General features: G+C 37.5%; 1 pseudogene; it reads right to left on the bottom strand.

The window, feature by feature from the left end:
* Positions 1–31,829: 31,829 nt before the first annotated feature.
* LOC133701551 (uncharacterized) lies at positions 31,830–38,061 on the bottom strand (annotated as a pseudogene).
* Between the last annotated feature and the right edge of the window lie 34,028 nt (positions 38,062–72,089).

A 72,089-nucleotide genomic window follows, 5' to 3' on the forward strand; every position in this document is an offset into this window, starting at 1 on the left:
TCATTTACAAATGCATTGTCAAGATAATTGCTAATAGAATAAAAAATTTCTTTCAGATTTGATTAGGCCTTTTAAATTAGCGTTTGTTGAGAGAAGAAATATTAGTGATAATATTTTATTCTCACAAGAGCTTCTTTATAATTATCATCGAAATGAGGAGCCTACTAGGTGTTTTTTGAAGGTGGATCCAATGAAAGCTTATGATTCGGTGAGGTGGGATTTCTTATTAGCTATTCTTTAAACATATGGTTTTCCTTCTTGCTTGGTTAATTGGATTGGTGAATGTGTCTTAACTACTAGATTTTTTTTTCTATCAATGAAAAGCTTAATTGTTTATTTGCTGGTTCTAGAGGGTTAAGATAAGGAGACCCTATATCTCCTTGTTTGTTCTTGCTATGGATGTGTTTTCAGGTTTGATGGGTCAAATGGCTAAACATAATGATTTCAGGTTTCATTGGCGTTGTGAGAAGGAGATTACTCATTTATGCATCGCTGGTGATTTGATGATCTTTTGTATGTTCTTGTGTGGTGTTAAACCTAATACTAAATTGCAGCTTCTTGATGCTCTTGGCTATAGGGGAGGGAAGTTGCTGGTTAGGTATCTTGGTGTTCTTCTTATTACTACAAAGCTCTCTTTTCATGATTTTTGATCCTTATGGACCGAATCATGGCTAAAGCCCTGTTGGATGAACCTCACTATTTGATATGCAGGTAGACTTCAACTTCTCAATACCATCCTCATCTCTATTGGGTGTATTAGTCTTCTCTTTTTATTCTTTTTAAGGTTGTTATAATGAAAATCATCTTTTTATTTAGAGATTTTTTTTTCATGGAAGGGTAGTCATCTTTCTTTTGGTAATGCAAAAGTTGCTTGGAATACAATTTGTTTGCTTAAGAGGAGGGAGGTTTGGGTGTCAAAAATCTAGAGGTGTGGAATCGGGCAACCCCACTTATATACTATATGCAAACTGGCCAACTCTATTTGGTCATTATGGATATCTTCTTACTTGTTGAAAGGTAGGAGTATTTGGGAGGTTCCTTGCTCGAGAAATTGTTCTTGGAGTTAAAGGAAGATCCTTGGACATCTATTTTCGTGTAAGAGATGGGCGTTCTATTTCTCTTTTATTTGATAATTAGCACCCTTTGGGCCCTTTGATGGAGGTTTTTGGGGATATGATTATTACTGACTTTGGCTTGGAGAAGGATGCGAGGTTGAGTTGTCTTATTGCTTGTAAGGAGTGGATTTGGCCTCCTCCTAGAACCCCCTAAATGGATTTAACTGATTTTTGTACGCCCACCTCTTTTCTCCTAGATGATGGGAGGCGTGACATTGTAATGCGAACCTCTTTTGATCACGTGGTCAAGTAACCCCAAGAAGGTCACTTATACCTTGATAAGTCAGATTTCTTGTCCCAGTTTGGTTAACATGTTGCATAACGCAAAACACAAGTTTATTTTATAAATTCAACATGTTCTGCTTTTTAACATACAAAAAACTTCTATAATATTTCAATGGATCTTATATTTGGGCTGATTTGAGCCCACTTATAAAATTAACTCAAATAAGAAATAATAAACAAAATAATAAGATGAAAATAATAAAAATAATAAAAACCCAAAATTAATATCTTAGATATACTAGAATTAGATTTGCCACCCATAAGAAGTACCAAATAGACTAGGAAATCTGATCTGAATGTGGAATTGATTATGAAGTCTTCTTGCTTTCTTATACTTAGTTTCCTTGTTTTACATAGACAACGAAGAAAATCTCTCTCTTTTATACCTGACAATTTAGTTTCCTTCCTAAATTAGGAGAATTATTAATTCATCCCTCTTTTTTTAGAAAATCAGATCTGATAGCCCCCTTAGCATCCTTTGTTGACTAGAAAATTTTCTCTTTTGTTGATAAATATTCTCCTCAATAATAGGTAAACTAAAGAACAAAATTCCCTTGAATTTTAGGAGAATATTTTATTGATTTAAGTCCTTGTAAAATTAGGAAATCAATCCCAAATAAGTTTGCTCTGTTATTAACATCTTAATTAACCCAAGCCAACTTTGAACCTCATATGGCTCAAACTCATATTCATTAATAGGGGTCAAACCAGACCCAAAATACACTCCAAATAAATTTTATTTGCTGCCCAAAAACAGGCGGTCATAATCTACCCAAATTACCCTCCAAAAGAATTGGGCGAACCCATCATCCTTAAGAACTTCAACTGACCAAATGCATCCCTATGTAAAGACCCATCATGAAAAATCCAAGGTTGAACTATATACTGAACCGTATCAACAACCAATCTCAAACACATAACTGAATGCTTATTATAAGGAATCCAAGGATGAACCTGAACCGTATCAACTCCTCTTCCATATCACCTTCCCTAACTTTAATATCAATCTTCGCATATCGAACTCACTTATAGCTGAAGTAGCCTAGATAGATTTTCCTTTAATGGTCTCACAAGTAGCAGTATTGGAGTTGACAATCCTTTGTTATAAAACAGTGAATGAAAAGGTTGAGGGGTGGATTAAATTAAAAGAAATAAACTAAACTAAAAGTTGTGGGGTGGAATTATAAGAAATACTTCTTTTCTCACAAAATATCTGCAGCAACCATAAGGAAAGTAAAGAGGGAGGTTTTGTATCCATTCTTGCAAATTAAGAGAGAAACACCAAAATTTCAAGAACTCATCCAAGATTAAGGGTTTATAGGTAGAATAAACACTTGTGGGCAAGGAATTAATAAGAAAATTTGAACAAGAAGAGAAGAGGGAGGGTCAGCTGCCATTAGAGAAAAAAGGAGGGAGTTGAAAATCTTTGACTGGTTGAAGATGGAAACCTTGATTCTTACTAGGTAAAGTGTTCTAAACATGGTCTTATGAGTTGTTTCAATTTTGATTATGAATTGATGCCTAGATGTTGAATTATAGATTAGGGTTCATAGACCTGAATTGGGGGAAAGGTATTAGTTGTTAAAATCAAATAACTTCATGTGTTGTGTAAATGAAAAGGTTGATGAATCTGGATATTTTTGTCTCCTGACTTTCAAAGAGATTTCAGGTAGGAGAATGAAAGAATTAGGATCAAGTTCCTACCTAGAAATTGTAGTTTTTGATGTTGACTAACGAAGAAAATTAGACTTGCTCAATTTGGAGCAATAGAACTTCAGTTATAGGTCACCAACCGAGACTGGATCATGACACATCCTGAAGGGCAGTAGATCTGATTCGTTGGTGACCAATTTTGACTGTTTTGGGGGCAGAACTGGGTTCTCCTTCCTTCAGGGGACTTGTAGCCTCGTATCTTATATTTCCAACGCGACCAACCTGTAATAGAATGCGACCTCTGCAGACAGTAACAGTGTCTACAGTTCAATGTCTAGATAGTAATGGTTCAATACAGTTACAGTTCAAGACAATAACAAATGGACACTAACAGTCCAATGTCTATATAATAACGATTCAATGTCTATAGAGTAACAGTTCAATACAGTAACAGTTGGACATTAACAGTCCAATGTTTATAGAGTAACGGTTCAATGTCTATAAAGTCACGGGTCAATGTTTGACAGTAACGGTTCAGTATAGTAACAGTTCAATATCTAGACAGTAACGGTTCAATACAGTAACGGTTCAAGACAATAATGGTTGGACACTAATAGTCCAATGTCTAGACAGTAACAGTTCAAGATAGTAATGATTGGACAGTAATAGTATAAGGTGTAGACAGTAACAGTTCAAGATTTCGACAATAACAGTTCAAATATAAAGAAAGGAATGATAACTATGGTTGGATAAAGAATGACAATATTAATAGGTGTAATGAGAAAAATGTAAAATATAAAGAAAGAAATGATTGAAAGAAAGACTTATTGGTTGTTGATATGGTTATTATAAAACATATCCTGAATGAGAAAAATTTATGAGATAAGTCTGTGATTTGCAGGAGGGACCACAGTTGTGATACAGCAGCAGTAGCAGGGGAGCACGAGTAGAGCTTCTATTACAGGTAAATGATCCTCACCTAAGCTTTAAAGGTTCCCCATCACAAAAGTCATCCTCTGCATCATTTGTGTCATGGCTTGCATTTGGAACTTAAGTTCTCCCTCGGGATGGGGTGGTGTGCTGTTTTGATTTGACTTGATAGTATCTGTAAAATTGGTTAGTGGTAAAAAAAAATATTCACGAACGTCTCACCTTTTTGCAGTTCTTGCGAATCTATTCGATATATGAATGAAACTGAAGACTCGAATAAAAATAGAAATGAAATATGAAAAATGATGAAACAACACCCAAATATGTTGGATATGTTGAAAATATACTGAAATAAATGAAAAACAAATAGAAAGAAAGCAAATTTCAAAAGTTGACGCAAAACAGACTCGTTTATGACGAGTTAAGTCTGAATCTGGAACCTAAAGTAAATGTTGTCCAACGGAGCTAAAATTTTAGATATAGTGCGATATCAACCCAAATAGGCAGAATATAAAGGTTTAGCAATTTACAATAAGATTTGATATACTGACGCAAAAACGTTATGAATCAGACCTAATTAGACCTGAAATTGAAAACCAAAGCTAACGATATCCAATTGACCCCAAAATTAATATGTGGTGCGATTAGGACCACAGTAATCATAGTATCAACTTTTACCTAATTCCAAGTTGATTTGGTCCAATTTTCCCTTGTTTAGTTTTCTGCGGTAGAAACCAATAAACGTTATTTTTTAATGACTTTTTTTTTCATTTTAATTTTTCCTTCTTTTTTTATTCTACTGATATATTTTAGACAGTAACTGAATGAAATAACTATTTTTTTTATTTTTTTAATATGCTGCAAAATCAAGGAGAAAAAGAAATTGGACACTAAGGAATTTTTGCGGAAACAATAAGAAACAAAAATTTTAGAAGGATATAACCTGATTAATAGAGCCAAACTCTGATACCAAATGATGCGAACCTCATGGTCACATGGTCACGCAAACACACCAATTCCTGGAAAGCCAAATAAATCAGGTTTGATAAGAGTGTGACACATAGATAACTTGTACTTAGGCACCAGAACTATTAGAAACAAAAAACCCCTGATTTATATGAAGCCCACCTACAATTGACCCAAATAAGTAATAATAACCCAAAGACTAAGAAGAAAATCCAAAAAATATCATCTTAAATATGTTAGAATCAGATTTGTCACCCTTAAGAAGTCCCAAAAAAACTAGGAAATCTGATTTGAAGGTAGAATTAATTGTGAAGTCTTCTTTCTTTGTTGTAGCTAGGATGAATAATGAATTCTTGTAAGAAAAGGATTTTGAAACATCTATGAATCATTGCCACTTTTGAAAACTATATTGTAGCCCATTACATATCCTTGTAGAGGTAGGAGATTCCCAAAACAAGATGTTATATTCTTGTAGGAAAAGGATCCTTACCAAATAGAAAGTCTACAAGTCAAAAGGAAGTAAATAACAAAATTCAAACAGCCTTTGTTGAACCATATTGCAATGTCTTCATAAAATCTGATTGACTTGCAATTTCGATTGACTTGCAATTTTAACCCAAGTTAGGACAACATTGTGATGCGAACCTCGTGATCACGCAACCCACAATCAAGATTGAGATCTGATCCCCGGAAAGCCAAAATAGGTCTGATAGGAGTGTGACACAATGGAAACCTGCCCCAAGGCACCAACACTATTGGATTGAGTAGAATGACACCATGAAACCACTTAATATTTGATAAGTCAGATTCAGTTCGTTCAAGAACTGAAGAACGCAAGAATCACTCTCACACGTTAAAACTGAAAAATTCAGAAGTAATTATCATCAAAACTGCTGAAATTTTGGCTTACATGAGTTTAAATAGTTTTTGAAAAATTAACCCTAATGGACCCCTTATGTGGACTGATATGAGGTCCACTCAAAACTGACCAAATACCCTAAACTAAAAAGCCCATAACTTAATCCAAACAAGCCTTGGATCCTAACTGAAAACAAAGTATTAATTAACCCTAAACATGAAAGAAAATATTAAAAATAATTAACTTGTCATTAAATACCACTAGCTCTTGTTTCCTTGTGTAGCTAGAATTAGTAAGGAATCCTTATAAGAAAAGGATTCTGAAACATTAATGAATCCTTGCCACACTTGGAGATTATATTGCAGCTCATTAAAGATTCTTGTGGAACTAGGAAATTTCCAAAACAAGCTCCCACATCCTTGTAAGAAAAGGACCCTTGCCATATAGGAAGTTTACAAGTCAAAAGGAAGTAAATAACAGAATTTGTATAGCCTGTTCGGACCTATATTGCAAGTCCTTTTCGAACGTGGATTCTTCTGAAAATATACTCCAACATAGACAAACACCTCTGGAATCTTCTAGTAAAGTTTTAGCTCGATCCAACGGTTCGATCCAACGGTTGGATTTGAAGTTATGCTCAATAGCATAAAACTGAATTGTAGAAAATTTTACCCAAATGCTGGAATGTCTAGAACTTCGAATTTGGTCTTTAATCTAATCGAATGTATCATTCGTGATAAACTTGATTTGATGAGGAATATCATACCAACAAATGAAAACAAAAGGATCCAGCGAGCTTGGAGGGTGAATACCATAGATTCTTAATTTGTTAGTTAGTGGTTTCCCTAACGAATCTAGTGAGGTTTCAGTTTTATGATCGGTGGCTAGCTTGTAGCCATCTCTTGTTTTATGTTTTTGTTATCATTGTAAATCTGAGGTATGCCCCTTATAATCTTTGTATCTTCTTCTTTTAATACATACGTCAACTTACCAAAAAAAAAAGAAGAAAATTTTACGCCAAAATCTGAATCTGACCTTGCTTGGTTCGTATCACAAGGCTTCACCGTATCATTCCCTCCCTCTTCAAGAAGATTCACCCTCGAATCTTGAATAGGATCAGTAGCGACTTTATTAGCCTCTTGTTTAAGCCTTCGAAATCCCCTTATTGCTCACACCTTTCTCCAACAACACTGTATGGAAGTAGTGACTGCCAAGAATTTCAAATAAGCACGCCGTACTAACCACTTGCATACATGCTTTTGAATGATAACAACAACGACTCTCCTTTGTCTTTCATTTTTTTGGCGTTGTACCTCCTTTTCCCATGAAGCTTGAAGATCACAAAATAATCTTCTACACCTATCAACTTCTTGCTCGAAAACCCCCAAACCATGGCTTAGTTTTTCGCATCCTTGAGCTAGAATTCTCCTTCATTACCTCTCCCTTGCTGAATGCATGACACAAGTAGGAAAAATAGAAGAAGATGAAGACACAACAAGAATAGAGTTTATGACAGGAAGAACATTGATTTAGACTTGAAATTACAAATCTGACTTTTGTTTGCATCAGAACTGATCGAAAACAAAAAAATATGAAATTGATGAGAATGACTCAAACAACAACCAAATATCCCAAATATGATGATAAATTACTGGAAGGAACAAAATCAATAGAAATAAAACAAGTTTTGAAAGACAACACAAAACAAACCTATGACAGCAAGACAAAACCCGATTCTGAAACCTAAAGAAACACAATCGAAATGACCTAAAATTTAATATTTAGTATTAGGATACCAACAAAACAACAAATCTCAGTTTATAGGCCGTTCTAATATGTCTAGGTACCCAAACCCCATGTATGATCAGTTTGCGGCAAAATTGAACCTCCAATTAAAACCTCATGCAAACGATATCAAAATAAGCCCAAAGTTTACATACGATGTGATCTCACCCCTAATAAAACAGAATATGAAGTTACAATTGAATCTAAGGTGGTTTTCTTATGGTTCACTAAGAGTAGTGTTTCTACGGCAGAAGTGAACCTCGAATTAAAACCTCAAGCAAACAATATTAGAATAATCTTAAATTTGACATATGATGCGATCTCGCCCCCAATAGACTGAATTTGAAGTTTCAACTGATTCCGAGGTGGTTTGCTTATAGTTCACTAAGAGTTGTGTTTCCACGACAAAAATTGAATGATCCTTCAAATTTCAACTAGTCCCTCTTTCTCTCTTTCTTTTTTTTTTTCTTTCTAATATACTGATATGATTACAGATAGTAACAAGATGAAATATAACCTTTTTTTTTGCTTAGATGACGCAGACACGAAGAACAAGAAGATGGACGCCACCACTGAAAAACTTCAAGGAACACTAAAAAAAATAACAGAAGGATATGACCTTGTTTCAGAGCCTAGCTCTGATACGTAACGAAACTCGTGACGTGGTCATGCAACCCACAATCAAAATTGAGATCTGATCCCGGAAAGCCGAAATAGGTCTGATAGGAGTGTGACACAATAAAAACCTGCCCCAAGGCACCAACACTATTGGATTGAGTAGAATGACGCCACAAAACCACTTAATCTTCGATAAGTCAGATTCAGTTCGTTCAAGAACTGAAGACGCAAGAATCACACTCACATGTTAAAACTGAAAAATTCAAAAGTAATTATCATCTAAGCTGCTGAAATTTTAGCTTACATGAGTTTAAATAGTTCTTAAAAAGTTAACCCTAATGGATCTTTTATATGGACATAAGGTCCACTCAAAACTGACCCAAGAACCATTTTTTTTTGCCTAGCATGTTACAGGATGTGCACAAAGTGATTGAGAGATGTGTTATTTGCAAGAAAGCTAAGGGTAAAGAGAATGCATATGGACTGTATATGCCATTGCCTATTCTAGAGCAACCATGGATGGATGTTAGCATGGACTTTGTACTTGGGTTACCAAGAACACAACGTGTAAAGGATTTAATAATGGTTGTGGTTGAACGATTCTCCAAAACATCTCATTTCATTCCTTGCAACAAGACTGACGATGCAGTACATGTTGTTGATTTGTTCTTTCAAGAGATTGTTCGTTTGCATGGAGTTCCTAAAAGCATTGTCTCTGATCGTGATACAAAGTTCTTAAGCCACTTTTGAAAGACTCTTTAGAGGAAGTTTGGAACGAAGTTACTTTTCAGTACGGCATGTCATCCACAAACTGATGGACAATCTCTTTATCAAGAAAGAAAGCGAATTTCAAAAGTTGACGCAAAACATACTCGTTTACGACGAGTTAAGTCCGAATCTGGAACATAAAGTAAATGATATCCAATTGACCTAACATTTCAAATATAGTGCGATATCAACCCAAATAGATAGAATATAAAGTTTGAGCAATTTGCGATAAGATTTGATATATTGATGCAAAAATGTTATGAATCAGACATGATTAGACACGAAATTAAAAACCAAAGAAAACGATATCCAATTGACCCCAAAATTAATATGTAGTGCGATTAGGACCCTAGTAATCAGATTGTCAAATGTTGGCTATTTGCGAGTTGATTTGATCAAATTTTTCCTTGTTTAGTTCTCTACGGCAGAAACCAATAAACGCCTTTTTTGAACAATATTTTTTTCTTCACTCTTTTTTTATGCTACATATATAGTTTGGACAATAACAGAATGAAATAAAATTTTTTTTGTTGATATGCTGTAACATCAAGGAAAAGAAATTAGACATTAAGGAAATTTTGCGGAAACAAGAAACGAAACTTTTAGAAGGATATAACCTGATTGATGGAGCCAAGCTCTGATATCAAATGATGAGAACCTCGTGATCACGTGGTCACGCAACCCATATGCAAAGACACCATTTTCTGGAAAACCAAATAAATCAGGTTTGTTAAGAGTGTGTGATACGATCCAGAAAATGTAAAATTCGGATTTTGAAGTAAAATGTGCAATTATCCAGTTTTACAACAACAGTCATAATTCTCAATCCGACTGTGGGATTGGGCTGAAATTGTACATGGACTCTCCAGACATGTTTTTCTACCTTGGGTTAAAATTGCAGGTCAATCGGAGTTCGGGAAGGCATCGAAACATGTGTCAACAAAGGCTGTATGAATTTTGTTATTTACTTCCTTTCTACTTGTGGACTTCCTGTTTGGCTAGAATTCTTTTCCTAAAAGGATGTGACAGCTTATTTTGAGAATCTGCTATTTCTACAAAGATCTTTAATGGACTGCTACATAGTTTCCAAGTGTGGCAAGGATTCACAAATGTTTTAGAATCCTTTTCTTACAAGGATTCCTTATATGAGACTTCTAAAGGGCAACAAATCTGATCCTATTATATTTTTAGGATATTAAATTCGGATTTATTATTGTTGTTATTATTTTCTTCTTAGTTTAGGGTTTATTTATATTATTTAGATTTAATTGTAAGTGAGCATCATATAAGTCCACACAAGGGGTCCATTAGGGTTTCTTTTAGTTTGGAGTCACTATAAATAAGGGCATAACCAGACATGTAAGGTTAGACAATTCAGATTAATAAAACTTCTTGTTTGCCGCACTTTGTGTGTGTGTGTGTGTTAGTGAGATAATCTCCCTTCCATGGTTCTCTAAACAACTGAAAAACAACTTATCAAAGAACAACTGTTTTCGTGGCGTCATCCTTATACTTCTCATTTGCAAATCAATATTAGTTGGGTGGGGGTCTCCATTTCCAATAGTGTTGATGCCTAGGTACAAGTTATCTTTGTGTCCCACTCCTATCAAACTTGATTTACTTGGCTTTTCGAGAATTGTTATCTTTGTGTGCGGGTTGCGTGACCACGTGATCACGAGGTTCGCATCATTTGGTATGAGAGCTTGGCTCCATTAATTAGGTTATATCCTTCTGAATTTTTTGTTCTTGTTGTTTCCACAAAAAATCCTTAGTGTCCAATTTTTCTTCCCCTTGATTTTGCAGCTTATCAAAAAACAAAAAACTAGCTATTTCATTTGGTTACTATCCAAAATAAATCAGTAGCATAAAAAAATTAAAAAAAAAAGAAAAAAGAAAAGAAAGAATCGTTCAAAGAGACGTCTATTGGATTCTGCCGTAGAGAACTAAATAAGGGAAAATTGGACCAAATTAACTCGGAATTAGCACAGATTTACTACACTTATTAATTGGGCCCTAATTGCATCAGATATTAAGTTTGGGGTCAATTGGATATCGTTTGTGTTGATTTTCAATTTCGGGTCTAATCAGGTCTGATTTTTATCGTTTTTGCGTCAGTATATCAAACCTTATCGCAAATTGTTCAAAATTCATATTCTTTCTATTTGGGTTGATATAGCACTATATCGGAATTGTTTGCTCAATTGGATATCATTCACATTAGGTTCCAGATTCAGACTTAACTCGTCGTAAATGAGTCTGTTTTGCGTCAACTTTTGAAATTCGCTTTCTTTCTATTGTTTCATTTCTTGCAGTATATGTTCAACATATCCAACATATTTGGGTTCTGTTTCATCATCTTTGCATATTTCATTTCTGAGTCTTCAGTTTGGTTCATATTTTGTTTTGCTTGTTTTCTGGTCTTTATTGCTTCTTGAGTCATATATACATATTTGTATTGCGTGGTTCTATTTGGTATTGGTTTGAGTTCTGCATGAACCGCAAGAAGGTGAGACGAGAGGTGTGAGCATGTGAAGATATTAAGAGTATTTGAGCGAAACACAAGGGATGTGAGGATTTTTTTTTACCACTAACCAATTTTGCAAGTACTATCATGTCAGCACAAAACAACAAACCACCTTCCAATATAGAACTTAAATTCCAAATGCATGCCATGATGAAAATGATGGAAAAAATGAATTTTATGATGGGGAACGTGTGTGACAAACTTGAGAAGGTGGGAAAACATGGTAACGTGGCTGGAACATGTACCCAATACGTGGGAAAAGTTTGGGCTCAACACAAATCTAACAATGGTAATGGGGCAAAAGGCCAAGGTGGGCTGATTATGTTGGTAGCCTAGAAACCAAAGGGATTTCATGTATTCTGATGAGGTGTTATGGCAAAAGAAAAGGGGGATTCAAAAGGAGAGGTGGTATCAAATGGAGAGAAATACAAAGATTCGTGTTCTAAAAAAGAATCCAAGAGTTTATCCTGAATTCTAGGGGAGATGAAGCAAGAACTTGATGTGTTAACGACATCAGTCAATGCCCAGAAAGCTTCAGAAAGAGAGGAGAAAATACGCTGGAATGATGATATACAAAATAGAATGGCTGCTACTTTCATCCAAAGTTGTTGGCGATGATTGTTGGCAAGAAAAGAACTCCAAAGGCTTCAAAAAGAGGCTATGGAATTGTCGATTCCACTTCTTGGTGATTCGAGGATGAATCATCTTAAAGAGAGAGGGAATGATATGATCCAAGAAAGGTCAAATTCGGATTTTGATGTAAAATGTGCAATTATCCAGTTTTACGACAACAGTTATAATTCTCAATCTGACCACTGGATTGGGCTGAAAGTTTACGTGGAGTCTCGTGACATGTTTTTCTACCTTGGGTTAAACTTTTAGGTCAATTAGAGTTTTCCCACCATAAAAGAGCATAATCCGTAAACTCAAGTGCTGCCACCTGACACTTCCTTTCTTCAGAATATTCATACAATTCAAACACCTTTTCAACCTTCTGAATCCACTCCAAGTATTCCTTGGGTGAACTACTTCCTCTAAACAGTGGAATCTTTAGTTTGAGACCATTAGGAGGATTATAATTCTTCCTTCTTGGTCTGCCCCTATTGCCGGCCTCATCATCCCCATTTGGATCTTCGTCAGCTTCTATAATATCATTTCGTGGCACCCTAAGTGCTTATTGCATGAGGGTATTCAACTATTTACGAATTCCAGCCATTTCATCCTGAATCTCAGCATGAGATTGTTGTAAGCCCATAACCTGTGCCTGTTCCAAACTTAACCCTCTTGGCAAATCTTCTTTATCTCCAGTCATAATTTAGTTTATCAACCTTATTTCCAACAAGCCTTTCTTCTGTTTTGGGCTCTTGCCTTAGATCGCAATTGATGCTCTGATACCAGATGATGTGCCGTGAATGATTAGAAAATCGACAACAATGAATCTGACGAAAATGGATGAAGGATGGGTTTGGTTGTGTTGTCTTCTTTTGATGTTTAAGTTGGATTATAGTGACTTTAAGGTAAATAAGATGGAGGATAGACTAGAATGATACTTTGATAAGTCGATCTAGACGCCACAAAGATCAATCTAGGATTTCAACGCCACACTCTTTGTGATTGAAGAGTTATAAGTCAGGTAGGGTTCTTCACAAAATCAATTTGGAACAACTCTTAATTCTCTGAATTAAGTTTCAAATCTTGGCCAAAAGTGTTTTTATTACATATTCTGATACTATATTTATAATTGGAACATCCCTCCAAAGTTAGGAAAAATTCAACATGACAGATGTCAAGTCTAAAAATTAAACTTTGACAAAGTAACTAGACAAATTTAACTAGCACACTTTTTTTTACTTTAATTGATACATAAACAGACCAAATTTAAAATGACTATAACTTCTTGTACAAAAATCCAATGCAATCATGGTTGGACAATCTAGAAAGATCACGTTCTGAACTTGAAATCCACCTAAATTACTCTTGTTTTAACATGCAATGGATGACTTCAAATTTGGATTCAAATTCATTTACTGTTCTAACAATAAACATCATCAATTCTTTCACTTATTTGCATTATCAACCCAAATTCAAGTAGCCCAGCATCAAAAGAACCATTAAGGGCTTTTCCCATCTTCAAGTTCCAATTGTAGGCAAATAAATATCCTTAAACCAATTTCAAACTGATTGCTAATTTTGAACTCCGACACAGCTTTAATCATTCCAATTTGACTCATTAAGGTCCTTTGTAGTTGTTTCGCTCTCGCTCTTGTCATTGGACCATCTTAATCCTCTTGATGGATTATAATTCCCATGATGCACATTAAGAATAAATATCTTGGTGGTGTCATCCTTATACTTCTCGTTCGCGAATTAATATTCGTTAGGTGGGGGTTTTCATTTCCAATAGTGTTGGTGCCTAGATACAAGTTATTTTTGTGTCACACTCCTATCAAACCTGATTTAATTGGCTTTCTGGGAATTAGTGTGTTTGTGTGTGGGTTGTGTGACCACATGATTACAAGGTTTGCATCATTTGATATCAGAGCTTGGCTCCATTAATCAAGTTGAAATTTTCGTTTCTTGTTTCCGCAAAATTTCCTTAGTGTCCAATTTCTTCTCCTTGATGTTGTAGCATATCAAAAAACAAATAAAAAAATATAAAAAAATTTATTTCAATATTTTACTATCCAAAGTATATCTGTAGCATTAAAAAAGGAGAAAAGAAAACCAAATTGTTCAAAAAAGGCGTTTATTGGTTTCTGCCGTAGAAACCTAAACAATGGAAAATTGGATCAAATCAACTTGGAATTAGTCCACATTTTACAAACTGATTACTGGGGTCCTAATTGCACTAGATATTAATTTTGGGGTGAATTGGATATCATTTTCTTAGTTTTTAATTTCGGGTCTACTTAGGTCTGATTTATAACGTTTTTGCATCAGTATATCAAACTTTATCATAAATTGCTCACACTTTATATTCTATCTATTTGGGTTGATATCACACTATATCTAAAATGTTAGCTCAATTGGATATCATTTATTTTAGGTTTGAGATTCGGACTTAACTCGTCGTAAACGAGTATGTTTTGCATCAACTTTTGAAATTCGCTTTCTTTTCTTGCAGTATACTTCCAACATATTTGGGTGTTGTTCCATCATTTTTGCTTGTTCCGTTTCTATTTTTATTCGAGTCTTCAGTTTCGTTTGTATTTCGGATAGATTCACTTGCTACTCTCGAGACTATCATCTTAGTTTCCTTTTTGCTTGTTTTTTGTTTTTTATTGCTTCTTGAGTTATACATATTTGGATTGCGCTGCTAAGTTGGTTTTAGTTCCGCAAGAAGGTGAGACGAGTGGTGTGAGTGTGTGAGGATATTAAGAGTGTTTAAGCGAAACACAAGCGATGTGATGATTTTTTTTACCACTAACCATTTTTTGGAGGTACTAGCATGTCAAATTAAAACAACACACCACCCCCTCCCGATGTTGAACTTAAGTTCCAATTGCAAGCCATGACGAAGATAATGGAAAGAATGAATTTCATGATGGGGAACGTGTATGACAGACTTCAGAAGGTGGGAAAGCATGGTAACATTGTTGGAACATGTACCCAAGACGTGAGAAAGGTTGGGGCTGAACTGAAATTAAACAATGGCAGTGGGGCTGAAAGGCCAAGGTGGGATGGTTATGAGGATTTTGAGAATGACGTTGTTGATATTGGTGATGGTGGTTTTAAAGAGACCATAGGCGATGAAGAAGGTTTTCGACAGCTTAGAATCTGAAGGGATTTCATGTATTCTTATGAGGAGTGATGGGCAAAAAAAAAAAAAGGAGGATTCAAAAAGGGAGGTGGTATGAAAGGGAGAGAACTAAAGCGATTAGAGTTCTAAAAAATGAATCCAAGAGTCTATCCCATATTCTAGGGGAGATGATATCCTGTATTCTAGGAGAGATGAATCAAGAACTTGATGTGTCAACAGCAGCAGTCAATGCCTAGCAACCTTCAGAAAGAGGGGAGAAAAAACTCTGCAATGATGATATACAAATAGAACAGCTGTTACTTTCATCCAAAGTTTCGTCAATTTTTCTCGTAAACTGAGTTTTGCAGCTACAGTGTATCATGTATGGCAAGAATGGAATGCAAGGATCTTTGCTGGAATGTCTAGAACTTCGAATTTGGTCTTTAATCAAATCAAATGTATCATTCGTGATAAGCTTGATTCTTGGCCATACCTGAATCATAGATGAATCTTTCCCCGTAAGAATCCGCGAGTGGGCTGTGAGGATGCCAATTGTCAAACCATAGAGAGGTTGTCATTCCATCTCCTATGATGTACTTCATCTTCGGCCATGCTAAGGATCTGAGCTTTAGAATCTTTCCCCAAGCCCAAGAGCAATTCTGTGGCGTCTTGATTGTCCAGAAATTCCTACCTCGCAACAGATTGGATCTGATCCAAGTAGACCATATTGAGCCATCTGAGTCATTGCACAGGTTCCAAATGTGTTTCAACAAAGCAATCTTGTTCCATTCTGTTATCCTTTTTATTCCTAGCCCCCCCTCCTTTTTTGGAAGACATACCTGTCAAATTCGGATTTTAACGTAAAATGTGCAACTATCCAGTTTTATGGTAATAGTCATAATTCTCAATCCGACTGTTGGGTCGGACTAAAATTTTATGTCGATATTTCTGACATATTGTCCTACATTGGGTTACATTGTCAAGTCAATCGGAATTCTGGAAGGCATTGAAATACTGGTCAACAGAGGCTGTACGAATTTTGTTATTTATTTCCTTTTGACTTGTGGACTTCCTATTTGGCTAGGATTCTTTTCCTAAAAGGATGTAGCAGCTTCTTTTGGGAATCATCTAATTCTATAAAGATCTTTAACGCAACCCACACGCAAAGACATGAATTCCTGGAAAGCCAAGTAAAATAGGTTTGATAGGAGACACAAAGATAACTTGTACCTAGGCACCAGCACTATTGGAAATGGAAGCAACGAGAAAATATATTTCACATTCAAAACAAGGTATGTAGCATGATAATTGATGGAGGTAGTTGTGCTAATGTTGCTAGTGATACTCTTGTAAAGAAATTGAATCTGAGTTGTATTAAGCATCCTAGGTGATGTGGACCAGCCCAGAAACACCAGCAAGGACCCATTACATGTTCTAAATGGTCCAATGACTCGGTCCAAGACAAAGGCATTGAATGCATTGGTTTTGAATGTTTCAACCAAGTCAGAATTGAAATGTCCATTAGAGTATCAAGAGGAGATCCTAGTACATCTTATCCATGTGCGAGAGGGGTCCAACACAACTTTATTTGGGCCATGAGGTGAGGACAGCAAAGGAAACAAAAGAATCCTTCTACAACTTGGAAACAACATGGGTGGCTAACTTTTCCTTTTGTTTCTAGGATTAAGGGGCTACATGGAAGGCTATAATAAGCCTTGAATAAGTTCTTTAATATTTTACTTCCTTCTCTTCTTCTTATGATAGAAGATGGATTTAATGTTATGGGCTTTGTTTTATTTTGTTAGCTACAACCCAAGGCTTGTTTGGGCTTAATTAATACTTTGTTTTCAGTTAGGATCCGAGACTTGTTTGGATTAAGTTATGGGCTTTTCAGTTTAGGGTTTTGGGTCAGTTTTGAGTGGACCTCATTTAAGTCCACATAAGGGGTCCATTAGGGTTAACTTTTCAGGAACTATTTAAACTCATATAAGCCAAAATTCGGAGCTTTGATGACAATTACTTCTGAATCTTTCAGTTTTATCGTGTGAGAGTGATTCTTGCATTCTTCAGTTCTTGAACGAACTGAATTTGACTTATCGAAGATTAACTGGCTTTGTGGCGTCATTCTACTCAATCCAATAGTGTTGGTGCCTTAGGGCAGATTTCCATTATGTCACACTCCTATCAGATCTATTTCGGCTTTTCGGGATAAGATCTCAATTTTGATTGTGGGTTACGTGATCACGAGATTCGCATCAAGTAATAAAAGGAACACCAAGATACCTAATTGGTAATTTTTGTTCCTTATACTTGAGAACACCGTGAAGCTGCATTTTTGTATTAGGAGCTACACCACATAAGAACATATTACTCTTATCAAGGTTTGGTGATAAACCTGAAGCAACCCAAAATTGATTAAGAGAGTTCCTAACCAAAAAAATCAAGGCCACCTCTACTTTATGAAAGATCATCAAACCATTAAAAAAGCATAAATGAGTAATTTACTCCCTCTCATTGGCCAATGAAACCTAAAATCAGAATGTCTAGCCATTTGACCCAACAAACCCAGAACTTCCATACCAAGAACAAATAAATAAGGTGATAATGGATCACCCTGTCTTAAACCTCTAGAACCAATAAAGAAACCGTGGAGTTCTCTGTTGATCGAGACTGAGAATCTAGTAGTAGAAATACATTCACTAATCCAATTAACCATACAAGAGGGAAAGCCAAACATTTGGAGAATAACCAATAAAAAATCCCATCTTACCGAGTCATAAGCTTTCATAAGATCCACATTCAAAGAGCATCTAGGAGAAACTCCCCCTTCCCCTTTTTTGTGATATGTATGATCAAGATCATTAGTATTAAAGCAAGCCTCTTTGTACATAAGTAAAATCATTGGCTTTTTAGTGAAAAATGCACATCTGACCTATAAAAATTGGGTTGTTTCTTTAGTTTTTCCATACAATTCTCATCACTCTTATTGACTTTCTTCACTCCTCTTGTCTTACCTCCACTCTTGGCCAGATTTGGGTGTTTTTGAGTTGTAGTCGAATGGTTTCATTTGTTTGGAGTGTTGGCTGAATACTTGTTTGTGTTTGGATGGGGTGGCCGAATGGGTTGTAGTGGTTTGAGTTCTAGCTGAATCTGATGGTCTTCCTCACTTTGATTTTCTCTCCCCATAGCCTCATGCTCACTTTTTCGCTTTATTTGATCATCATACACCTGTTTAGGTGTAAGAGGTACAAGAGTGATGGTTTTACCATCTTTTACAATGGTATACCTATTTTTAACCCTATCATGAATTGCCTTCCTATCATATTGCCATAGTCTCCCCAACAAGATGTGACTTGCTTGCATTGGTACCATGTCGCACAGAAATTCATCAACATATTTCCCAATCGAAAATGGAACCACAACCTGTTTAGTCACTTTCACTTCACCACTATCATTCAGTCATTGCAATCTATATGGTTTAGCATGCTTAACAGTACACAAATTCAGTTTACTAACAAGGGTGGTACTATAAACATTAACATAGTATCTATAATTAAACCACACACTTTGCTTTGTACATAACAATGCGTATGGAAGATGTTCTCCCTTTGTTGATTAATTTCATCTTCCTTTACTTGAACCTGAAGTGTTCGTTTTATAACCAAGGACTCCCCAACCGATAATGCTAACTCATCCCCATCACTATCCTCCCCAATGGTGGCAGCCAGCCTTCACAATCAGATCTGTCACTTTCAGATTCCATATCACCATTATCTCTAATCATCATGATTCTCTTGTTTGGACACTCTGAAGCATAATGTCCATGTCTTTGACACCTGAAACATTTAACATCACGGGTGCGTTTAGGTTGAGTTTCAGATTTACCTTTGGCATCAGTAGGAACATCAACTTTATCCTTTGGTGGTTCAGTTCTAGAAGGAACAAAGGATCTTGGCCGGACAGTACCCTCCCTCTTTAGATTTGGCTTCCAAGATGATGAAGAGCCCGAATTAAATGCTGGCCGAGCATATCCTTTCCGAAGTTGTCTCTCCACCTTCGTAGCCATGTGAACTATGTCCTCTAGCTCCACATAGTGCTGTAGCTCAACCACATTGGCAATGTCTCGATTCAACTCATTAAGAAATCTAGCCATGGTGGCTTCTCTATCCTCAACAACATTGGCCTGAATTATTGCTATCTCCATCTCTTTGTGATATTCATCTATTGTCTTATAACCTTGATTCAGACCTTGGAGCTTCAGATATAAGTCTCTGTAATAGTGGTTTGGCACAAATCGTCTCCTCATTAAGACTTTCATCTCCCCCCAAGTCTGAACAGGTCGCTCCCCATTCGTCCTCCTACTGATTACAATTTGATCGCATCAAATCAATGCATACTCCGTAAACTCAATTATCACCAATTTCACCTTCTTTTGTTCAGAATAGCTATGGCAATCAAAAATCCAATCTATCTTTTTCTCCCACTCCAAATAAGCCGCGGGATCGTTTTTACCTTGAAAGTTAGGAATTTTCAGTTTAATGGTGACCAAGTCCCCATCCATATCTTTATAAGTGCCCATGCCACGAAAATTCACATTCCTCCTAGCCCTGTTCGGTCCAAACCTGATTCCTTGGCCAGCAGATGGAAAATCATAGTCATCTTCACCCGCATCTTCATTTTCATCAACAAATTCTTCAAAATCAGATCTGACATTCCGTACAGCCATACAGACCGTATTTCCTCGGCGATCAGCCCCACTATTCTATTGCTTTATTGAATTCACCTCATCTTTCAGATCCTTGTACGTTCTAGACAACAGCTCAAGTTGCTGGCCTATGGCGAGCAATTGGAAAGCTACGTCAGCGTTTTGTGTAGCTGATTCGTTGTTTTCAGATATTCTTTGAATCTGCAAAATTTGGTTAGTAGCACAAAATATATCCTCACACCTCTCATGTATCACGTAAAAAAAAATCAAGGCTTTTCACTCTAAATAAGCTCACTACGTCTTTTACCTCACAACTTGCTTTCTTTTGGTTCTTTAGGAACTAAAATCAACAAATCAAAAACAATAGCCTTTGCAGCGCGCACTCTAATTATAATTTTCAGACTCAAGAATCAATAAATATACTGAAAACAAAGCAAAACAAAACTACAATTATGATTTTACGAGTAGCAATGCAAATTCGAACGAATTGTGGACGAAACAAGACACAAAATAAATCAAAAGTGAATATTAGCGAAAATAGTTACTTGACTCCTAGATAACCCAAATATAATAGAAACAAAAATATTTGGACAAAACTAAACAGTAAGGATTACGTTTTGAAACTTGACGCAAATCTAACCTGTTATACAATTTTTACGTAGCAGAATTGAAACCCAGACCAAACGATCTCGAAATGACTTCAAATTCAATATTTAGTATTATAATACTAAAAAAACAACAAAAATCAATTTATAGGTCGTTCTTTTATGTCTAGGTACCCAAACCCCTTGTATGATCAGTTTGCGGTAGAATTGAACCCCCAATTAAAACCTCCAGAAGCCGATATCAAAATAAGCCCAAATTTAATATATGGTGCGATCTCATCCCCAATACACAGAATATGAAGTTTCAATTTATTCTAAGGTGTTTTTCTTATGGTTCACAAATAGTAGTGTTTCTACGGCAGAATTGAGTCTCGAATTAAAACCTCAAGCAAACAATATCAGAAAAAGCCCAAATTTGACATATGATGCGATCTCACCCCCGATAGACTGAATATGAAGTTTAAATTGATTCCGTGGTGGTTTGCTTATGGTTCACCAAGAGTTGTGTTTCTACAGCAAAAATTGAATGATCCTTCAAATTTTAATTAATCCCTATCTCTCTTTCTTTTTAATATAATGATATGATTAGAGACAATAACAAGATGAAATATTACCCTTTTTTATTTTTGCTTAGATGACGCAGACACGAAGAACAAGAAGATGGACGCAAAAACTGAAAAACTTTAAGGAACACAAAAAAACAAAAATAACAAAAGGATATGACCTTGTTTCAGAGCCTAGCTCTCATACCAATTGATGCGAACCTCGAGATCTGATCCTGAAAAACCGAAATAGGTCTGATAGGAGTGTGACACAATGAAAACCTGCCCCAAGGCACCAACACTATTGGATTGAGTAGAATGATGCCACGAAGCTAGTTAATCTTCGATAAGTCAGATTTAGTTCGTTCAATAATTAAAGAATGCGAGAATCACCCATGTTGTTTCCAAGTTGTAAAAGGATTCTTTTGTTTCCTTTGCTGTCCTCACCTCATGGCCCAAATAAGGTTGTGTTGGACCCCTCTCGCACATGGATAAGATGTACTAGGATCTCCTCTTGATACTCTAATGGACCTTTCAATTCTGACTTGGTTGAAACATTCAAAACCAATGCATTCAATGCCTCTTTCAATGCCTTTGTCTTGGACCGAGTCATTGGACCATTTGGAACATGTAATGGGTCCTTGCTAGTGTTTCTGGGCTGGTCCACATCATTACTTCAAAGCTTTATCCTTATGATTGCTCAATTCCTGTAACTGAATCATGGCTAAAGGCCAAAGGCTATGGTCTTTATCCAAATCCGAACAAAAGTGACACCTTCTTGAGCGGTGTGTTAAATGCGGAGAGGGAACAAATTATTCATATTCTTGGGTTTAAAGAGGGGGAGCTCCGTATGAAATATTTGGGAGCACCTCTTCTCTCATCTAGACTAAAGGCTGTTTATTGTAAGGGCCTCGTGGATCGAATCACCTCTAAAGTTCGACAATGGACTTGTAGAACACTCTCGTATGCAAGACGGGTACAACTGATTAATTCAGTCTTATTTTCCATACAGGTCTATTTGGCATCTCTCTTTCTCTTACCTGGGCAAGTAATTAAAAATGTGGAGCAAATTATGAAATCCTTGCATTCGATTTGATTAAAGACCAAATTCGAAGCTCTAGACATTCCAGCAAAGATCCTTGCATTCCGTTCTTGCCATACATGATACACTGTAGCTGCAAAACTCAGTTTACGAGAAAAATTGACGAAACTCTTGCCATGCCAAGAGACAATGGCCCATCGAATCCATTCATCCCAGCCTTTTGTCATTCTTGGAATGTCGCATTTGTCACAAACATCCCACCAGATCGCTTTAGTATAGGAGCATTCAAAGAACAAGTGGTTGTGATCCTCATTGTTGTGGAGACAGAGTGAGCATCTATTGGGACCATGTATACCAAACCGATGAAGTTTATCTTGAGTTGTGAGTTTCGTTGGACAGCCATCCATAGAAGAAATGAATGTCTTGGAACAGCATTCTTGAACCACACAATGTCATGCCATTCAACCATCTGACGATGACGTCTTAGTTGTTCCCAAGCTACTTTGATCGAGAATCTGTGATTTGGCGAATCCAACCAAACTATCTCATCCTTTTGCCCCATCTTAGGATTAGAATTGGAAGGAATAGCTTCTATAATGGGGTGCCAGCCAATAGCTTGGGTGGTAGGAGTTTTCCATTCTGAGTTATGAATTAGCACATTCACCGTCGCGTTCTTGGCCATACCTGAATCATAGATGAATCTTTCCCCGTAAGAATCCGCGAGTGGGCTGTGAGGATGCCAATTGTCAAACCATAGAGAGGTTGTCATTCCATCTCCTATGATGTACTTCATCTTCGGCCATGCTAAGGATCGGAGCTTTAGAATCTTTCCCTAAGCCCAAGAGCAATTCTGTGGTGTCTTGATTGTCCAGAAATTCCTACCTCGCAACAAATTGGATCTGATCCAAGTATACCATATTGAGCCATCTGAGTCATTGCACAGATTCCAAATGTGTTTCAACAAAGCAATCTTGTTCCATTCTGTTATCCTTTTTATACCTAGCCCCCCCTCCTTTTTTGGAAGACATACCTGATCCCAAGCCACTTTAGCCCCAGTAGTTCTCATATCTGAACCTGACCAAAGAAAGGATTTCATAATTTGCTCCACATTTTTAATGACTTGCCCAGGTAATAGAAAGAGAAATGCCCAATAGACCTGTATGGAAAATAAGACTGAATTAATCAGTTGTACCCGTCCGGCATACGAGAGTGTCCTACAAGTCCAATGTCGAACTTTAGAGGTGATTCGATCCACGAGACCCTTATAATAAACAGCCTTTAGTCTGGACGAGAGAAGAGGTCCTCCCAAATATTTCATAGGGAGCTCCCCCTCTTTAAACCCAAGAATATTAATAATTTGTTCCCTCTCCGCATTTAACACACCGCTCAAGAAGGTGTCACTTTTGTTCGGATTTGGATACAGACCTGATAGATCTTGAAACTTTGTGAGCACAGTTCTGATCATACGAATTGAGTTTACATCCCCGTTGCTAAAAATCATCAAGTCATTAGCAAAACAAAGATGAGAAATTTTGTCCTTCTTGCATCTCCAGTGGAACTTGAATTCTTGGTTGGCACTCATCTTGCAGAATAGCCCCGAAAGGATTTCCATACATAGGACAAACAAATATGGGGACAATGGATCCCCTTGTCTCAGCCCTCTTCCCCCTTGAAAGTAACCTGCAAGCTCACCATTGATGTTGATAGAGAATTGACATGATGTAACACAAACCATGATCCAATCAATTACTGTTCTAGGGAATCCCATTTTTATTAACATAGCGTCAATGAAATCCCACCGCACCGAGTCATAAGCCTTCATCAGATCAACTTTCATAGCACAACGAGCAGGTCCCGTAGATTTATGATAGCCTTTCATTAGTTCCTGAGACAAAAGAATGTTATCACTGATTCTCCGTCCTGAGATAAAAGCAGTCTGATATGGACCAACTAAGGATGGCAAAACAACTTTGATTCTCCTAGCTAGAATCTTAGCGATGCATTTGTACACTGTATTGCAGCAAGATATAGGACGAAAATCTGTCAACCTTGTAGGATTAGAAACTTTAGGAATAATGGAAATGGATGTAGCATTCATTTTTTTAAGCATTCTACGAGTCTGAAATAAGGATCTAACAGCGTTGATTACATCTTCCCCAACTATGTGCCACATTCTTTTGAAGAAACTTGCATTAAAGCCATCCGGACCAAGGGCTTTGTTGTTCTTCAAACTAAACATAGCATGCTTAATCTCCTCCCTTTTTACATCTTGTGCGAGTAGATGCTGTTGCGTTGAAGACAGTTTCAAGTTAATTGCCGACTCCATTACTTCCTCGTTCAGAACCCTAGGCATCTGATCCACTCCTAATACACGATGGAAGTATGCAATTACTTCTGATTTGACTGCCTCGTGTCCTTCGACAACCTCTACATCCTCCCTTGTAAGTGATAGAAGCTTATTTCTATTCTGTCTTCCATTTACTGATTTGTGAAAGTAGCTAGTATTCTGATCCCCCAAGCTAAGCCATTGTATCCTTGCCTTCTGTTTGAAAAAACTCTCTTCAGCCCTGACGGTAGAAGCGTATTACGAACAGCATCCCTTTCTCGCATGCACAAAATTGGATTCTCATGCGTTGTATGCAGAGCCTGTTGAGCCTTATCCATTTCGTTTTTTGCATCTTTAACTCTATCTGAAATGTTGGAGAAGTGACCCATATTGAAACGTTTCAATTCCTGTTTTAGCTTTCTTAGTTTGCAACACAGCTGATACATTGGACAACCCCCCGAATTCTGATCCCATACCTCTTTCACCAAGGGCATGAACTCGTCTTGATCCATCCACATATCGAAGAATCTGAATGGTTTCTTTATGTTCTGATCATTGCCAATAACCTTTACCACCATAGGAGAATGGTCTGACATACCCGAAGGCAAAAATCTCGCTTCCGATAAGGGGAAGTTCAGATTCCACTTCTCATTGACAAGCACTCTATCTAGTTTCTGCATAATCAGATTCTCAGGACATTGGTTCGACCAAGTATAATGCATACCTAAATACCGAAGATCATCTACTTTCGCTTCTCGAATACATGTATCCAATCTGTCCATAGTACCAGTCCACGTAGTAGACCCTCCTAACCTGTCCGACTGGTTGCGGATAGCATTAAAGTCACCCATAAGAATCCACGGGGTTGACTCCCATCCATCACTACGATTCACTATATCAAACCATAATGCCTTACGTAAGGAAGCATTATTGTCTCCATAAATAATTGAAGTATTGAAACTTATATTGGTAGCTAATATACTGACAGAAACATGAATAGCCTGGTCTGACACTCCAACAACATCCACCTTCACTGTATCAGCATTCCAACAAACCCAAATACGACCACGACAAGAGAAATCATAATTATACAAGAAGGACCAAGAACGCAGAAGAAGTTTAGAAACATTATCTTTATTCTTGTCTTTAACTCGAGTTTCAACCAAACCAAAAAAAGTTATCCTCTCTTGATGGATGAGCCGACGCAATTCTGAATGCTTTATAGGATCATTCAAACCTCTAATATTCCAACATCCAATAATCATAGGAAAATAGAGAGGAGTACAAGCAGCAACACAAAGATTACCTTGACGTGCCTCCTGGAGAGGAGCCAAATTTCTGATTCTTCTTTGAAGAGGCTTTTGAACCCTTTTTCTTTTTCTCTAGAGAGTCTCTAGGATTAACAGTTTCCCTTTCGGTGGAATTCAGGGTTTGAGGGGTTGTCAGGATCGTTGACGTTAACTCCTTATCGGCTCGTTCCCCATCTGTATCACCTCCCATTACGTCCATATCTTGATCTAAAGCAGTGCTTGCAGCCCCTTGCTCCTGTTTCATGTCTTCTCGTAAACTCTTCAAGACAAGAGGAGAGGAAGGATTTTCATCTTCATGACAAGCAGCATTGCTCACATCTGATGCCGCATGATCATTCATATTACAATCAGACATATGTATACCAGATGTTGACCAACCATTCTCATTACAATTACCCACTTTAGATGCCAAGGGAGCATTCTCCCCACTCACAGAACCATTGTTTCGTTTACCAACTACCTGCCACTGAAACTGATTTTGCTTGTTATCCGCAGATTTAGAGTTTATAGCTCCTAGATTCCTCTTACCCTCTGCCACCACTTTAAGATTATCAATGTTCTTAGTAGCACATAGCGCCGTGGTGTGTCCAAAGACATTGCAATTACTGCACTTCGACGGTATCCATTCGTACTCAGCTGAAATTGTTATGAATAACCCATTTGGACAGCGAAGATCATATTCCTTAACCAACGTCTTCGAAGCATCTATCTCAACACAAACTCTTGCGTAACTAAGCCTTTTACGCAACAATGTCGTATGATCCGCATGAAGGGGGACTCCAATAGCACTCGCTACACAGCTCAGCCCCATAATAGTCCAATACTCGAGAGGGACATTATACAGCCTAACCCATACCGGAACTCTGGCCAAATCATCTTTCAAAAATTGCATGTTCGGTTGCCAACGTTTAAGCACTAAAGGCCTGTTTGCCATGGGGCTATTTCCAGCACATTAGTGGCATGATCGACAGAATCAAAGGTGAAGATGAAGAAACCATTATCCGAAGACAAATCTTCTGATAGACCGTAGGAGCTCCATATTCTTTTGGCAATAGAATTAACCACGGGATACGGTAATTTCTGCCCCACAAAATGACCAACTAGGGTGGATTTCCAAAATTCGCAGCCATCTTCAAACACATCAAGTGGAGGAGCTACTGTCACACGACCATCAGTCATAGTAGGGGGAGCAAAGTGTAGATTACGGACTGAACTAATGCCAAGGGTCTTGCTACCCTTATTGTCATCAACATCAGAACCCTTCAAAGCATTTAAAAAATTCAATTTGGGTCTAAGTTTTACTTGTTCTTGTTGATGAGACCCTACCTTCACCTCATCAACTTTAGAACCCAACACATGGTTCATTTCTGGAACAACATTAGAAGCTTGGACAGTAGAGTGTTTCTCTATACTAACATCAGAATCAGCTTGAAACTGAGAAATTCTCATCCCATGGCTATTCAACATATCTTGCAGTTCTAATCTTAATGCATGTCCAGACTTAACTTGATTGTGTTGTTCAATGTTAGAGCTAACCATTGGAACATTTTCCACAGAATAACATATAGACATTATGGTAGCATACAAATACTATAGAGAACAAAATTCTAAGAAGATAAACTGAGTCCAAGAAGCAACCTAAGCTCAGAAATAATAGCAAACTAACTCATAAACAACAAGAAGCAGATTAGTTCATGAAGGAAGAAGAGAATTACAGAATTACGAGGTCAATATCTCCCAGCACACTGATTGTAACAATAATCCGTTCGGTCAAGATGTAGAGTAGGTTCTGAAGAACAACATACTCAAAAATAGTAACGATCCAACGGTGAACAAAGGAGATCAAGCTACGACAAACCACTCTGAAACTAGCAAGAAAAATGAAACTTTTCCAAAGAACTGTGAGTTAATCTTCACATATGGCAAAGGCCTTCATGTCTATGACAGCCATAAGAGAAATCATGAAGAAAATCCATTCACTATGCTGCAACTTCACCACTTCTCCATAGTTCCAGAACTGAAAATGCAGAATAGTAGAAATATTGCGAGATCAATATCTCTTACCTCGTTGATTGGATAACAAATCCGTTCGGTCAATGTTGAGAGAAGGTTAGGAGGAACAACATAGTCAGAAATGAGAACAATCCAACGGTGGACAGAGTAGATGTAGCTCCGACAGCACCACACTCTCTCTCTTTCTCTCTTCTCTCTCTCTCTCTCTCTAGGGTTGTGTAATGATTCCAAATATTGTCTTCCACTTATTTCGAAAACAACTTTATTACTGATATGGACCAGCCCTGAAACACCAACAAGAACCCGTTACATATTCCAAATGGTCTAATCACTCGATCCAAGAAAAATTGATGACAATCAGCCCAACACCAAGCGTAATCATGCCAACAACCCATTGGAGGTGCCAATTGGGCCAATTATAAAAGTTCAAGCAAAGAAGCTTAAAGAAGCATTGAATGGGCTTGTATAAAACATATGGAGCAAGATGGACTTAGAGGAGCTTGAGACATCTAAGGAGCATGAAGGATAACCTCTAATTAAGGTCCAAGAAAAGCCCAATTCGTGTGGAACAAGGGGCTGATGTGTCCAACCCCATACCACCAGCCTTGTCAGGCTTGTTTTTCCTAATGATACAAGGATAGAAAGTCAACAATTTATTCTCCTAAATAATAAAGGAAGTTTCAGCAAATCTAATTCCTAAGGAAAGAAGGATTATTTAATGTTTTTCCTAGCTTATGAAGGAAAGTAATTAAATTAGCAACAAAGGGGAAAATTTGTTTTCTTATTTGTCCAAGTTAAACCAGGAAATCTAAGCTAATCAAGGACCTAAAGAGGACGACATAATAAATTTTTCAAATTAGATTCTCCTAGCTTATATGGGACTTCTATAGGGCAACAAATCTGATCATATCATATTTATGATATTAAATTCGGATTTATTATTGTTATTATTATTTTCTTCTTAGTTTAGGGTTTTATTTATATTATTTGGGTTTGATTGTAAGTGGGCCTCATATAAGTTCACAAATGGGGTTCATTAGGGTTTGTTTAAGTTTAGAGTTAGTATAAATAAAGGCATAACCAGATATGTAAGGGTTACGTAATTTTCAGATCAATAAACTTCTTTTGACATACTTGTTGTTTCTTTGGTGGGATAATATCCCTTCCTTGGTTCTTTAAAGAACTAAAAAACGACTTATTAAAGAACAACTGACTTCATGACATCATCCTTATACTTCTTGTTCCCGAATCAATATTCGTTGGGAGGGGTTCATTTTCCATTAGTGTCGGTGCCTAGGTACAAGTTATCTTTGTGTCACACTCTTATCAAACCTGATTTATTCGGCTTTTCCAGGAATTGGTGTCTTCACGTGTGGGTTGTTTGACCATGTGTTCAAAAGGTTTGCATCACAAATACATTGAAAGAGGCATTGAATTCTTTGGTTTTGAAGGTTTCGACCAAGTCAGGTTTGAAGGGTCCGTTGGAGTATCAAGAGGAAGCCTTAGTTCATTTTGTTAGCTAAGTCAGGTTTGAAGGGTCCATTTGAGTATCAAGAGGAGGCCTTAGTACATTTTGTTAGCTAGGATCCAACGCTTGTTTGGGCTTAATTAATACTTTCTTTTTAGCTAGGATTCAAGGCTTGTTGGGATCAGGTTATGGGCTTTTTAGTTTAGGGTTTTTGAGGCAGTTTTGTATGTGGGTCAATTCAGCCCACAAAGGTAGATCCACTAGGATAAATTTTTAAGAACTATTTAAACATATGCAACCTAAAATTCGGCAGCCATTGATGAATATTACTTCTGAATTTTTCAATTTTAACGTGTAAGTGATTTTTGCATTCTTTAGTTGTTGAACGAATTGAATCTGACTTATCGAAGATTAAATGGCTTTGTAGTGTCATTTTGCTTCATTCCAACAGTGTTGGTGTCTTAGGGCATGTTTCCATTATGTCACACTCCTTCAAACCTATTTCGACTTCCCGGGATCAGATCTCAACCATGATTATAGGTTGCGTGACCACGTGATCATAAGGTTTGCATCGGTTGATATCAAAGTTAGGCTCCAAAACAAGGTCATTTAAGAAAAAAAAAGTGTTATATTTCATCTTCTTGTCGTCTCTAATCATATTAGTCTCTCTCTCTCTCACACACACAATATGTATATATAAACTGATGTGCCGTGAATGATTCGAAAATCGGCAACAATGAATTCTAACGTAAATGGATGAAGGATAAGTCTGGTTGTGTTGTGTTTCTTTTTTTATGTTTAGGCTTGATTATAGCGATTATAAGGTAAATAAGATGTATAATAGACTAGAATGATACTTTAATGAGTCGATTTGGATGCCACAAAGATCAATCTAGGATTTCGACGCCACAATTTTTATGTCAAAGAGTGTTAAGTCAGGTAGAGTTCTTCACAAATCAATTTGTAAGAACAATTCTTAATTCTCATAATTAATTTTTCAAATCTTAACGAAATGTGTTTATTACATATTATGATACCATATTTATAATTGGAGCATCTCTCCAACTTTAGGAAAATTTAACATGACAGAAGTCAGGTCCAAAAACAGATTTTGACAAAGGAAAACTATAACGATTGACTTTTTGAAGCCAAAAACGGTGGAATTTTTTTTTGTCCTTGATACTTGTCACAATGATATTCTGTGAATTAGTAATTAGGTTCCCTTCCTTATCATGACATCATACAGATACAGTTTTCATAAATCGACATTCCTATAAAATGAATACTCAATACACATGCCTATAATATTATATTTTTATATTCATATATTTTTACATTACATCTTATTGACACACTCATGAATTTGCATTCCTGTTCTAGTCTCGTTATCAACACGAGTTTATCTACGAGTGCCCAATAACAATCTTACACAATTAATACCTCCTTTCATACGATCCTAATGTGATTTCTCAACACAACATCCTCATAAACGAGAATACCACATAAATATATTCATAACATCATATCTACATGTGTGCACATCCACATCCATGTTCCATTATAGTTTTCATTACAAGTTTTTGCAAAAGTGTCGAATGGCAGCATAACATCTTTCAAAATATGAGAACCTGCCTAGGCATCTTAATTGTGTGATGTCCCTATTACAAAAACAACATGGATACAAGAATTGTAAATAATCTAAAAATAATAATAATAAATAGAAGGATATTATCGTTATTTTTTGCTATCAACTGAAGGTGAGTACAATCTTTCATTCACTTCTCATATACATTGTACAATCCTTATTATTTCGCTAAATGCATTATCTTCATTCATATGCCCCAACCTCTCTATAAGAGTGGTGAGGTCGAAGTTTAATCTTCGGTCGCGGTTAATTACTTCACCTTAACCCGGTCATCCACCTTAGATGCTTTAACCTCAACTAATCGCAATGTCTAAACTTGGTACTCCGTCTCGGATGTCATTAATCAAAACTAATCACAAAAGTCAAACCCGTCATCTTTTACGGATGCCATTAGCTGAAGTCAATCATTATAATTAACTTGGTCATCCATCTAGGATGCTATTTGCCAAAACTAATCATCAACCACAACCTGGTCATTCATCTCGGATGCCTTTACCCGAAGCAAATAACAAGCACAACCTGATCATCCCTCTCGGATGCCATTAGCCAAAGCAAATCAACAATCACAACCCAGTTATCCCTTTCGGATGCTATTAGCTGAAGCTAATCAACGATCACAACCCGGTCATCCATCTCGGATATCATTAACCGAAGCTAATCATTTATTCATCCCGGCCATCCATTTAGGATGCCATTAATAGAAACAAATCATTTATTTATCCCAGCCATCCATTCAGATACCATTAGCCGAAACTAATCATTTGTTCATCGCGGTCTTCCATTTAGGATGCTATTAGCCGAAGCTAATTATTTGTTCATCAACAATTACCCCTTTGACAGCTTGGTATTTGTACTAACACAATATGGTGACATTCATGATAGAACATTTCATAAATTAACATTATGATAGAGGAAGGTGAAAACCTCCTCCTTATTCCTCTAGTTGGGTGTCCTTGCCCGGTCGAAGGTCCGATCTCGGTCGCACCACCTAACACATCAATGATCACAATCAGCACATTTGTATTTGATAATCACATAACTCTTCACCATACATTTTTCAAAAAAAAATATGTTTACAATGAGATCGTTATAAGCATTTACATCATTTCTAACATGGGAGTCTGCCGTAGAAAATCGGCAGCGAAACTGCTTTGCTAGTGACGCAGAATTCGGCAGCAAAACTAGCTCGTTGGTGACATCCAATTTGTCATCGGAAATTGATGACATGGACTCGTCAACAAAACTGATTTGCTGAAACATAGACTCGTCAGCAAACTGATTCACTGCAATGCAAACTCGTCAGCAAACTGATTCCCTGGAGCATAGATTCGTCAGAAAAAATGATGACATGGACTCGTCAAAGAACTAATTTGCTGAAACACAGATTCATAAGCGAACAAATTTGCTGCAACATAATCTCGTCAATGAACTGATTTGCTGAAGCACAAACTCGTCAATGAACTGATTCATTGCACCACTAACTTGTCAGCGAACTGATTCGCAAAAGCATAGACTTGTCACCAAACTGGTTTGAAGCAAACCTCGTGATCACGTGGCCACGCAACCCAGAAGCAAAGACACCAATTCCTAGAAAGCCAAGTAAATCAGGTTTGATAGGAGTGTGACACAAAGTTAACTTGTACCTAGGCACCAGCACTATTGGAAATGGAAACCCCCACCCAACGAATATTGATTCACAAACGAGAAGTATAAGGATGACGCCACGAAGCCAGTTGTTCTTCGATAAGTCGTTTTCAGTTCTTTAGAGAACCAAGGAAGGGAGATTATCCCACCAACACACAACAAGTGCAGCAAAAACGTTTATTGATCTAAAAATTGCGCAACCTTACATTTTTAGTTATGCCTTTATTTATACTGACTCTAGACTTAAAGAAACCCTAATGGCCCCCCCTTAGGTGGACTTATATGAAGTCCACTTACAATTGACCCAAATAAGCAATAATAACCCAAAAACTAAGAAGAAAATAATAAAAATCCAAAAATTACCATCTTAAATATGCTAGAATTAGATTTGTAACCCTTATGAAGTCCTACATAACTAGGAAAAATCTGATTTGGAAAATTTGTGTTGCTGCCCCCTTTCCTTTGATATCCTTGATTAGCTTGGATTTCCTTGTTTACCTTGGACAAATAAGAAAACAAATTTCCTCCTCTATTGTTGATTTAATTACTTTCCTTCTTATGTTAGGAAAATCATTAAATAATCCTCCTCTCTTTAGGAATAAGATATGGCCAACTTCCTTACTTAATTAGGAGAATAAATTGCTGACTTTTTATCCTTGTAGCATTAGAAAAAAAAGCCTAACAAGGCTAGTATTTGGTCGGACATATCAACACCTTGTTCTACACGAATTGGGCTCTTCTTGGACCTGAACTGAATTAAAGGTTGTCCTTCATGCTCCTTAAATGTCTCAAGCCCCTCTAGGTCCATCTTGTTCCATAAGTTCTGAACAAGCCCATTCAATGCTTTTTTAAGCTTCTTGGCCCTAGCTCTTGTGATTGGCCCAATTGGCACCTCCAATGGGTTGTTGGCATGATTACGCTTGGTGTTGGGCTGATCCGAATCATCCCCTCCCTCTTCAAAAGGATTCGACCTCGAATCATTGCCTACATCAAACAGAGTAAGGTCAGAAACATTAAAAGTAGCACTAACACCATACTCACCTGGCAAATCAACTTTATAAGCATTGTCATTAATCCTCTCAAGGATATGAAATGACCCATCTCCTCGTGGTTGTAGCTTTGATTTCCTATGGGCCGGAAATCTCTCCTTGCGGATATGTATCCAAACCCAATCACTAGGCTGAAAGACAAGATGTTTGCGCCCCCTTATTAGTTTTGGTTGCATACACACGATTCCTCTTTTCAATATGTTCCCGCACACTCTCATGGAGTGTCTTCACCACATGTGCTTTACGATTACCATCCAAACTAACCCTTTCATCAACAGGCAAAAGAACCAAATCCATTGGAGTAAAGGGGTTAATTCCATTCACAATTCCAAATGGTGAAAATTCAGTAGTAGAGTGCACACTACGATTATATACAAACTCTATAAATGGCAAACAATCTTCCCAATTCTTTAAGTTCTTTTGAATGACAGCACGCAAAAGTTGTGTTAAGGTCCTATTAACTACTTCGGTTTGTCCATCTGTTTGGGGGTGACAAGTAGTTGAAAACAACAGTTTAGTACCCAATTTCCCCCATAACACCTTCCAAAAATAGCTAAGGAAATTATCATCTCTATCAGAAACAATGCTTTTAGGGACCCCGTGAAGTCGTACCATCTCCTTAAAGAACAAATCAGCAATGTTAGTGGCATCATCAGTTTTATGACATGGAATAAAGTGTGCCATCTTTGAAAACCTATCAACAACTACAAAGATGGAATCCCTACCCCGTTTTGACCTAGGTAAACCTAAGACGAAACCATCGAAATGTCTACCTATGGTTCCTTAGGTATATGCAAAGGGGTATACAAGCCATGTGGTTGAGTGCTAGACTTTGCTTTCCTACAAGTTATGCATTTATCACATATGCGTTGCACATCTTTTTTCATTTTAGGCCAATAAAAATGCTCATGCAACACATCCAAAGTCTTAACAACACCAAAATGCCCCATCAACCCGCCCCCATGTGCTTCATGTACAAGAAATTCATGCATAGAACTTAATGGAACACACAATCGACTCTCTTTAAACAAATATCCATCAAGTCTATAAAACTTCCCAAAAGCCGAAGTCTGGCAAGCATTGTAGACATTAGCAAAATAACTATCATCCTTGTACAATTCTGTTATGTGTTCAAATCTTAGAAATCTAGCATCCAAAGTAGATAAACGAACATACCTGCACAAAAGTGTATCAGCCACAATGTTTTCTTTTCTTTGCTTATACTTGATCACATACAGAAAGGTTTCAATAAATTCCATCCATTTGGCATGTCTCCTACTCAACTTACCTTGCCCTTTCAAGTTCTTCAATGATTCATTATCAGAATGTATCACAAACTCCTTGGGCCACAGGTAATGCTGCCACGTCTCTAAAGTTCTTACCAAGGCATAGAGCTCCTTGTCATATATTGGGTAATTCAAAGTTGCCCCATTAAGTTTTTTGCTGAAATACGCAATGGGCCTCTTATCCTGCATTAACACAGCTCCAATACCTGACGCATCACATTCAACTTCAAAAGCTCTCGTAAAGTCTGGCAAAGCTAAAATAGGCGTCGAACAAAGTTTATCTTTCAACAAATTAAAAGCCTTATCCTGTTCATCATTCCATTTGAATCCAACATACTTTTTCACAATTTCAGTTAAAGGTGTAGCAATAGTACTAAAATCCTTTACAATCCTTTTATAAAAACTAGCAAGTCCATGAGAACTTCTTACCTTACTTACCGATTTTGGTGTAGGCCAATCCCGGATGGCCTTAACATTCTCCTTGTCCATCTCAATATCCTGCGTAATTATGACATAGTCAAGAAACACAATTTTTTCCATACAAAAGGTACACTTCTTAAGATTAGCATATAATTGCTCCCTACGCAACACACTAAGTACATTACGTAAATGATCAAGATGCTCATTTAAGCTCTTGCTATTGATCAACATATGATCAAAATATACAACAACAAACTTACCTATAAACGCACGCAATACATGATTCATTAAACGCATAAACATGCTAGGCGCATTTGTAAGTCCAAACGGCATGACTAACCATTCATACAAACCATGCTTAGTCTTAAATGCAGTTTTCCACTCATCACCCTCTTTCATCCTAATTTGATGGTACCCACTTTTTAGGTCAATCTTAGAGAAAATACATGATCCATGTAACTCATCTAGCATGTCTTCAAGCGTAGGAATAGGATATCGATACTTTACCGTTATGTTATTGACGACACGACAATCAACGTGCATCCTCCATGTTCCATCCTTTTTAGGCACAAGTAGCACTGGCACAACACAAGGACTCATACTCTCACGAATGTACCCCTTTATCATCAACTCATCTACTTGCCTTTGAAGCTCCTTTGTCTCCTCGGGGTTGCTTCTATAGGCTGGACAGTTAGGAATCGAAGCTCCGGGCACAACGTCAATTTGATGTTCAATCCCCCTTAACGGTGGCAATCCATTAGGGATGTCTTCAGGGAATACATCATCAAACTCCTTCATCAAAGAAACAGCCACACTAGGAATAGTAGAATCAAGATCGTTAGTGTTAAAATAAGCCTCCTTGTACACACAAGTAAGATCATTGGCTTATTAGTGAAAAATACAGATCTGATTTGAGATCCTTTTGCATAAAAATTAGGTTGTTTTTTTAATTTTTCCACACTATTATCATCACACGAGCTTACTTTCTTCACTCCTCGGTTTTTACCTCCACTCTCAACCGGTTTAATTAATGATTTAGGTTTAGCCGAATCTGATGGTTTTCTCTCACCATTGTCCTCATGTGAATGAACTCTTCCCATCCTCACATTCTTTTTTCATTTGATCATCATACACTTGTTTTGGAGAAAGAGGTACAAGAGTGATGGTTTTACCATCCTTTACAATAGTGAACCTATTTCTAAACCCATAATGAATCGCTTTCCGACCAAATTGCCATGAACGCCCTAAAAGTAAGTGACTAGCATGCATTGGGACTACATCACACACAATCTCATCAGAATACTTCCCAATAGCAAACACAATCAAAACCTGCTTAGTAACCCTCACTTCACCACATTCATTCAACCATTGCAATCTATAAGGCCTAGGATGCTTAATATAACTCAGATTCAATTTCTTCACAAGGGTATCACTAGCAACATTAGCACAACTACCTCCGTCAATTATCATGCTACATACCTTGTTTTTGGATGTGACATCGAGTGTGAAATATATTTTCCCGTTGCTGATCTACATCATCTTCTTTGATTTGCATGTTCAGCGCACGTCTTATAACCAAGGCCTCTCCCTCAACAGGATATGCAATCTCCTCATCACTACAATCCACCAAAGGTGGCATCTCTTCACTTTCATATTCAACCTCCCCTGAGATGCAATGTGCCCCTTCCCTAAACACTTAAAGCATTTAATATCTCTATCACGAGTAGGTTGAGATTCAGATTTACCTTTCCATCTGTGTGAGTATCCTTTTTGGCCTTAGGTGGTTCGGCCTTTGCATAAGACTTTGGTTGGACAGCCCCCTCTTCAAATTCGATCTCCATATTGAGAAAGATGAAGCCAAATTGGTCTGAAAATATATACTGCCCCTTCTCTTTATTTGTCTCTCCACCTTCGTTGCCATATGGACCATGTCCTCCAATTCCACACAATGTTGTAATTCTATAACATTCGCAATGTCCCTATTCAGCCCATTTAGAAATCTAGCCATCGTAGCTTCCCGATCCTCAATCACATTGGCCCGAATCATGGCGATCTCCATCTCCTTGAAATTCTCATCCACGGACCTAGAGCCTTGATTCAAACCCTGCAATTTCATATACAAATTTCTATAATAGTGGTTAGGCATAAATCACCTTCTCATCAACACTTTCATCTCCTTCCATGACGCTACCAGCCTCTCTCCACTCCTCCTTCTACTAATAACATTCTGATCCCACCAAATCAGTGCATAATCTGTGAATTCGATGACTACTAATTTAACTTTCTTCGTCTCCGAATAGTTATGGCAATCAAAAATCCAATCCACCCTTTTCTCCCACTCCAAATATGCCTCGAGATTGTTTTTACCTTGAAAAGAAGGTATTTTCAGTTTGATAGCATCCAAATCACCATCTAAATCAGTATGTCCCTCAATACTATGGAAATTTTCCCTTTGGCTGAATTGGCCCCTAGTTCTATTCCTATAATCCCTTTGGTTTCTAGGCTGCCGAAAATCTTCCCGATGGCCTATGGCCTCATCCTCAAAACCACCATCACCAATATCATTAACGGCCCCCTCAAAATCCTCATAATCAGCCCACCTTGGCCTTTCAGCCCTACTGCCATTGTTTGCTTTCGGTTCAGCCCCAAGCTTCCTCACATTTTGGGTGTTTGTACCAGCCTCGTTACCACGTTTCTCCACCCTATCAAGTCTGTCACACACGTTTCCCATCACAAAAATCATCCTCTCCATCATCTGCGTCATGCCTTGCATTTGGGACGTAAGTTCTCCCTAGGGATGGGGTGGTATGTTGTTTTGATCTGACATGATAGTACCTGCAAAAACTGGTTAGTGGTAAAAAAAATTATCCTCACGTCACTCGTGTTTTGCTTAAACACTCTTAATATCCTCACACGCTCACACCTCTCCTCTCACCTTCTTGCGAAACTGAAATCGACACCAAATAGAACCAACTTGGCAGTGCAATCCAAATATATATATGACTCAAGAAGCAATAGAAACTAGAAAACAAGCAAAACAAAACTGCGATGATAGTCTCGCGAGTAGCATGTGAGTCTATCTGAAATATGAACGAAACTAAAGACTCGAATAAAAAACAGAAACAAAAACATGCAAAATGATGAATCAACACCCAAATATGTTGGATATAATGAAAATAAACTGCAATAAACAAAAATAACAGGAAGCAAGCGAATTTCAAAAGTTGATGCAAAACAGACTCGTTTACGACGAGTTAAGTTCGAATCTGGAACCTAAAGTAAATGATGTCCAATTGAGATAAAATTTCAGATATAGTGCGATATCAACCCAAATAGACAGAATATAACGTTTGAGCAATTTATGATAAGGTTTGATGTACTGACGCAAAAACGTTATGAATCAGACCTGATTAGACCCGAATTTGAAACCTAAAGCAAACGATATCCAATTGACCCCACATTTGATATGTGATGCGATTAGGGTCCCAGTAATAACAGAATCAAATTTGAGCTCATTTTGAGTTGATTTGGTCAAATTTTCCTTTGTTTAATTTTCTGCGGCAGCAACAAAAAAATGCCTTTTTGAACGACTTTTTTTTTCGTATACTTTTTCTTTTTTTCTCTATTTTTTATGCCATTGATATATTTTGGTCAGGAACCAAGTGAAATAACTATATATATATATATATATATATATATATATATATATATATATATATATATATATATATATTTCGATATGCTGCGAAATCAAGAGAAGAAGAAATTGGACACTAAGAAATTTTTTTTGTGGAAACAATAAGAAACGAAAATTTCAAAAGGATATAACCTGATTGATGGAGTCAAGCTCTGATACCGAATGATGTGAACCTCATGATCACATGGTCACTTAACCCACACGCAAAGACACCAATTCTCGGAAAGCCAAGTAAATCAGGTTTGATAGGAGTGTGATATAAAGTTAACTTGTACCTAGGCACCAACACAAAATTACCATCCTAAATATGCTAGAATCAAATTTGTCACCCTTAAGAAGTCCTACATAACTAGGAAAAATCTGATTTGGAAAATTTGTGTTGTTGCCCTCTTTCTTTTGATGCCCTTGATTAGCTTGGATTTCCTTGTTTACCTTGGACAAATAAGAAAACAAATTTCCTCCTTTGTTGCTGATTTAATTAATTTCCTTCCTATATTAGAAAAATCATTAAATAGTCCTCCCCTATTTAGGAATAAGATATGGCCAACTTCCTTACTTAATAGGAGAATAAATTGCTGACATTTTATCCTTATAGCATTAGGAAAAAAAAAAAGAAGCCTAACAAGGCTGGTATTAGGCCGGACATATCAATCCCTTGTTCCACACAAATTGGGCTCTTCTTGGACCTGAACTAGATGAATTAAAGGCTGTCCTTCATGCTCCTTAAATGTCTCAAGCCCCTTTATGTCCATCTTACTCCATAAGTTCTGAACAAGCCCATTCAATGCTTCTTTAAGCTTCTTTTCCCTAACTCTTGTGATTGGCCCAATTGGCACCTCCAATGGGTAACGAGGCATGATTACGCTTGGTGTTGAGCTGATCCGCATCAGTTCCCCTGGTATGAAAGCTTTAGGAAAGCCACCAGCTTTGCAGGTTGTCACGCCACCTCTTACTCTATTAAGTAATTCTTGTGAAAATGTAGAGAGAGATGCTCTCCTTCATTTTGAAATTTTTCTCCTCTAGGTGGCGCCCTGCAGCTCCTGCGTACCCGATTGAAGACTCTTTCTTCCCGGACCATTTTTGTGGCCATCTATGGCAAGCGATCAGCGTCTCTCATCTTCGATTCAACAGATTTGAACCCATGAAGAGACTATGTGCCATCTGGCTTTGTCTTTGGCATCTGAAGCTCTCGCTGTATCTGATCCCCATTTTCTCAAGCAGTATTCAAATCTTCGGTCTAGGGTTGTGCGATCTCCCAACCCTTAACCGTGTGCTCTGGTAGCAGCTAGTCCGGATATTAGCCTTTTGGTTGATACTCCTTCAACCCTAGTAGGCGCCTCTGCGGTGGTTCGCCCCTAGCCCTACCATGGCGGTTGTTGCTGCTTGCATTTGCGGGATCTTTTGTCCACCCAGTCTCTCCACCAACTCAGGTACTCTCTCTGTATCAATGATTGGTCTTTTGTGTCACTGGGTTCTCCGATCTAGGAGTGGTAGGTGTTGCCCTACCCCTCCCTTCTGTGTTTTGGTGATGTTTGTTTGGGGGATCAGAGGTTGTTTTTCTGGTTCCAAGGCCCATCTCTTGTGATGCTGGTCTTCTTGGCTGTGTTGTGTTGCCATTTTGGATATATTGGGTTTGTGTAGCTATCTGGTATCGGTGGCTACTTTTGGCTGCGGGGGGGTGCCTCCCCGTTCAGGATGGTTGTTGTTGGAATTCTCCTTTGTGGTATCTTGGGTCTATTGCTGTCTCCTGATACATGTGATTAGTAGCAGCTTTGATCCTCTCTGTTTGCTAGAGCTGTTTGTGGTCCTTGACTGCCTGTTGCTTCTGGCCTATGATCATTTGACTTGTGGGCTGTTTGAAGGATCTCTCTCAGGGTTCTCTGGATTGGCTCTTCTACCCTAGCCCTGGATATACTTGCTTGTGCTTGTTGTTTGCGATATCTGTCTCCTGGAGCTTTTACCAGCTTCAGTTCTGTGTTATATGTTGGCCCTCTTGGGCTGGTCTCGGTTGCTGCTCTATGCAGCTTAAGTTGCTGCTATATACAGCTCTGTTTGCTGTTTGTTGTTATGCCGATTAAGGGACTATGCATGTGCCTATGGGAGTGCAGGCTGCGGATGACATTCATTGCTGGAATGGTTTTGTTTATTTGGGTACCTCATCCTTTACTGGAGTGGTCCTCTTTGTTGCTGCCATATGCAGCCTGAAGTTCTGTTTGATTGCATATGCAATTGAAGATTTGCTGGAATATGTCCTTGACCTGCAGGTTCTCTGCAGATCACTTGTGATGTGTTGATGACCCTCTTGGGGCTGGTCTTGTTTTTGCTCCAGTCTGCCTCAGTCTCTTGTGGGTTCTGGCTGGTTGGCCTGGGCTTCCTTGCTGGTAGTGGCTGGTTTGTGTGTGCATATCAAGCTAATTCAGCTGTGGGTCTTGGTCACTTTGCAGTTTTGTTTTGGCTGCCCTTTACTTGGGCTCTCCTGGAGTCTGCTTCCACCTCTTTGTTGATGCTCTGGATCCCATCAGTTTGGGTGAGGCTCTCTCCCCAATTGCTTAGGCTACTGATGTAGAGTTTTCTGCCGCAGCTCTGTTAGCATGCTGGTTCGATTGAAGGATATTGGGGGATCTTTCATGCTTCAGCTTACTTCTATGTGCTGGATGGAGACTGTTCTAGTATCAACAATGTTAATGTCGTGGTGCAGACTTGGTCTTTTAGAGATGATGTGTGGCTGGTTCACTACTCTTGAGTTGCTTGGTAAAGAGCTCTGTTTGGGTGAGGGTCTCTCCCCAAATGCTTTGTCCTCTTGTTTGTTACCATTCTGGAGCAGCTGGTTCGCTTGGTTGCTGCTATATGCAGCTTGGTATGCTATGCTTCTTGCAGCCGGTTGGAATGTGTCGGCATGCTGATGTCTGCCTGTAGAGGGGATCAAAGAGGGTGAGGCTCTCTCCCCAATGATTTGATCTCCCCCAGTTCCTGGTTGTTGATGGAAGCTGGAGCAGATATGTCGGCCTGCTGCTGTCTGCCTGTTGAGGGGATCAATGAGGGTGAGGCTCTCTCCCCAATGATTTGATCTCCCCCTGCTGGGATACTGGAAGTAAGATAGCCAATAGTGGGGTGGAGGCTCGGTCTGCAGGTGATGCTGTGCGGATAGTTTCTCCGGATTGCTTGGTAAAGGGACCCGTCTGGGTGAGGCTTTCTCCCCACTTGTTTTGTCCCCTTGCATATTGCTGTACTGGAGATGCCGTTTGCTGGTCAGTGTTTCAGTTGGGTGAGGCTCTCTCCCCAACTGTTTGGTCCTCTCGCTTGCTGCTCTACTAGAGCTATTGGTTTGCTTTTGTGGATAGACGGATGTTCCCTGTTTCTGTTGCTTTTACAGCTGGTTTGTGTGGCTGCTGGAGATGTCTTCCAGCCAGGATTGCTGTTATGTTTGACCAGGCCTGCAGGTCCTCTGCAGATTGCCTGTGATGTTGGCCCTCTTGGGGTTGGTCTTGGTTACAAGGCTTGCTGTTTTGATGCTGCTGATCTTTGGGACTTCCTCCCTAGCCGGTTAGAGTTGGAGTTTGTTGGTGCAGCTTGCTCCTCGCCTCCCCTTCTGCTATCCTTCTTATGGCTTTGATGCTTGTATAAGGGAGTCTGTTCCCTTTCATTGTTCCAGGGAGTCTGTTCCCTTTGCTTTTCTATTCAGCAAGCTTGTCTTGCTTATGGTTTGTACAAGGGAGTATGTTCCCTTTGATTGTTCGAGGGAGTCTATTCCCTTTGCTTTTCTATTCAACAGGCTTGTCTTGCTTATGATTTGTTCAAGGGAGTATGTTCCCTTTGTTCTCTGTTCAGCAAGCTTGTCTTGCTTTTGCTTTGTTAAAGGGACTTCGAACCCTTTTTCTTGTATTGCTGGTCTCCAGCGTCTTTTTGATCTATACAATTCTTACATTTGATCAAAAAAAAAAAAAGTAATTCTTGTGAAAAGCAACAACATCAATTAGCCAAGGAAGGAAATAAGTCCACTGGCTAGCAGAAGACAGCTTAGCTAGAATCCCATTATTCGGTGGATAATAGCATGCCACACCACCTTTCCCACCTATTAATTCATCAGACAACAATGTTCAGCATGGCACTACTTATGTCCAGCAGCCTAACAGTGGAAATTTAAACTTTCTAAAGGTTGTTAAGGGTGTAGTTAAATTTGACGTTACTAAAAGCCTAAATAGAAGCCTGCAATTCTCACCCCCAACTCTAAATCCTCCTTCGGACATGTTTGAAGATGGCTGTAACCTTTGGCAATCAACCCTTGTTGGACACTTTGTAGGCCAAAAAGTTTCTTTCCCATTGGTTAATTCTATAACCGACAGAATTTGGGGGTTATCTAGGTTAACAAAAGTTCTATCCTCGGACAACGAAGTTTTTTTCTCTTTTCTTTTGTGTCCATTGATTGTGTTGCTGCTGTTTTAGAAAGAGCTTCGTGGCACATTTCAAATAGACAAATAGTGCTCAAACATGGGCAGCCTAACATGTAATTTTCTAAAAATGATTTAGCTAAAGTTCTGATTTGGGTTAAACTTCAAAATGTCCCATTAGAATATTGGACCACTAAGGAGCTGAGTTACATTGCTATTGCTATAGGGATCCCTGTTCACGCTGACCTCACAATCCTAATGTTCAAAAGGCTGAATTACGCAATAATATGTTTTGAGATAGATGTTTCGAAGATGCTGATTACAGAATTTGATCTTCTCTGTCCAAATGGTATGCTAATTGCTATTTTGGTGGAGTATGGGTGGCTTCCATCCAAGTTTAGTGGTTACAATGTTATGGGCCATACTCTAGCAACTTGTCCCAATAATAATGAGAAACATCCTAATGCATAAGAGACTAAGGGGAAGCATGGTACTAGTACAACGCCTGGGAAGCAAAATCAGTTTAATTGGCAAGAAGTTGTGAAACAAAAGAAGGACTTTAAAGAGAGTGGTGAGGGTATGGTGTTACGGTCCTCAATGTTGACCTCTGATATGAAATATTCCTAGTGGTGATTAAGTGAAGGGGCACAGGACTTTAGGTGCTGAATTGAATAACTGAATTGAATAATAATTTCTTTGACATGACCATACATTACGTTCATAGAGTCCAATCGGAGCAAGGTGTTGCACCTACAGCAACTGGTTCAAATGAAAAGTGCAGTGATTAGGAGTTTTCAGAGGCTATGAGTCCATCATTTCAAATTCCATCAAACTTGATCGTTAATGAAGAAGTTAATCTATTAGCAGTTAAGGCTAAAAACTCTCTGGAGAAAATGAGAAGGAGTTCGCTAGGTTCAAAGTGAAAGAAAAGGAAGTTTAGCCCCTCACAAGGGGGTAAGTCAAGGTGATTGTGATGTTTGTTTCCAACTTTTTATTTTTTTTCCCATGAATATTGGATGTTGGAATATTAGAGGGTTGAATGATCCCTTAAAGCATTCAGAACTGCATAGCCTCATCCAACATCATAGGGTGACCTTTTTGGGTTGGTTGAAACTCGAGTTAGAGAATCAAATAGATATAATGTTTCTAGACTTATTTTTAATAACTAGTCTTACTTGCATGATTATGAATTTGCTAGTGGTGGTGATTTGTTGGGATCCAAATGAGGTGAAAGTTAATATTTTAGGTAGTTCAGATCAAATCATTTATGTTGGTGTTTCTATAGTGGGTACTAATTTGATCTTCAATGCTTCTATTTTTTACAAAGATAACAGGCCTTGTAAACAGGAGGCTTTATGGTATGATATTGTTAGGCGAAGCTAGGTTTGGGGGTCAATTCCTTGGATTCTTATGGGTGATTTTAATGTTATCCACTCGCTAGATGAGAAGAGGGGGTGGTGCAATGTCGTGGCTTGTGTAGAAAAATAATTTGAATGATTCCCTTTCCCAATCATATTTGAACGACCTCACTGATGTTCCTTAGCTTCCTAACCCAAACAAACTAACAATATGATATGAATATGAAGGAAGGTAGGTTTTATTATATGGTTTTTCTTATAGTGTTTGGGCTGAAAATTATGTAATTTATAATGAAAATGAGGGATAAAGTCTAAATACAACTCTATGATAAGTCAGAGATGCCACAAAGAAATTCCAATCAGGATAAAGACGCCCCACTCTTTGTGATTAAGAGTGATAAGTCTGATTTATTCTTCAATCAATTCTGGAAATGGAAGAACAAGGAAGAAAACTCTCTAAATGAAAAGTTGGAAAGTTTAATATTATTGCCACAAATTCCAATACATGGTCTGAAACATCATTATATACTTGAAACAACCCTTCAAGTTTAGAAAATACTAAAATAACATAATGAAGACCTAAATAAATGATGTTTTCAGAAAACTAGACAAATAATAAATATCACACATTTTTTACTTATAAAAGACATAAACAAACATGCAAAATTAAAACAACCATAACTTTTTGTACAAAACTCGAATGCATGCATGGTTGGACAATTTAAAAATATGACAATCTGAACTTGAAAACCATGTAGAATAGGCTTTATTTTCCCACGCATTAAATAGCAGCAAATTTCAGGACAAAATTAGTCCATGAGCTGACAGCAAACCCAAACTTATCAAAACTCCTAAATTATAACTGAAGCCTTATTTGTAGAAATACAAACATATTTGATTTGTTAAGGCACTGTAGTTGTTTTGCCCGAGCACTCGTCATTGGACCATTTGAATGCCCATACATATTAGAATCAGCCCCTTCCATGTTTGAATTATGATGCATATCATCACCCTCGGGTTGAAAAGTGATTTGTTCTCAAATCAGAATCGTGACAAGTCTTTTACATTAAAAGTAGTCGAGACATTGTACTCACCAGGAATGTCAACCTTGTAAGCATTATTATTCACCCTTTCGACAACCCGAAATGGTCCATCAACTCTCGGCATCAATTTGGACTTTCACTTGCTTGTAAATCAGCCTTTACTAAGTTGAATCCAAACAAGATCTCTTGGCTCAAACCTAACCATTTTCCACCCTTTATTAGCATGCTGGGCATACTTTGTCCTCTTCTCCTCAATATGGGATCAAACCTATTTATGGAGTTTTTTTCATCATTTCTGCCTTTTTAACCCCATCCATAGAAGTCCTCTCATCAATTGGAATAGGCACCAGATCAATAGGAACGCAAGGGTTAAAACCATACACAACTTTAAATGGTCAAAATCCGTAGCTCTATGCACACTACGATTATAAGCAAACTCCATAGGCAAACAAGAGTCCCAACTCTTCAAATATTTACTTATAACAGCTCACAACAAAAAAGAAAGAGTTCAGTTCACTACCTTCGTTTGTCCATCAGTTTGCGGATGACATGTTGAACTGAATAGTATTTTCGTTCTAAGCTTCCTCCAAAGAGTCTTCCAAAAATGGCTTAGGAATTTTGTATCACGATCAGATACAATACTTTTAGGGACTCCATGCAAACATAAAACTTCCCTAAAGAACAAATTGACAAAGTTTATAGCATCTTCGGTCTTCTAGCAAGCTATAAATGTGACATTTAAAATAATCGATCAACCACAACCGTAACCAAATCCTTTCCACATTGTGTTCTAGGCAGCTCATGTACAAATTCCATACTAATATCCATCCACGGCTGCTCTGAAAATAGGTCATATAAAGCCCATATGCATTCTTCACCTTGTGAACATTCTTCAACATGCTAGGCCAAACGAAATATTCTTTGAGCAACTCATAAATCTTCTTTTCACCCAAATGACCACTAAGACCACCACTACAAGCCTCTTGTATAAGCAACTCCTATAAAGAACCTAAAGGAATACACATTCTGCCCATATTGAACAAGTAACCTTCATGCATAAAGAACCCATCACAAGCTCTTTTAGCACATTCAACTATCAAATTAGCAAAGTAGGAATCATTAGCATACTGATATTTCACTTGTTCAAAACCCATCCATCAACCTTGTATTCAACATAGAAATCATTGCATACCTCCTAGAAAAAGCATCGTGATATGATCCAAATAAGGTCAAATTCGGATTTTGACGTAAAAAGTGCAACTATCCAGTTTTATGGCAATAGTCATAATTCCCAATTCAACAGTTGGATCGGGCTGAAATTTTACGTGGAGTCTTCTGACATGTTTTCCTACCTTGGGTTAAAATTTTAGGTCAATTAGAGTTCGATAATTTTGTTATTTACTTCCATTTGACTTGTGGACTTCCTATTTGGCTATGATTCTTTTCCTAAAAGGATGTGGCAGTTTATTTTGGAAATCTACTAATTCTATAAAGATCTTTAATGGGTTGCAACATAGTTTCTAAGTGTGGCAAGAATTCATAATTATTTCAAAATCCTTTTCTTACAAGGATTCCTTATTATCCTAGCTACAAAAAGAAAAGAAGACTTCATAATAAATTCTACCTCCAGATCAGATTTCCTAGTCTATTTGGGACTTTTTAATGGTGACAAATCTGATTCTAGCATATTTAGGATGGTGATTTTTGGATTTTTATTATTTTCTTCTTAGTCTTTGGGTTATTATTACTTATTTGGGTCCATTGTAAGTGGGCTTCATATAAGTCCACCTAAGGGGGGGTCCATTAGAGTTAGTATAAATAAAGACATAACCAGACATGTAAGGTATGTAATTTTCATATCAATAAACTTATTTGTCGCACTTGTTGTGTGTTGGTGGGATAATCTCCCTTTCTTGGTTCTCTAAAGGACTGAAGGCTAGGAATAAAAAGGATAACAGAATGGAACAAGATTGCTTTGTTGAAACACATTTGGAACCTGTGCAATGACTCAGATGGCTCAATATGGTATACTTGGATCAGATCCAATCTGTTGCGAGGTAGGAATTTCTGGACAATCAAGACGCCACAGAATTGCTCTTGGGCTTGGGGAAAGATTCTAAAGCTCAGATCCTTAGCATGACCGAAGATGAAGTACATCATAGGAGATGGAATGACAACCTCTCTATGGTTTGACAATTGGCATCCTCACAGCCCACTGGCGGATTCTTTCGGGGAAAGATTCATCTATGATTCAGGTATGGCCAAGAACGCGAAGGTGAATGTGCTAATTCATAACTCAGAATGGAAAACTCCTACCCCCAAGCTATTGGTTGGCACCCCATTATAGAAGCTATTCCTTCCAATTCTAATCCTAAGATGGGGCAAAAGGATGAGATAGTTTGGTTGGATTTGCCAAATCACAGATTCTCGATCAAAGTAGCTTGGGAACAACTAAGACGTCATCATCAGATGGTTGAATGGCATGACATTGTGTGGTTCAAGAATGGTGTTCCAAGACATGCATTTCTTCTATGGATGGCTGTCCAACAGAAACTCACAACTCAAGATAAACTTCATCGGTTTGGTATAAATGGTCCCAATAGATGCTCACTCTGTCTCCACAACAATGAGGATCACAACCACTTGTTCTTTGAATGCTCTTATACTAAAGCGATCTGGTGGGATGTTTGTGACAGATGCGACATTCCAAGAATGACAAAAGGCTGGGATGAATGGATTCGATGGGCCACTGTCTCTTGGCATGGCAAGAGTTTCGTCAATTTTTCTCGTAAACTGAGTTTGGCAGCTACAGTGTATCATGTATGGCAAGAACGGAATGCAAGGATCTTTGCTGGAATGTCTAGAACTTCGAATTTGGTCTGTAATCAAATCGAATGTATCATTCGTGATAAGCTTGATTTGATGAGGAATGTCGTACCAACAAATAAAAACAAAAGGATCCAACGAGCTTGGAGGGTGAATACCATAGATTCTTAATTTGTTAGTTAGCTGGTTGTATTGGTTTCCCTAACGAATCTAGTGAAGTTTCAGTTTTATGGTCGGTGGCTAGCCTGTAGCCATCTGTTGTTTTATGTTTCTGTTATCATTGTAAATCTGGGGTATGCCCTTTATAATGTTTGTATCTTCTTCTTTTAATACATACGTCAACTTACCAAAAAAAAAACCCGTGCGCCACGAACAAATCCCCTTCTGCTAGCTCAAAATCTTCTCCATGCTCATCCTCAACTTCAGTTTTGGCCTCATAACTACTGACCAACTCTCTATGCTTCCCATGTACCACCATAACTCTCTCGTTCAAACATTCAAAAGCAATATGCCCATGCCATAAACATTTAAATACTTAATGTCTCGCGACTTTTTAGGATGTTGAGGTTTGATCACCTTTTCTTTACCCTTTGTAAAGTCTAAACTTGTACTCCCCTTACTAAACCCCACTTTCTTATCCTTTATAGGAGCATTCCACATTCGTGAAGATGTGGAAATATATATTAAAGCATTCCACTTTCTCTTTATCCTTGTCGCAAGTTTTATCACATCCACAAGGAAGATATATGGCTACAACTCAACAACATTAGTAATATCCTTCCTCAACCTACCAATAAACCTAGCTATGGTTTATTATTGGGGTTGTATCAATTCACAATGTATCATTAGTAGCTCAACTCTATCACATACTCCTCCACACTTAAAGAACCTTGTCGTAAGGTCTGAAGTTTTGTGTATAACTCATGTTTCTAGTAATCAGGTTGATGCAAACCTCTAAAATACGCGGTCAAGCAACCCACACGTGATACGGTTCAGCCTTGTGATACGACCCAAGGTCAGATTCAGATTTTGGTGTAAAAAGCGCAACAGTCCAAGTTTATGGCAACAATTATAATTCTCAATTTGACCACTGGATCGGACTAAAATTTTATGTGGACTCTCCAGACATGTTTCCTACTATGGGTTAAAATTTCAAGTCAATTGGACTTCGGGAAGGCATCATAATACTGGTCAACAGAGGTTGTAATTTTATTATTTACTTCCATTTGACTCGTGGACTTCCTATTTGGTAGGATTCTTTTCCTACAAGGATGTGGCAACTGGTTTTGGGAATTTCCTAGTTCCACTAGGATTTTTAATGAGCTGCAGTATAATCTTCAAGTGTGGCAATGATTCATTAATGTTTCAGAATTCTTTTTTTATAAGGATTCCCTATTCATCCTAGCTACATAAGGAAAGAAAAGCTAGTGGTATTTAATGACAAATTAGTTATTTTTTTTATTTTCTTTCATGTTTGGGCATAATTAAAACTTTGTTTTGAGCTAGGATCCAAGACTTGTTTGGATCAGGTTATGGGCCTTTTAGTTTAGGGTTTTTGGGTCAGTTTTGAGTGGACATCATATGAGTCCACATAAAGGGTCCATTAGGGTTAACTTTTCAAGAACTATTTAAACTCATGTAAGCCAAAATTTCAGCAGCTTGGATGATAATTACTTCTGAATTTTTCAGTTTTAACATGTGAGAGTGATTCTTGCATTCTTCAGTTCTTGAACGAACTGAATCTGGCTGATCGAAGATTAACTGGCTTCATGGCTTCATTTTACTCAATCCAATAGTGTTGGTGTCTTGGGACAGGTTTCCACTGTGTCACACTCCTATCAGACCAATTTCAGCTTTCCTCGATCAGATCTCAATCATGATTGTGGGTTGCGTGACCACATGATCACGAGGTTCACATTAACCTAGCAAATCAATTTTATAAGCATTGTCATTTATCCTCTCAAGGATCTGAAATGACCCATCTTCTCGTGGTCGTAGCTTTGATTTTTCAAGGGTTAGAAATCTCTCCTTGCGTATATGCACCCAAACACAATTGTTGGGCTGAAAGACAACATGTTTGCGCCCTTTGTTGGTTTTGTTCGCACGCAAATTATTTCTCTTTTCAATCTGTTGCCGCACACTCTCATGGAGTGTCTTCACCACCTGTGCTTTACGATTACTATCCAAACTAACCCTTTTATCAACAGACAAAGGAATCAAATCCATGATTTAAAAATCCATACACAATTTTAAATGGTCAAAATATAATAGTAGAATTCACATTACAATTATATGCAAACTCTACAAATGATAAACAATTCACATAGACGTTGTGTTAAGGTCCTATTAAGCTACTTTGAGTTGTCTATCTGTTTGGGGGTGACGAGTAGTTGAAAACAACAGTTTAGTACCCAATTTCCCTTTATAACACCTTCTAGAAATAGTTAAGGAACTGATGCGGATTAGCCCAACACCAAGCTTAATCATGCCAAAGACCCATTGTAGGTACCAAGTGGGACAATTACAATAGCTAGAGCGAAGAAGGTTAAAAAGACATTGAATGTGCTTTTTCAGAATATATGGAGCAAGATGTACCTAGAAGAGCTTTGAATGCCTAGGGAGTATAAAGGATAGCCTCTAATTCATCTAATCCAAGACTAAGAAGAACCCAATTCGTGTGGATCAAAGCATTGCCATATCTGATTTCCTAAGCTAGAAAGGATTAATTAATGATTCTCCTAATCTAGGAAGGAAACTAAATTGGCAAGTATAAAAAGGAAGAATTTCTTCATTAAGTGTCCATGCAAGATAAGGAAACCAAGCACAATAAGGCAAGAAGACTTCATAATTGATTCCATATTAAGATTAGATTTCTTAGTCTATTTGAGACTTCTTATAGGTGATAAATTGATTCTAGCATATCTAGGATATTAATTTTGAATTTTTATTATTTTCTTTTAGTTTTTGGTTTATTGCTAATTATTTGGGTAAATTGTAAGTAGGTCTCATATAAGTCCACATAAGAGGGGTTCATTAGGGTTTATTTCAGTGTAGAGTCAGTATAAATAAAGCCATAACAAGACATGAGGTGGGTGATGAAATTTTCAAATTAATAAACATCTTGTGCCACAACTTTGTTGCATGAGTAGTTAGATATTCTCCCTTCCTTGGTTCTCTAAAGACCTGCAATGTATTATCGAAGAACAACTAAATGATATGCATCAGAATTCTAACATGGAAGGGGTTCATTCTAATGTTTATGGGCATTCATATGGTCCAATGATAAGAGCTCGAGCAAAACAACTACAAAGTGCCTTAATATGTCAGATTAACGCGGCTAAAGCTTCAATGAGTTTAATAGGCTTGCAGACTGAATGGAAATGGTTCAAATATGTTTGTTTGTCTACAAATAAGGATTAGGTCATGATTTGAGAGTTTTGATGAGTTTGAGTCTGTCAGCCAATGGAACAATTTTGGCCTGAATTTGCTCTTGTTTAATGCATGGAAAATAACACCTATTCTACATAATTTTCAAGTTTAGAATGTCATCGTTCCAGATATTCTATCCATGCATTGGAGTTTTTTACAAAAAGTTATGGTTGTTTTAGTTTTGGTGTCAATTGGATATCGTTTGCTTAGGTTTTCAAATTTGGATCTAATCAGGTCTGATTCATAATATTTTTGCGTCAACATATCAAACCTTATTGTAAATTGCTCATATTTCATATTGTGTCTATTTGGGTTTCAATCACACTATAACTCAAATTTTAGCTCATTTGGATATCATTGACCATAGGTTCGAGATTCAGACTTAACTTGTCGTAAACGTGTTTGTTTTTTAAGTCAACTCTTGAACCTCATATTGTTTTTGTCGTTTTTGTTTCTTGAAGTATATTTGGGTGTTGTTTCATCATATTACATACTTCATTACTATTTTCATTTGAGTTTCGTTTATATTTCAGATAGATTCGCTAGTTGCTCGCGAGACTAACATTTCAGTTTTGGTTTTGCTTGTTTTATGTGTTATTGTTGCTTCTTGAGTGATATACATCTATTTGGATTGTGTTGCTGAGTTGGTTTTTGATGCGAACCTTTTGAACACGCGGTCAAGCAATTCACACACAAAGATACCAATTCCCAAAATGCAAAGTAAATGAGGTTTGATAGGAGTGTGACACAAAGATAACTTCTACCTAGGCAACAACACTATTGGAAATGAAATCCCCCAGCCAACGAATATTGATTCGCGAATGAGAAGTATAGGGATGACGCTACGAAGTCAGTTATTCTTTGATAAGTTGTTTTTTAGTTCTTTAGTTCTTTAGAGAACCAAAGAAGGGAGAGTATCTCACCAACACACACACAAAGTGCAGCAAACAAGAAGTATTATTAATCTGAATTATCTAACATACATTTCTTGTTGGTTATGCCTTTATTTATACCGACTCTAGACTAAAACAAACCCTAATGAACCCCTTATATCGCAAGTCCTTTGTGAACTCCGATTCACCAAAAACCTTACCCCAATATAGACCAATACCTCTGGAATCTTCTGGTAAAGTTTCAGATCGATCCAACAATTAGATTTGAAGTTATGCTCAATAGCGTAAAACTAGATGGTAGAGAATTTTACGCCAAAATTTGAATCTGATCTTGTTTGGGCTGTATTACAAGGCTGAACCATATCATTCCCCCCTCTTCAAGAAGATTCTCCCTTGAATCTTGAATATGATTAGTAGCAACTTCAATAGCCTCTTGTTTAAGTTTTCAGAATTCCCTTATTGTTAACACCTTTCTCCAACAACACTGTATAGAAGTAATGATTGACAAGAATTTCAAATAAACACGACATACTAACCATTTGCGTACATTTGAATGGTAACAACATCGACTCTCCTTCATCTTTCATTTTTTTGGTGTTGTACCTCTTTTTCCCATGAAGCTTGAAGATCATGGAATATTAAAGGTGACAAATCAGATTTTTCCTAGTTTATTTAGGGCTTCTTAAGGGTGACAAATATGATTTTAGTATATTTAGGATGGTAATTTTCAGATTTTTATTATTTGTTTTTTAGTTGTTGGGGTTATCATAACTTATTTGGATCAATTGTAAGTGGGCTTCATATAAGTCCACCTAAGGGGGTCTATTAGGGTTTCTTTAAGTCTAGAATCAGTATAAATAAAGATATAATCAAACATGCAAGGTTAGACAATTCATATTAATAAAACTTCTTATTTACCGCACCTTGTATGTGTGTGTTGGTGAGACAATCCCCCTTCTATGGTTCTCTAAAGAACTAAAAATTAACTTATCGAAGAACAATTGTCTTCGTGGCGTCATCCTTGTACTTCTCATTTGCGAATCAATATTCGTTGGGTGTGGGTCTCCGTTTCGAATAGTGCTGGTGCCTAGGTACAAGTTATCTTTGTGTCACACTTCTATCAAAACTGATTTACTTGGCTTTTCGGGAATTGGTGTCTTTGCGTATGGTTTGCGTGACCATGTGATCACAAGATTCGTATCATTTGGTATCAGAGTTTGGTTCCATTAATCAGGTTATATCCTTCTGAAACTTTTCGTTTCTTGTTGTTTCCGCAAAAACTTCATTAGTGTCCAATTTTTTCTTCTCCTTGATTTTGCAGCATATTTTAAAAAAAATAGTTATTTCATTTGGTTTCTGTCCAAAATATATCAGCTGCATAAAAAAAAAGGAAAAAAAGTCGTTTAAAAAGACATTTATTAGTTTTTGCCGTAGAAAACTAAACAAGGGAAAATTGGATCAAATCAACTCAGAAAACTCGTCGTAAACGAGTCTGTTTTGCGTCAACTTTTGAAATTCGCTTTGGATATACTTGCTTGCTACTCGTGAGACTATTATCGTAGTTTTGTTTTGCTTATTTTCTGGTTTTTGTTGCTTCTTGAGTCATATATATATATATATATATATATATATATATATATATATATTTGAATTGCGCTGCCAAGTTGGTTTTATTTGATGTTGGTTTCAGTTTCATAAGAACCGCAAGAAGGTGAGACGAGAGGTATGAGCGCGTGAGGACATTAAGAGTGTTTGAGCAAAACACGAGCGACATGAGGATAATTGTGTTTACCACAATTCATAACTTAGAATGGAAAATTCCTACCACCCAAGCTATTGGCTGGCACCCCATTATAGAAGTTATTCCTTCCAAGTCTAATCCTAAGATGGGGTAAAAGGATGAGATAGTTTGGTTGGATTCACCAAATCACATATTCTCGGTCAAAGTAGCTTGGGAGCAACTAAGAATTCATCGTCAGATGGTTGAATGGCGTGACATTGTGTGGTTCAAGAATGCTGTCCCAAGACATTCGTTTCTTCTATGGATGGTTGTCCAACAGAAACTCACAACTCAAGATAAACTTCACCGGTTTGGTATACATGGTCCCAATAGATGCTCACTCTGTCTCCGCAACAATGAGGATCACAACCTATGTTACAGCCTATTAAAGATCTTTATAGAATTAGTAGATTTCCAAAATAAGCTGCCTCATCCTTTTAGGAAAAGAATCCTAGTCAAATAGGAAGTCCACAAGTCAAAAGGAAGTAAATAACGAAATTCATACAACATTTGTTGACCCGTATTGAGATGCCTTCTCGAACTCCGATTGGCCTGAAATGTTAACCAAAGGTAGGACAACATGCCAGGAGATTCCATGTACAATATCAGCCCAATGCAACAGTCGGATTGAGAATTATGATTATTTCCGTAAACTTGGATAGTTGCACATTTTACATCAAAATTCGAATTTGACCTTTCCTGGATTGTATCACATGTCCTACAATTCCATATTGTTGACAAGTAGGAATAAACTTACCTTTTAACTTACATGTTTGGACTTTTTTTTTAACTCATCTCTCAGCTAATAGTGTCATTAAACTCTTTATGATATTCAAAGCTTTCATGGCCTTGCATCTTTCTATCAGCATTTAATAAAAAAAAAACATCACTAGTATTACTTCAATCATTGAATGATTGAAATGAGTGAGTTTCAAATGGACTAATAAGGTAAAGAAGAGTTTTGAAGTTAGGAAACAAAAGGTAACCAATCATATTCTTTCTTTACTTGATTTGTAAATTTTTTTAAAAAAAAGTTGAAAGTGATGCATCTAATATTGGCATAAGCACTATTCTTAGCTATTTTAGGGCAAGGAATTTTATACCATCGTTTGCACTTTAGACCATTGGTGTCAATATTTACATCCAAAACCATTTATGCTATTTTCTTATCATGAGGCTTTGAAGTTTCTGAATAGCCAACAAAAACTTAGCCGAAAACATGATTTTTGGGTTGAATTTCTACAGACATTTAGTTTTTCACATCAAAATCCGAAGATGAAGTACTTCATAGGAGATGGAATGACAACCTCTCTATGGTTTAACAATTGGCATCCTCACAGCCCACTCGCAGATTCTTATGGGGAAAGATTCATCTATGATTCAGGTATGGAAAAGAACGCGAAGGTGAATGTGCTAATTCATAACTTAGAATGGAAAATTCCTACCACCCAAGCTATTGGCTGGCACCCTATTATAGAAGCTATTCCTTCCAATTCTAATCCTAAGATGGGGCAAAAGGATTAGATAGTTTGGTTGGATTCGCCAAATCACAGATTCTCGGTCAAAGTAGCTTGGGAGCAACTAAGAATTCATCGTCAGATGGTTGAATGGCATGACATTGTGTGGTTCAAGAATGCTGTCCCAAGACATACGTTTCTTCTATGGATGGTTGTCCAACAGAAACTCACAACTCAAGATAAACTTCATCGGTTTGGTATACATGATCCTAATAGATGCTCACTCTGTCTCCGCAAAATAAGGATCACAACCACTTGTTCTTTGAATGCTCCTATACTAAAGCGATCTGGTGGGGTGTTTGTGATAGATGCGACATTCCAAGAATGATAAAAGGCTGGGATGAATGGATTCGATGGGCCACTGTCACTTGGCATGGCAAGATTTTCGTCAATTTTTCTTGTAAACTGAGTTTCAAGTCAAAATCATTATCATACAATTCCTTCACTATTCAAAGCCTAGCAATCTAGTATTCATTATGTGTAAAAGAACATACATGCGTGAAAGTGCATCAGCTATGATGTTCTTTTTGCCTTACCTATACTTGATTACGTAAGGAAAAGTTTCAATGAATTCAACCCATTGTAAACAGTGGCAATAGGGCTGAAAAGCCAATATGAGCTGGTTATGAGGATTTTGAAGGCGTTGATGATATTCGTGATGATGGTTCTGAGGAGGAGGCTATACGTCATCAAGAAGGTTTTCAACAACCTAGAAACTAAAGGGATTTTGGGAATAGAACTAAGGGCCAATTTGGCCAAAGGGGAAATTTCAGTTGTGTGGGGGGACATAATGATTTAGATGGTGATTTGGATGCTATCAAACTAAAATACCTTAAAAACGATCCCGATGCGTATTTGGAGTGGGAGAAAAAAATGGATTGGATTTTTTATTGCCATAACTATTGGGAGGCGAAGAAGGTAAAATTGGTAGTAATTGAGTTCACAGATTACACATTAATTTGGTGGGATCAAAATATGATTAGTAGGAGAAGGAGTGGAAAGAGGGCGGTAGCGTCGTGGGAGGAGATGAAAGTGTTGACGAGAAGACGATTTGTGCCTAACCATTATTATAGAGATTTGTATATGAAATTGCAGGGTTTGAATCAGGGTTCTAGGTCTGTGAATAAGTATTTCAAGGAGATGGAGATCGCAATGATTCAGGCCAATGTGATTGAAGATAGGGAACCTACTATTTCTAGATTTATAAATGTGCTGAATAAGGACATTGCGAATGTTGTAAAATTACAACATTGTATGGAATTGGAGAACATGGTTTATATGGCAACGAAGGTGGAGAGGCAAATAAAGAGAAGGGGTAGTACATGTTTTCAGACTAATTTAGCTTCATCTTCCACAACATGGAAGCCCAATTTGAAGAGAGAGGGGGTTGTCCAGCCAAAGCCTTATGTAAAAGCTGAACCACCTAAGGCCAAAAAGGATGCTCATACAGATGGGAAAGGTAGATCTGAATCTCAACCTACTCGTGATTGAGATATTAAATGTTTTAAGTGTTTAAGGAAGGGGCACATTGCATCTCATTGTCCAAACCGAAGAGTTATGCTTACAAGAGACAATGGTGAGGTTGAATATGAAAGTATCAAATCTGAAAGTGAAGAGATGCCACCTTTGATGGATTGTAGTGATGACGAGATTGCATATTCTGTTGAGGGGTAGGCCTTGGTTATAAGGCGTGCGCTGAACATGCAAATCAAATAAGATGATGTAGATTAGTAACGGGAAAACATATTTGATACGAACCTCGTGATCACGCAACCCACACACAAAGACACCAATTCCCGGAAAGCCAAGTAAATCAGGTTTGATAGGAGTGTGACACAAAGATAACTTGTACCTAGGCACCAGCACTATTGGAAACGGAAAACCCCTACCCAGCGAATATTGATTCGCAAACGAGAAGTATAAGGATGACGCCACGAAGACAGTTGTTCTTCGATAAGTCATTTTTCAATTCTTTAGAGAACCATGGAAGGGAGATTATCTCACCAACACAGACACAAAGTGCGGCAAATAAGAAGTTTATTAATCTGAAGACAATTGGTGTCTTTGCGTGTGGGTTGCGTGATCACGAGATTTGCATTATAGCACTTTAGCTTATTCTGAGTAGAGAGAGCATCATGAATAGCAATCCACAAGATAAATGAAAATCGTGGAATAACATGTTTATGCCAAATAAGTTTCCACCACTCAACTTTGTTATGAATAGGACGAATAGGTCATTCCAAGCGCAACAAATAGAGAACATATCCTTTAGAGCATCATTCCAATATAATAAGGTCATTCTTACCATCATCCGGTAGATCCGGTAGAAAGGAAGTGAGAGTACATTGAATAAGCACAATCCATTTGGGGGATCTAGAAGGTGGCCAAATCCACTCTTTATGAGCAATAATAGAACTCAGTTGTGCATCCCTTCCTAAGCCAAAATCAATAATAGTCCTATCCCCAAAGAACTCCACCAAAGGGCCCAACGGGTGCCAATTATCAAACCATAGAGAAATAGAACAATCATCTTCAACACGGAAGTAGATAAATTTTTTAACCACACCACGCAGACCGAGAATCTTTCTTCAGCTCCAGAACAATTTCCAGGGAAAAGAATCTCCCAAATACTCATACCTCATAACAAATAAGAAGATATCCATGAAGACCAAATAGATTTGGCCAGATTACAAATAGACCATAAATGCTTTAACCATTGTTGCTTGGTTCCATAATTCAAGATTTTTGACACCGAAACCCCCTTCCTTCCTAGGCAAACAAATAGTATCCCATACAACTTTTGCATTACCATAAGAAAGATCACTACCCTTCCACAGGAAATACTAAGTAAAGAGGTTATTTTCTCCATAACAGCCTTGGGAAGAATAAAGAGACAAGACCACTACATTTTCTTTTTTGGTAAGTTGACGTATGTATTAAAAGAAGAAGATACAAACATTATAAGGGGCATACCCCAGATTTACAATGATAACAGAAACATAAAACAACATATGGCTACAGGCTAGCCACCGACCATAAAACTGAAACTTCACTAGATTCGTTAGGGAAACCAATACAACCAGCTAACTAACAAATTAAGAATCTATGGTATTCACCCTCCAAGCTCGTTGGATCCTTTTGTTTTCATTTGTTGGTGCGACATTCCTCATCAAATCAAGCTTATCACGAATGATACATTCGATTTGATTAAAGACCAAATTCGAAGTTCTAGGCATTCCAGCAAAGATCCTTGCATTCCATTCTTGCCATACATGATACACTGTAGCTGCAAAACTCAGTTTACGAGAAAAATTAACGAAACTCTTGCCATGCCAAGAGACAGTGGCCCATCAAATCCATTCATCCCAGCCTTTTGTCATTCTTGGAATGTCGCATCTGTCACAAACATCCCACCAGATCGCTTTAGTATAGGAGCATTCAAAGAACAAGTGGTTGTGATCCTCATTGTTGCGGAGATAGAGTGAGCATCTATTGGGACCATGTATACCAAACCGATGAAGTTTATCTTGAGTTGTGAGTTTCTGTTGGACAGCCATCCATAGAAGAAATGAATGTCTTGGAACAGCTTTTCTTGAACCACACAATGTCATGCCATTCAACCATCTGACGATGATGTCTTAGTTGTTCCCAAGCTACTTTGATCGAGAATCTGTGATTTGGCGAATCCAACCAAACTATCTCATCCTTTTGCCCCATCTTAGGGTTAGAATTGGAAGGAATAGCTTCTATAATGGGGTGCCAGCCAATAGCTTGGGTGGTAGGAGTTTTCCATTCTGAGTTATGAATTAGCACATTCACCCTCGCGTTCTTGGCCATAGAAGAAATGAATGTCTTGGAACAACATTCTTGAACCACACAATGTCATGCCATTCAACCACCTGATGATGACGTCTTAGTTGTTCCCAAGCTACTTTGATCGAGAATCTGTGATTTAGCGAATCCAACCAAACTATCTCATCCTTTTGCCCCATCTTAGGGTTAGAATAGGAAGGAATAGCTTCTATAATGGGGTGCCAGCCAATAGCTTGGGTGGTAGGAGTTTTCCATTCTGAGTTATGAATTAGCACATTCACCCTCGCGTTCTTGGCCATACCTGAATCATAGATGAATCTTTCCCCGTAAGAATCCGCGAGTGGGCTGTGAGGATGCCAATTCTCAAACCATAGAGAGGTTGTCATTCCATCTCCTATGATGTACTTCATCTTCGGCCATGCTAAGGATCTGAGCTTTAGAATCTTTCCCCAAGCCCAAGAGCAATTCTGTGGCGTCTTGATTGTCCAGAAATTCCTACCTCGCAACAGATTGGATCTGATCCAAGTAGACCATATTGAGCCATCTGGGTCATTGCACAGGTTCCAAATGTGTTTCAACAAAGCAATCTTGTTCCATTATGTTATCCTTTTTATTCCTAGCCCACCCTCCTTTTTTGGAAGACATACCTGATCCCAAGCCACTTTAGCCCCAGTAGTTCTCATATCTGAACCTGACCAAAGAAAGGATTTCATAATTTGCTCCACATTTTTAATTACTTGCCCAGGTAAGAGAAAGAGAGATGCCCAATAGACTTGTATGGAAAATAAAACTGAATTAATCAGTTGTACCCGTCCTGCATACGAGAGTGTTCTACAAGTCCAATGTCGAACTTTAGAGGTGATTCGATCCACGAGGCCCTTACAATAAACAGCCTTTAGTCTGGACGAGAGAAGAGGTACTCCCAAATATTTCATAGGGAGCTCCCCCCCTCTAAACCCAAGAATATGAATAATTTGCTCCCTCTCAGCATTTAAGACACCGCTCAAGAAGATGTCACTTTTGTTTGGATTTGGATACAGACCTGATAGGTCTTGAAACTTTGTGAGCACAGTTCTGATCATACGAATTGAGTGTACATCCCCGTTGCTAAAAATCATCAAGTCGTCAGCAAAACAAAGATGAGAAATTTTGTCCTTCTTGCATCTCCAGTGGAACTTGAATTCTTGGTTGGCACTCATCTTGCAGAATAGCCCCGAAAGGATTTCCATACATAGGACAAACAAATATGGGGACAATGGATCCCCTTGTCTCAACCCTCTTCCCCCTTGAAAGTAACCTGCAAGCTCACCATTGACGTTGATAGAGAATTGACATGATGTAACACAAACCATGATCCAATCAATGACTGTTCTAGGGAATCCCATTTTTATTAACATAGCGTCAACAAAATCCCACCGCACCGAGTCATAAGCCTTCATCAGATCAACTTTCATAACACAACGAGCAGGTCCTGTAGATTTATGATAGCCTTTCATTAGTTCCTGAGACAAAAGAATGTTATCACTGATTCTCCGTCCTGAGATAAAAGCAGTTTGATATGGACCAACTAAGGATGTCAAAACAACTTTGATTCTCCCAGCTAGAATCTTAGCGATGCATTTGTACACTGTATTGCAGCAAGATATAGGACGAAAATCTGTCAACCTTGTAGGATTAGCAACTTCAGGAATAAGGGAAATGGATGTAGCATTCATTTCTTTAAGCAATCTACGAGTCTGAAAGAAGGATCTAACAGCGTTGATTACATCTTCCCTAACTATGTGCCACATTCTTTTGAAGAAACCTGTGTTAAAGCCATCCGGACCAGGGGCTTTGTTGTTCTTCAAACTAAACATAGCATGCTTAATCTCCTCCCTTGTTACATCTTGTACGAGTAGATGCTGTTGCGTTGAAGACAGTTTCAAGTTAATTGCCGATTCCATCACTTCCTCGTTCAGAACCCTAGGCATCTGATCCACTCCTAACACACGATGGAAGTATGCAATTACTTCTGATTTGACTGCCTCGTGTCCTTCGACAACCTCTCCATCCCCCCTTGTAAGTGATAAAAGCTTATTTCTATTCTGTCTTCCCTTTACTGATTTGTGAAAGTAGCTAGTATTCTGATCCCCCAAGCTAAGCCATTGTATCCTTGCCTTCTGTTTGAAAAAACTCTCTTCAGCCCTGACGGTAGAAGCGTATTTACGAACAGCATCCCTTTCTCGCATGCACAAAATTGGATTGTCATGCGCTGTATGCAGAGCCTGTTGAGCCTTATCCATTTCGTTTTTTGCATCTTTAACTCTACTGAAATGTTGGATAAGTGAGCCATATTGAAAAGTTTCAATTCCTGCTTTAGCTTTCTTAGTTTGCAACACGGCTGATACATTGGACAACCCCCCGAATTCTGATCCCATACCTTCTTCACCAAGGGCATGAACTCGTCATGATCCATCCACATATCAAAGAATCTGAATGGTTTCTTTATGTTCTGATCATTGCCAATAACCTTTACCACCATAGGAGAATGGTCTGACATACCCGAAGGCAAAAATCTTGCTTCCGATAATGGAAAGTTCATATTCCACTTCTCATTGACAAGCACTCTATCTAGTTTCCGCATAATCAGATTCTCGGGACATTGGTGCGACCAAGTATAATGCATACCTGAATACCGAAGATCATCTACTTTCGCTTCTCGAATTCATGTATCCAATCTGTCCATAGTACCAGCCCACGTAGTAGACCCTCCTAACCTGTCCGACTGGTTGCGGATAGCATTAAAGTCACCCATAAGAATCCACGGGGTTGACTCCCATCCATCACTATGACTCACTATATCAGACCATAATGCCTCACGTAAGGAAGCATTATTGTCTCCATAAATAATTGAAGTATTGAAACTGATTTTGGTAGCTAATATAGTGACAGAAACATGAATAGCCTGGTCTGACATTCCAACAACATCCACCTTCACCGTATCAGCATTCCAACAAACCCAAATACGACCACGACAAGAGAAATCATAATTATACAAGAAGGACCAAGAATGCAGAAGAAGTTTAGAAACATTATCTTTATTCTTGTCTTTAACTCGAGTTTCAACCAAACCAAAAAAAGCTATCCTCTCTTGATGGATGAGTCGACGCAATTCTGAATGCTTTATAGGATCATTCAAACCTCTAATATTCCAACATCCAATAATCATAGGAAAATAGAGAGGAGTATAAACAGCAACACAAAGATTACCTTGATGTGCCTCCTGGAGAGGAGCTAGATTTCTGATTCTTCTTTGAAGATGCTTTTGAACCCCTTTTCTTTTTCTCTAGAGAGTCTCTAGCCTTAATAGCTAACTGATTAACAGTTTCCCTTTCGGTGGAATTCAGGGTTTGAGGGGTTGTCAGGATCGTTGACGTTAACTCCTTATCGGTTTGTTCCCCATCTGTATCACCTCCCATTGCGTCCATATCTTGATCTAAAGCAGTACTTGCAGCCCCTTGCTCCTGTTTCATGTCTTCTCGTAAACTCTTCAAGACAAGAGGAGAGGAAGGATTTTCATCTTCATGACAACCAGCATTGCACACATCTGATGTCGCATGATCATTCATATTACAATCAGGCATATGTATATCAGATGTTGAACAACCATTCTCATTACAATTACCCACTTTAGATGCCAAGGGAGCATTCTCCCCACTCACAGAACCCTTGTTTCGTTTACGAACTACCTGCCACTGAAACTGATTCGGCTTGTCATCTGTAGATTTAGAGTTCATAGCTCCTAGATTCCTCTTACCCTCTGCCACCACTTTAAGATTATCAATGTTATTAGTAGCACATAGCGCTGTGGTGTGTCCAAAGACATTGCAATTACTGCACTTCGACGGTATCCATTCGTATTCAGCTGAAATTGTTATGAATAACCCATTTGGACAGCGAAGATCATATTCCTTAACCAACGTCTTCGAAGCATCTATCTCAACGCAAACTCTTGCGTAACTAAGCCTTTTACGCAACAATGTCGTATGATCCGCATGAAGGGGGACTCCAATAGCACTCGCTACACAGCTCAACCCCTTAATAGTCCAATACTCGAGAGGGACATTATACAGCCTAACCCATACCGGAACTCTTGCCAAATCATCTTTCAAAAATTGCATGTTCGGTTGCCAACGTTTAAGCACCAAAGGCTTGTTTGCCATGTGCCATGGGGCTCTTTCCAGCACATTAGTGGCATGATCAACCGAATCAAAGGTGAAGATGAAGAAGCCATTATCCGAAGACAAAAATTCTGATAGACCGTAGGAGCTTCATATTCTTTTGGTAATAGAATTAACCACAGGATACGGTAATTTCTGCCCCACAAAATGACCAACTAGGGTGGATTTCCAAAATTCGCAGCCATCTTCAAACACATCAAGTGGAGGAGCTACTGTCACACGACCATCAGTCATAGTAGGGGGAGCAAAGTGCAGATTACGGACTGAACTAATGCCAAGGGTCTTGCTACCCTCATTGTCATCAACATCAGAACCCTTCAAAGCATTTAAAAAATTCAATTTGGGTCTAAGTTTTACTTGTTCTTGTTGATGAGACCCTACCTTCACCTCATCAACTTTAGAACCCAACACATGGTTCATTGCTGGAACAACATTAGAAGCTTGGGCAGTAGAGTGTTTCTCTATACTAGCATTAGAATCAGCTTGAAACTGAGAAATCCTCATCCCATGGCTATTCAACATATCTTGCAGTTCTAATCTTAATGTATGTCCAGACTTAACTTGATTGTGTTGTTCAATGTGAGAGCTAACCATTGGAACATTTTCCACAAAAGAATATAGAGACATTATGGTAGCATACAAATACTAGAGAGAGCAAAATTCTAATAAGATAAACTGAGTCCAAGAAGCAACCTAAGCTCAGAAATAACAGAATTACGAGGCCAATATCTCCCAGCACACTGATTGTAACAATAATCCGTTCGGTCAAGACGTAGAGTAGGTTCCGAAGAACAACATACTCAAATATGGTAACGATCCAACGGTGAACAAAGGAGATCAAGCTACGACAAACCACTCTGAAACTAGCAAGAAAAATGAAACTTTTCCAAAGAACTGTGATTTAATCTTCACATATGGCAAAGGCCTTCATGTCTATGACAGCCATAACAAAAATCATGAAGAAAATCCATTCAATATGCTGCAATTTCACCACTTCTCTATAGTTCCAGAACTGAAAATGCAGAATAGTAGAAATATTGCGAGATCAATATCTCTTACCTCGTTGATTGGATAACAAATCCGTTCGGTCAATGTTGAGAGAAGGTTGGAAGGAACAACATAGTAAAAAATGAGAATAATCCAACGGTGGACAGAGTAGATGTAGCTCCGACAGCACCACTCTCTCTCTCTTTCTCTCTTTTCTCTCTTAACAAGACCACTACACTTAAATAGAGAAGAGGATGAAATTGAGAAGTTGAAGTCTACTCGCATAAGAAAGATTGTCCAACCAACTCCTAGCTTTAGCCAAGATTCAGTCCACAAGAATTGAGCAATCATAGGTAGAAAGCTTTGAAGTAATAAGAGGAACACCAAGATACCTAATCGGTAGTTTTCCTTCCCTGTACCAGAGAACACCGAGAAGCTACATTTTTATATTAGAAGCAACACCGCACAAGAATATATTACTGTTATAAGGGTTTGGTGATAAATCTGAAGCAACCTGAATTTTTTTTTTTGTAAGTTGACGTATGTATTAAAAGAAGAAGATACAAACATTATAAGGGGCAACCCCAGATTTACAATGATAACAGAAACATAAAACAACAGATGGCTACAGGCTAGCCACCGACCATAAAACTGAAACCTCACTAGATTCGTTAGGGAAACCATGTATACCAAATCGATGAAGTTTATCTTGAGTTGTGAGTTTCTGTTGGACAGCCATCCATAAAAGCAACCTCAGCTTTACAAAAGATCATCAAATCATCAACGAAGCATAAATGAGCAATTTCCTCCCTCTCACAATGCAAATGAAACCTGAAATCAGAATGTCTAGCCATTTGACCCAAGAAACCCAAGAGAACTTCCATAACAAGAACAAACAGATAGGGTGATAGTCCACCTTGTCTTAAACCTCTAGAACCATCAAAGAAACCTTGGAGTTCTCCATTGATCGAGACTGAGAATCTAGTAGTAGAAATACATTCACCAATCCAATTAACCATACGAGAAGGAAAGCCAATCATTTGGAGAATAGCCATAAGAAATTCCATCTTACTGAGTTATAAGCTTTCATAAGATCCACATTTAGGGAGCATCTATGAACCCCTATTTCTGTGATGTTATGATGAGGCTCTTGTTAAAGTAAGATATTATCACTTATATTTCTCCCCTAACAAAAACAGATTGGAAAAGCCCAACCAAATTCTTGTAATACTCCTTTAATTCTATTAGCAATGAGCTTGACATTGCATTTGTAAATGGTATTACAACAAGAGATTGGCCAAAAGTCTAAGACCTATGATGAGTTAAGGACTATACGGATTAAAAATATAGTTGTAGCATTTACCTGCTTGAGAAGCTGACCAGAAAAGAAGAAAGATCGGGTATCATTAATAGTGTCCAGGCCAACAATACTCCAAGATTTCTTAAAGAAACCTACACTGAAACCATCCAAATAAGGAGGATTATTGTCCTTAATAGAGAAAAGGGTCTTTTGTATTTCTTCATTGGTTATCGGAGTGTTGTGGGATGTACTTTGAGAGAAAGATAATCTTCTAGGGAGAGCCCCAGAAAGCATAGAAGAATCAAGAACTATATCAAAACTAAAACCCCCCAAAATCTTCTGAAAATAACTCACAATAGTATCCTTAACCTCCCCGGCATCTGTAAGACACATCCCATTATCATTATGGATAGAGAGAATTCAATTGCGGTTGTGAAAAACTTTCACCAAATTGACGAGAATTTTGAGTTTTTATCCCCCAAATTCAACCATTTTTAGCCGAGACTTTTGCTCAAGGAAGCTCTCCTTAGCTTCCGCAACCTTACATACTCCTTCACAAGAATAGGCTCAATTCTATGGATTTCTATGTCTGAAGGATTTGATTGCAACTAGCATTGAGCCTCATCCATCTTCCGCTTAGTTTATAACATCCTTTTCGAAATCTTACCAAAGTACTTGAGATTAAATGTTTTCAAAGCCCCTTCAACATTTTTCAACTTGTTGTCAAAACGTACATGGGAATGCCCTTGACCTCCTTTACCATGTCTCGAAAATAAGGGGGAGAAAGAGAGGATGATCTACCCAAAAATCAAAGAACTTGAATGAAAATTTCCTTTTTGGCAAACACGCCAACTTAACTAACATAGGAGAGTGATTTGAGATACCAAAGGGAAGAAAATGAGTTTTTAATCCTATAAAATCGCAATTCCATTGAACATTAACAAGAAGAAACCTATCCAGCTTTTTTAAGATAATATTGTTACATTGTTGATTAGTCTAGGTGATTCTAGAACCCGTGAATCTGAGATCTTCGAGACATGATTGAAGCAAACAATTGTTGAGATCATATTTCCACCCCGACCATGACGTAGTGTGATTAGTACTTAAAAGTGTATTTTTATCAAGGTTTTATATCATCATATTTCACTTAAAATATCATTAAATTCCCTAACTTGAGCATGTTTTATAATAGCAAGTACGATAACATAAGATATCTTTAATTTATGGTAAATGCTCATTTTGAACGCAGACATATCTCATAATTTAAAGGGTTGATTGATGTGTTTAACTATTGAAAATGAAAAGACAAAGAGAGAGCTAAGCTTAAAGAAGAGATGCTGGTTCAATTAAAACTAGAAAACCATTCGATTATTGGATCATAAATGGAACTGTAGAACTTGGATTTAAGTGTGGTTTATATGGATCAAAAAGCTAAGACATGGGCCTAAAATGTTCATGAAAAGTCCAAGATTCAAAAGGGTCGTTTTCAAGTTCACATTGTAGCAATGAAAGATAAGTCGGAATTTGTCCTGCAGCCCAGACACTATTTAGTTTGTAGCCCATATCTGGAGTTCTAGAAGTCCAAATGAGCTCATTCTTGTTTTATTGGAAAGAGGAGACAAATGTCCAGAACTTTCATGGGGACTATGTGTTCAAATTCTTATATTAGCAATGATGTTTGTTAAGACAAGAAGATAATGGTTGTCACTAAGTCAAGAGGTGGCCACCTATCAATAATTAGTCATCAAATCAATAGTTCTGAATTTTAGCCTATAAAAAGAAGCATTTGCCATGAATTTGGGCATCTTGGTTGTTCAGATCAAGATCTTACTCTTGCTCTTTTTGTATTTTGTAATGTTCAAGTTTTAGTTCATGTTATATTAATCTCTTGTTTATGCTTTTCATTTCCTTTTCTTTACTTAGTTAATGTATATTATTTTATGTTTTAATTTTGGTTATTTATGTTTCTCATCTTCATTATGTTTAGCTAAATTTATTTTGTCAATGTGAAAAGGATACACTAATGGTGTAAGAATAAGTATAATATAAACTCAACATGGACTTTAATGTTTGATACTAACATGTTTTGTATTTGTTATCTTACTCATTCTTAATACCATGCTTGATAAATGATTAATTTAGATTTGCGTTGTACAACCCTTGCTATAACAAATACAGTTTATGGTATAACCGACACTTGTGCTATGAAAAGAACTTGATTTGTTGTTAACATAAGTTATCACCATGAATACTTGATCACATTTACAAGTATTGGCATTACTCAAACAAGATAATTAACGTAATCATATTAATAATTTATAATCCGATTGGAACTTTCTTTGTGTGTGGTTTCCAGTTGAGTAATAAAAAGAGTTTATACTATACTTATTTGAAATATCATTAGTGGATCCTCTAACCTTGACAATTTTTTTATCCATGTTTAATCCTTACATCAATATCACATCTCAAAAGTTCTCTTCAACTCCTTTTCATTTATTGTTTACAATTTTATATAGTTCACCTCCCTGTGATTCGATCCTGGTCTTGCCGGGTTATTTATTGCTTCGACACTCTTGCACTTGGGACAAGACATCAATCTTTTGATCATGTCAAGTTTTTGGCGTCGTTGCCAGGGAGGTAAGTTACTGTAAACATTTTATTTTATTTTTCTTTTCACTTTTATTGTTTTTCTAAATTTTTTTTCTTTCTGCACTTGCATGAGTTTGGTTACGTACATTAAGTGGTAGACTTTGTAGGGTATCCTCATCTTCTTCAGAAAACATGGCCGAAGAGAATAACCAGTCACTTCATAATGAGAATAACGAGAAAGCATGTTAGAACACTTAGAGACCATATGAATCCAACAAGAACAAGTGCACCACTATGTATAGTTTTTTCTCCTGATGCATCTCACTTTAATTTTAAGTCAAGTATTATTCAACTTTTACTTACATTTCATGGGTTAGATCTAGAAAATTCATAGTTGCATTTAAGAGAATTTGAGAAGGTCTGTAACACATAATGACTTAAACTGTAGCATGAATACCATTATATTTAAGTTTTTTCCTTTTTTATTAAAAGATAAAGCTAAAACATGGCTATAAAATATGAGATCAGGATCCATTTGTGTTTAGGATGAAATGCAACAACAGTTTTTGAAGAAGTTTTTTCCATCTCATAGAACAAACTCTTTCAAAAGACAAATCACCATATTCACTCAAAAGCCAGGAGAAGCATTTTACCAGTGTTGGGATAGGTATAGAGACTTGCTTAATACTTGTCCTCATCATGGTTTTGAAACATGGAGATTGGTTTTATACTTTTATGAAGGGTTAACCACGTAAAGATAGACAAATTATGGAATTAATGTGCAATGGAACTTTTGAAGATATGAAATACATGGACTTGTTAGCTGAAAATCCTCAAAATTGGGACACTACAAGTACTTATGAGGCATCGAGTAAGACTCATCCTCATACATCTAGTGGAGATATGTACAACCTTAGGGAAGACCATGACCTCTAAACCAAATTTAAGTCTTCAGCTAGAAAAGTTGAGGCACTAGAATTAAAAAAGAGTGGTCAATTAAAATTTGTTCAAGAAATTATGTCAAATTTGTGAAACTAATGAACACTCAACCAATGATTGTCCAACTTTGTCTTCTTTCAAGGAATGTTTCCATGAATAAGTCAATGCTTTAAACAGTTTTCAAAGGCCAAATCAGAATCTATACTCGTAAACGTATAACCCTAGTTGGAGAAATCATTCAAATTTCAGTTGGAAGAGTGGTAACAAGAATGCACAAACTACACAGCCACCATTTTAAGCACATCATAATTTTCAAAATTCTCATGGATATGCACTTCCTTATACTCTGCCTCCCAAAAAAAATCTTGAGGAAACATTGCATGCATTCATTGAAAAGCAAGAGACAATCAACACTCAAAATGCTCAAACTATGACAGATTTGAAAGATACTCTTGCATAGTTCACATATGCTCTCAATTTTCAGGAGAAAGTAAGTTTCCATCTCAACCACAACAAAATTCTAAAGGGAAAAACAATTCAAGTGCTAGTAGCTTTGGAAGCCAACATATGGATTAAGTCAAATCAGTCACTACTCTCCGTAGTGGTAAGGTTATTGAAAAACCTAGTCTTGAACCTTGTGAGAAAGATGATGGTTTAATCTCTAAGGGTAAGGAAATGTTTGAACCTAAACATTGCAAAGAAAAGACTGATTCTCCACCAGTACTTCCATTTCCTCATACCATGACCAAACAAAGAAAAGTCAATCACAATTCTGAAATCTTTGAGACTTTCAAACAGGTAAGGATCAATATACCTTTGTTGGATGCTATTAAACAGGTATCGTCTTATGGTAAGTTTTTGAAAGATCTGTGCACTATGAAGAGAAAACTAAATGTGAAAAAGAAAGCCTTTTTAGCCGAACAAGTAAGTGTGTCATTCTTCAGAACAATAATGCTTTGAAATATAAAGACCTTGGTTATTTTACAATTTCATGTTTTATTGGAGAACATAAAATTAAAAGAGTTTTACTTGATCTTGGAGCTAGTCTGAATTTACTTCCATATTCAGTATTTCAGAGTCTCAATCTAGGTGAGTTAAAAACCAATTTATGTAACTCTTTTACTTCTTGCCTAGATCTGTAAAAGTACAAGTTGATAAATTCATTTATCTTGTGGATTTTAGTGTCTTGGATACACAACCTGTTGAAGCATGTAATTCAATTCCAATTATTTTAGGACGTCCATTTCTTTTAACTTCTAATACATTGATTAATTGTAGAAATGGACTGATGAAGTTATCTTTTGAAAACATGACATTGGAAATGAATGTTTTTAATATTTGCAAGCAACCTGGAGATGATAATGATTTACAAGAAGTGGACTTTATTGAAAAATTAATTTATGATCAATTTGAAACTACCAGTAAAACTGAGTTTGATGAATATGAAGAATTGCTAAGGATTTATTCTCAGAAACAAATCAAGGACAAGAAAGGTACCGACAATGTTGTCACAGATCATTTGTCAAAATTGACAATAGATTCGAAATTTGACATCCCACCAATCAATGATTACTTTCTTGACAAATCCTTACTTTCTCTTAGTTCAATGCCTTGGTTCGCTAATTTTGTTAATTTTCTTGCTTTAGGATATTTGCCAGTTCATTGGAGTACCAAAGATAAAAGAAAGTTTTTGAACGAAGTGAAGAGCTTTTATTGGGATGACCCTTACTTATTCAAATATTGTCCTGATCAAATATTTTGAAGATGCATTCCCGATAATGAGGTAAGTAGTGTCATTAAATTCTGTCATTCTAAGACATGTAGGGGTCATTTCTCGTCAAAGAAGACGACTGCAAAAATTTTACAATGTGGATTTTATTGGCTCACCATGTTTAAGGACGCACATGCATTCTGCAAAACCTATGAAAATTGTCAAAAGTTAGGATTTATTTCAAAACATGTGGAGTCTTTAGATAATCTACTATTGACTCTTAAGACGCATTATAGTGGAGA

Source organism: Populus nigra, chromosome 8 (assembly GCF_951802175.1).
Source record: "Populus nigra chromosome 8, ddPopNigr1.1, whole genome shotgun sequence".
Classification (NCBI taxonomy): Eukaryota; Viridiplantae; Streptophyta; class Magnoliopsida; order Malpighiales; family Salicaceae; genus Populus; species Populus nigra.